The sequence below is a fragment of the Pan paniscus genome, chromosome 6, assembly GCF_029289425.2.
Source record: "Pan paniscus chromosome 6, NHGRI_mPanPan1-v2.0_pri, whole genome shotgun sequence".
Lineage (NCBI taxonomy): Eukaryota > Metazoa > Chordata > Mammalia > Primates > Hominidae > Pan > Pan paniscus.
In genome coordinates, this window is record NC_073255.2 from 80,210,665 (window position 1) to 80,282,753 (window position 72,089).

Genomic DNA, 72,089 nt, shown 5'->3' on the forward strand with positions numbered 1-72,089 from the left:
CCTGTAATACTTTGTTCATAAGCATTTACACAATGGAGTTATTGTTCATCATGGGAGTACTGTGGACAAGCCCAGGGCTGCTGGTGAATCTTGCCATCCTTACACGTCTCTCCTTGTAAGGTGCTTTGTAGTTTCTGTCTAAATATTAGAAACATTCTTTGTTTCTAGATTACTGCAAAACTAAGGAAAAGTTTTATTTCTTTAGCATTTCTTTTAAACTTTCAGCATGGATATTGGTGATTTATTTACATATTTATTGCAAAGCCCTGGATCTTAGAGATTTAATTGAATATTATTTTTTGAAACTAATTGTTTCTCTTAATCTGCTTTGTTAAATTCGGTATTCACCAAGATGCCCCTATTGTCTCTACTTTTATCCTTTTTTTTTTTTTTGAGTTAGAGTCTCACACTGTTGCCCAGACTGCAGTGTATTGGTGCAATCTCAGCTCACTAAAACCTCCACCTCCTGGGTTCAAGTGATTCTCCTGCCTCAGCCTCCCAAATAGTTGGGATTACAGGCAATTCTGCTGCCTCATCCTCCCAAGTAGCTGGGATTACAGGGGTGTGTCACCAGGCCCAGCTAATTTTTATATTTTTGTAGAGACAGGGTTTCACCATGTTGGCCAGGCTGGTCTCGAACTCCTGACCTCAAATGATCCATTCTCCTCGGCCTCCCAAAGTGCTGGTATTACAGGTGTGAGCCACCACACCCGGCCTATGTTTTTATTATATTAATTTAGTACTATTCTGAGTAAAAATAATTTGCTGTTACAGTTTTATAAGTTGACTATGACAATTTTATAAATGTCAGTGCTTTTATTAAAATGAAACATTATGTTGTGGGGCTTTTGTTGTGATGGTGATTTACTATTTAAAGACATTAATATTCAGTTGTTGTGAAACTATAAAAACAATCTTCACATTTTATATATATATATATTTTTTGAGACAGTTTCACTTTTGTTGTTCTGGCTGGAGTGCAATGGCACAATCTCGGCTCACCGCAACCTCCGCCTCCCAGGTTCAAGCGATTCTCTTGCCTCAACCTCCAGAGTAGCTAGGACTACAGGTGTGCACCACCACGCGCAGGTAATTTTTGTACTTTTAGTAGAGACAGGGTTTCACCATGTTGGCCAGGATGGTCTTGATCTCTTGACCTCGTGATCTACCTGCCCCGGTCTCCCAAAGTGCTGAGATTACAGGCACGAGCCACCACACCTGGCCCACATTTTGTAATTTTAAAGCAGTATTAATGGTAATTGCCTTAGAGAAAGATACATTTGTTGTGATATATAAGTATGATATTCAAGTATAGTGTACAGCAAAGGACATTAAACCTAAGTCAGCACTAATGTGTTATAGGATACACTTGAAACTTTAGTACAAATAGTAATGTTTAGCAAATAGACCTTAACACATAATGATAGCAAAAAAATGGAGCTGTTCAGATGAGAGACCATTGGTTATGTCTGATTTTAATACTCCCTATGCTCTTCACTTTTTCTTTTTTTCCTTTGAGACAGAGTCTTGCTTTGTCACCCAGGCTGGAGTGCAGCAGCGTGATCATGGCTCACTGCAACCTCCACCTCTCAGGTTCAAGCGATCCTGCTGCCTCAGCCTCCCTAGTAGCTGGGACTACAGGTGAGAGCCACCATGCCCAGCTAATTTTTGTATTTATAGTAGAGACGGGGTTTCGCCATGTTGGCCAGGCTGGTCTCAAACTCCTGACCTCAGGTGCTCCACCCGCCTTGGCCCCCCAGAGTGTTGGGGTTACAGGCATGAGTCACTGCACCTGGCCATCACTTGACTTTTTATAGTTGTTGTAGTATTTTAGTCATGAGTAAATAAATGCTAGTTGAAATGATGCAGTTCAGGAGAATCTTCTGCTTCTCTTACTAAAAAAAAATATATTTTTAAGTCCAATAAAGTTACACTAATGTTTATGTGTGGAAAATATTACCTTTTCCAGCCAGGTGCGGTAGCTCACACCTGTAATCCCAGCACTTTGGGAAACTGAGGTGGGTGGATCACCTGAGGTCAGGAGTTCAAGACTAGCCTGACCAATATGGTGATACCCAATCTCTACTAAAAATAAAAAAAACTAGTCGGGCATGGTGGTGGGCACCTGTAGTCCCAGCTACTCGGGAGGCTGAAACAGGAGAATTGCTTGAACCCAGGAGGCAGAGGTTGCAGTGAGCCGAGATCGTGCCATTGCACTCCAAGACTCTGTATCAAAAAAAAAAAAAAACGAAAATATTACCTATTCCATTTAGTACTATATGTTTTAAATGATATTAGCTGGTTTTTTTTTTTTTTGGCTTTATAATGTGGTTCAGATTTCTGTAGAAATTCTGGCTGTATCTACATTGCCTTAAAGTAATGGGATATTTCTTTTTTTCTTTTTCTTTTTTTCTTCAGCTGGAGTTCCGCTGTTGTCGCCCATGCTGGAGTGCAATGGTGTGATCTCGGCTCACTGTAACCCCTGCTTCCCAAGTTCAAGTGATTCTCCTAGCTCAGCCTCCTGAGTAGCTGGGATTACAAGCACCTGCCACAATGCCTGGGTAATTTTTGAATTTTTAGTAGAGATGGGTTTTACCATGTTGGCCAGGCTGCTCTCGAACTCCTGACCTCATGATCTGCCTGCCTCAGCCTTTCAAAGTGTTGGGATTACAGTCATGAGCCACCGTTCCCAGCCTGTCTTTTCTTTCCAAAGCCACCCTTGGTGATTAAATGTTAAATATGTACTAGTGGATATTACTTTGCTGAATATTGCCTAGTGAATATTAAGTATTTATTCTCACTTGCAGACATGAACTTGTGAATTCAACAAGTGAAGATTTACAACTTGATAAACCAGCTTCAGGCGGTAGGTCTTCAGTCTTAAGTCAGATTAGAAGATTATGTGAAATAATTATTTAATGCTTAACATTGATTTTTTAATGGTATCTTCCACATGAAATAATATTCCTCTAACATTTAATTACATGCCAGGACAGGAGAATTCATGTTGTCAAAATTCTAATACTCTCTAGAACAGTAAACTCATTTTATTTGTATTAACCCATTATAAATACATGTAAATGTTGCATTTATGGGTAGACAGAACTAAAAGAACAATATTTTTCCTACTTTTGAGATGCAAAATTTGTCTGGCATAATGCATTGAACAGGTTATTATTGAAGCTTGCACCAGACAACTGAACAAACATTCCTCAAATGTCCATGATACCCAGGACATAAGAGGCTTCCTTTTAGAGTATGGAGCCATGCATATCATCTCTTAATTGTTAGATGTGTTTTGAAAGAAATAGAAATATAACGGATTTTCTTATTTGTTTTGGCTCTGGAGTAGAGTGGGGACAAAACAGAATGGAATCACACTGTTTAGATTTACTAAAATGGAAGGATTGCTGCAAGATTATATCCCTAGTCTCCCCATAGCAAATGGCACCTGCTAGCTGTTTTTTGTTTGTTTGTTTGAGATGGAGTTTTGCTTTGTCACCCATGCTGGAGTGCAGTGGTGTGATCTCAACTCATTGCACCCTCCACCTCCCAGGTTCAAGCAATTCTCCCTGCCTCAGGCTCCCAAGTAGCTGGGATTACAGGCACCTGCCACCACGCCTGCCTAATTTTTGTATTTGTAGTAGAGCTGGGGTGTCACCATGTTGGCCAGGCTGTTCTTGAACTCCCAACCTCAGGTGATCTGTCCGCCTCAGCCTCCCAAAGTGCTGGGATTACAGGTGTGAGCCACTGCACCCGGCCTGCTAGTGGTTCTTGAGCACACTGAGTTCTGCTTTTTCCCAGCTTTCATGAATGTCTGGTTCTTCCTTTTTTGTGCAGTGTGTGTCAGCATTGTTTCAGTAATAAATACATTCTGGATATTAGAAATAATTTTAGTCACAGGAAAAGAAAAAATAATACTGTCTATTTTATAATAATAATATTTAATAACCCAAGCTATTAAGCTCATTAAATTGAGAAAACTTGTATTCCTGTGATTTCGACAGTAAAGGAAGAATGGTATGCCAGAATCACTAAATGAAGAAAGATGGTGGATCAGCTTTTCTGCAAAAAAATTTGGTAAGTCTCTTTTTTTCCCCTTTCAACTAAAGTATATTACTGAGTAATGTTTTTTATAATGTTGTTTTATTTTAGGAAAGTAAATATAATGAGCAGGACTCAGCTCCAGTTTTTTCTTACTGTTTTGTTTTTGAGACGGAGTTTCGCTCATGTTACCCAGGCTGGAGTGCAGTGGCGCAGTCTCAGGTCACTGCAACTTCCGCCTCCCAGATTCAAGCAATTCTCCTGCCTCAGTCTCCCAAGTAGCCGGGATTACTGGCACCTGCCACCATGCCCAGCTAATTTTTGTATTTTTAGTAGAGATGTAGTTTCACCTTGTGGGCCAAGCTGGTCTCGAATTCCTGACCTCAGGTGATCCACCCACCTCAGCCTCCCAACATGCTGGAATTACAGTTGTGAGCCACCACGCCCAGCCTCTCTTACTATTTTTTTTTTTTTTTTTTTTTGAGATGGAGTCCAGGCCGGAGTGCAGTGGTGTGATCTTGGCTCACTGCAACCTCCGCTTCCTGGGTTCAAGCAATTCTCCTGCCTCAGCCTCCCTAGTAGCTGGGATCGCAGGTGCATACCACAACACCCAACTAATTTGCTTTTTGTATTTTTAGTAGAGACGGGGTTTTACCACGTTGCCAGTCTGGTCTCAAACTCCTGACCTCAGGTGATCCACCTACCTTGGCATCCCAGAATGCTGAGATTACAGGTGTGAGCCACCGCACCTGGCCAGGAGTGGATTATTTTTATGGTTCCCCTTTTTAGACCATATAGGGTAACTTCCTGATGTTGCCATGGCATTTGTAAACTGTCATGGTGTTGGTGGGAGTGTAGCATTGAGGACAACCAGCGGTCACTCTTGTCACCATCTTGGTTTCGGTGGGTTTGGGCTGAATTCTTTACTGCAACCCATTTTATCAACAAGGTCTTTATGACCTGTGTCTTGTGCTGATCTCCTCTCTCACCCTGTGACTTAGAATGCCTTAACCATCTAGGAATGCAGCTCAGTAGGTCTCAGCCTCATTTTACCCAGCTTCTATTTAAGATCGAGTTGTTCTTGTTCAAACACCTCTGACAGTATTGCTGCTTTCTTTAAGTTTCCTGAAAGGGAGAGAGGAAATCTTAGGTTTCTCATTGCTGGGAACCACTGCAAGTATTCAGGAAATATTCACTACTTCCAACCTCATAATCCTGAAGTCATTTGGCACCTCTGAGTCAGGTGCGGGGGGAACTGGGCAGTGCAGAAGACAGTGGCCTGCCCCGTGCATTCTGGAGCATTCAATCTGGTGGGGAAACGTATAGTAAGTGGAGATATTTACTCTGTAAGAAGGTATAAGGTCTGGGAAAGAATTAAGTGGAATAAGGGAAATGGGGAGGCAGGGGGTGTGATTGGGGCAGCCTTGATGATATGTGATGAGCACGTTCTGTAGTTGGCCTCGCCTCTTTCTAAATTTCCACTTTTCACTTTCAACTCCAATTGGTTCTTTTTTATTTTATAAAAACTTTGTTAGAATTAGGTTTATATATTTCCTTGTTGAATTAACAGAATAATTTTATTTAACATCACTCTCTAGTGTGACTGAAAGCCTCTAATCCTTTACTATGATTTGTTTATGGGCATATTTCTTTTTACAGCTATGATAATTATTTCATTTTGTGTGGTTTCTCAAAAATACATGTGTTTCTAATCTCAGAGAGTTCCTGTACTAGAGCCCTTCAGATTTGGTGCTAATATCATGAAGTAAGAATTTAAGACAAATCTCGAGATATTAGAGGAAAGCCAATCTAAGAACAAAGACATTAATTATTAATAAATAATTAAATTATTTATTAATTAATTTCAAGTTGACATTTAAGTTGAGGCGTGGAGGTGAAGGAGACAGTTGGATAAGTCTGGAAGTAAGGAGAAAGATCTGGCAATAGACATAATTTTGGATTTTGTTTTTTTGTTTTTGTTTTTTTGTTTTTTTGTTTTGTTTTTTTTGAGACGGAGTCTCGCTCTGTCGCCCAGGCTGGAGTGCAGTGGTGCGATCTCGGCTCACTGCAAGTTCCGCCTCCTGGGTTCACACCATTCTCCTGCCTCAGCCTCCCAAGTAGCTGGGACTACAGGTGCCCACCACATGCCCGGCTAATTTTTTTTTTGTATTTTTAGTAGAGACAGGGTTTCACTGTGTTAGCCAAGATGATCTCGATCTCCGGACCTCGTGATCCGCCTGCCTCAGCCTCCCAAAGTGCTGGGATTACAGGTGTGAGCCACAATGCCCGGCCTATAATTTTGGATTTTATAGTTGTGTTTTGATAGCAATTGTTGATATCACCAAAATAATTCATCAGTGAGCTCCCTGACAGCTCCCCGACTTTTCTTTTTAAAGAAACAGGGTCCACTGGGTGCGGTGGCTCACACCTGTAATCCCAGCATTTTGGGAGGCCGAGGCGGGTGGATCACCTGAAGTGGGGGGTTCGAGACCAGCCTGACCAACATGGAGAAACCCCATCTCTACTAAAAATACTCAATTAACTGGGCATGGTGGCGTGCGCCTGTAATCCCAACTAGTTGGGAGGCTGAGGCAGGAGAATCACTTGAACCCAGGAGGCAGAGGTTGCAGTGAGCCGAGATTGCACCATTACACTCCAGCCTGGACAACAAGAGTGAAACTCCATCTCAAAAAAAAAAAAAAAAACAAAGAAAAAAATAAAAAGAAAAGAAAAGAAACAAAGAAACAGGGTCTTATGTTGTCTGGGATGGACTAGAACTCCTGGGCTCAAGTTATCCTCCTGCCTCAGTCTCCTAAGTAGCTGGGGCTACAGGCACATGACACCATGCCCAGCTTTGAGCCACTCCCAACCATCAGGTTACAAAATATTTAAATGTTACATACAGAGGTGCAAGGGAGATCTATATATAAATAGCACGATATAAATTGCTTGAATCTTTCTTTTTAGAGTTTTGTTTGGATGTGGCTTCAGAGCAGGGATTAGTCAATTCATTTTTACTTTTCTTTTTTTTTGGTGGATTCTCACTCTGTCACCCAGGCTGGAGTGCAGTGTCACGATCTTGGCTCACTGCAGCCTCTGCCTCCCAGGTTCAAGCAATTCTCTTGCCTCAGCCTTCTGAGTAGCTGGGACTACAGGTGCCTGCCACAACACCCGGCTGATTTTTTTTTTTTTTGGTAGAGACAGGCTTTCACCATGTTGGCCAGGCTGGTCTTGAACTCCTGACCCAAGTGATCCACCTGCCTCAGCCTCCCAAAGTGTTGGGATTACAGGCATGAGCCATCGCTCCTGGCACTTTTTTTACATTTTTAAATTACAGTTTTTATACCTATTCAAAAGTAGAGAAAATAGTACAGTGAACACTAAAATACCCATTCCTCAATTTCTGTGATCATTAAGATTGTCCTACGTTTTGTTCTTCTATTCCTTTACCTCCCTTTGCAGGAATATTGTAAAGCAAATCAGTCATCACATCATTTTATCTGTTCAGTGTGCATCCCCGAACAGCATTAACATTTTCTTATACAGCTACTATCTCATCATATCTGACAAAATTACAATGATTTTTTGGTGTCAGCTCATCTGTAACCCTTAGTTGAGTTTCCTCACTCTTTTTTTTTTTTTTTTCAGACAAAGTCTTGCTGTGTCACCCTAGGCTGGAGTGCAATCTCAGCTCACAGCAGCCTCTGCCCCCCGGGCTCCAGCAATTCTCCTGCCTCAGCCTCCTGGGTAGCTGGGATTTCAGGCGCACGCCACCATGCCCAGCTAATTTTTGTATTTTTAGTAGAGACAGGGTTTCACCATGTTGGCCAGGCTGGTCTCGAACTCCTGACCTCAGGTAATCTGCCCACCTCGTCCTCCCCAAGTGCTGGGATTACAGGTGTGAGCCACTGCGCCTGGCCAAGTTTCCTTACTCTTACCTGAACAGTATCTCATTTCCTCATTATCTGAAAAATTTTGCTTTAAATCTGGGTCCAAACAATCTTCATGTGCTAACTTTGGTTGTTATGCCTCTTTTAATCTAAACTGGCCTCTGCTTACTATTTTTATTTCCCATTTCATGAATTCTTTGTGGAAAGTTATTTCTTTTAAAATAGCATGCTCATGAGGTTGAAGGGGTAAAGAACATTGATCTCGTGGTTGCAGTGTGGATGAAAATTCAGCCTGAAATGTGCCTGTTTGCAGCAGCCAGTGGAGGAGGGTTGTTAATTTCACAAGCAGATAGTGGCAAAAGGCTGCTTCCAAATAGTATTTGCAGGCCAGCTGCGGTGGCTCACACCTGTAATCCCAGCACTTTGGGAGGTCAAGGTGAGCAGATCGCTTGAGGTCAGGAGTTTGAGACCAGCCTGGCCAACATGGTAAAACCCCATCTCTACTGAAAAGTACAAAAATTAGCCAGGCGTGGTGGCGGGCACCTGTAATCTTAGCTACTCAGGAGGCTGAGGCAGGAGAATCACTTGAACCCAGGAGGTGGAGCTTGCAGTGAACCGAGATCATGCCACTGAACTCCAGCCTGGGTGACAGAACGAGACTCCATCTCAGAAACAAAACAAAACAAAACAAAACAAAATAAACAAAAAAAAAACAAATAGTATTCAGGTTGTGTTCTTTATTGTCTATAATTTTTTTCTCTTCTTCCTAAGAATATTGAAAAACAAAGTTTAATGTTTTAAGATCTTAGAGGTATTAAGATTGTCTTAGGATCAGGACACTTAAATCTGCCAAAATCTGATAGGTAATGATGGGTCATTTATTTTTATTATTTTTTTTAATTTTTAAAATTTTTATTTCTCAGCCTTGGGATTCTGATATGTAAAAATGCAAGTATCTTCAAAGATAGAAAACATATACAGATATCATTAAGATGGCAGAACTCAGTATATACAATCATGGAGCAGTGCCTCCTACCAGCCCTCCAGCTAACTGCAGCTGCAAGCATGATTCTCATGCTGTCTTGTACTTAGTGTTCAACTAGTGACCCAGCTTCCTCAATCATAGGGAAGGGCCATCAGCAAATGGCACTCAGGCATGGGGGCTTGAGAAAAGATCCCACACACTCGAGGCCATGTTAGACATTTCATGAAAGGATTAGGTGTGTTACCCCCGGCTTTCTCCCCCAGAGTTTATCGAGACTGATAATAAAGTAAACGCATTATAAGCCACACATACAAGTTGTGGAGTCAAGGAAACAGAGTGACTTTTCTGTGTGTCCTATTTTATAGGCTTTAATTAAATTATTTGTGGCCTTGGATTGGGGGCAGGATTTGGTTATTATTATTTTTTATTATACTTTAAGTTCTGGGGTACATGTGCAGAACGTGCAGGTTTGTTACACGTGCCATGGTGGTTTGCTGCACCCATCAGCCCATCATCTACATTAGGTATTTCTCCTAATGCTGTCCCTCCCCTAACCCCGCACTCCCCGACAGGCCCTGGTGTGTGATGTTCCCCTCCGTGTCCATGTGTTCTCATTGTTCAACTCCCACTTATGAGTGAGAACATGCAGTTTTTGGTTTTCTGTTCTTGTGTTAGTTTGCTGAGAATGATGGTTTCCAGCTTCATCCATGTTCCTGCAAAGGACATGAACTCATCCTTTTTTATGTCTGCATAGTATTTCATAGTGTATATGTGCCACATTTTCTTTATCCAGTCTATCATTGATGGGCATTTAGGTTGGTTCCAAGTTTTTGCTATTGTGAATAGTGCCGCAATAAACATACATGTGCATGTGTCTTTATGGTAGAATGATTTATAATCCTTTGGGTATATACCCAGTAATGGGATTGCTGGGTCAAATGTTATTTCTGGTTCTAGATCTTTGAGGAATCATTACACTGTCTTCCACAATGATTGAACTAATTTACACTCCCACCAAAAGTATAAAAGCATTCCTATTTCTCCACATCCTCTCCAGCATCTGTTGTTTCCTGACTTTTTATTGTTTGCCATTTTAACTGACATGAGATGGTATCTCATTGTTTTTGATTTGCATTTCTCTAATGACCAGTGATGAGCATTTTTTCATGTTTGTTAGCTGCATAAATATTATATTTTAGATTATTCCTGCTTTCTCTTGTGGGCATTTAGTGCATTAGTCATTTAGTGCTATAAATTTCCCTCTAAACACTGCTTTAAATGTGTCCCAGAGATTCTGATATGTTGTGTCTTTGTTCTTACTGGTTTCAAAGGACATCTTTATTTCTGCCTTAATTTCGTTATTTACCCAGTTCTCATTCAGCAGCAGGTTGTTCAGTTTCCATGTAGTTGTGCGGTTTTGAGTGAGTTTCTTAATTTTGAGTTCTAATTTAATTGCACTATGCAGCGAGAGCCTGTTTGTTATTATTTCCATTCTTTTGCATTTGCTGAGGAGTGTTTTACTTCTAATTATGTGGTCAGTTTTAGAATAAGTGTGATGTGCTGCTGAGAAGAACATATATTCTGTGGATTTGGGGGTGGAGAATTCTGTAGATGTCTATTAAGTCCGCTTGGTCCAGAACTGACTTCAAGTCCTTAATATCCTTGTTAATTTTCTGTCTCATTGATCTGTCTAATAATGGGTCATTTATACTTGCCTTTGCTTTAAGCCTGCTTCAATAGTTAGTAAATATGTTTCTAGAGTTTTTCCAATTTAAAAAAATTGACCTGCACCTTGCTTTGGATTGTACTAAAATCTGATTTCAACACAAGCATAGTCTCCTGAATTGCTTTGGTTTTGTTCAGCTGAAGCCTTGGGGAGCACTGAAGCCAAGGCTCTACTGTACCAAAAATTTGAAGGCCATGCGAATGATCTGTATGTGGAAGGACTACCAGAAAACATTCCTTTCAGAAGTCCCTCGTGGTATGGAATCGCAAGGCTGGAAAACATCATTCAAGTGGGCAATCGAATTAAATTTCTTATTAAAAGGTAAGATGATAATCTGCAGAAACAAATTCAGTGTCTTCCCTAAGGAGAGATTAATTCGATGAGGAAGGGCCTTTTGTTCCCCTCTCATTATGACTTCCTTATATTTACAATTAACATTTAGATTCACTTATTGAACAAACATGTATTTAGTATAGGTATCAGATGTGCAAAATTGGGTCTAGCAAGAACACTGTCCTTGGGAGGCTTAATATTATGAAAAATGCAATGAAGAGTTATTGAGCATTTTTAGGGGAGAAGGCAAGGATGGCATACCCAGATCAGTCATTTGTGCATCCAGAAGGGAGGGAACATGTTCCAAATATGAGTAAAGGCAGGGAGATGTCAAATATGCCCACATATTCACATACCTCACCCATTCTGTGTGGAGTGAGGAGTGCCATGTGGGCATGGTGGGATTGCATAGATAGACTTGGGTGGCCAAATGGAGGAAGGCCTTAGATCCTACAAAAGCAGTGGCAGTCATTAAATGGTCTCATAGCAGTTCCCTCTTAAAATAATTTGGATCTGCCCTTTAGAAAGGTTATTCTGGCTTAATTTTGAAGGGTAATACATGGGTAGTTTGAGTGTTGGGGGTAGGAACAGAAGGCCTCTCTCTACTCATGAAAGGAATGTTGAAGTGGGTTGAGTCTTGCTTACTGATTGAGGTTGTGCATCTGTGTATATTCATTGGGAATGAGTTGTATATGGAGAGGAAAGGTTTAAGATGATACAGCAAGCTGCTTCTGGCTCTGCTGTGAGACAGTTCATCTAAGATTCAGAAACAGAATTGAGCTGGTTTGGGGGAAAAGTGACTCTTGCGTATTTATCTTAAAAAAAGATGACTTTGGAGACATCCAGCTGGTCTCACCTGAATATCTGAAAATTGCTATTTTCAAAATTCAAGTCACCAAAATGATTATTTTCACTATAAAATGAAGGCAGAATGGATTATGTTTAAAAATTGGCCAGGCACAGTGGCTTACGCTTGTAATCCCAGCACTTTGGGAGGCTGAGTTGGGTGGATCACCTGAGGTGAGGAGTTCGAGACCAGCCTTGCCAACATTGCAAAACCCCGTGTCTACTAAAAATACAAAAATTAGCCAGGTGTGGTGGCGTGCACTTGTGGTTCCAGCTACTCGGGAGGCTGAGGCAGGATAATTGCTTGAACCTGGGAGGCGGAAGTTGCAGTGAGTCGAGATCGCACCACTGTACTCCAGCCTGGACAACAGGATGAGACTCTGTCTCAAATAATAATAATAATAATTAGCAGTGCACAGCTGTGTGAGAAAGGCCTGTAAATTTCTTCTAAATGCTTTATTATAATATTAATATCAACTATGTATTTATGGTCCAGAACTTCTTACTCACAATACAACTGTAGTTACTCAGCCAAGAACAAATACAACAGGTAAAATAGTTGTGAAATCCTTTTTAAAAGTGCAGATTAATCTTGAAGCTTTAAAAATTAATCTTTTAAAATGATGGAACTGCTCCTTCCTTCACCTCCCCAAAAAATCTTTTGCAGAAGCTCAATACAGGCACTTCTTGATTTATCAATATGCACATATGCAGTGTAGGGATAACTGAAGCTTTTTTTCTTTCTTCCTTTTTTTGATACAGAGTCTCACTCTGTCACCCAGGCTGGAGTGCAGTGGTGTGATCTCGGCTCACTGCAACCAGGCTCAAGCAATTCTCCTTCCTCAGCCTCCTGAGTAGCTGGGATTACAGGTGTGCACCACCATGCCTGGCTAAGTTTTGTATTTTGTGTAGAGACAAGGTTTCACCATTTGGGCCAGGCTGGTCTCAAACTCCTAGGCTCAGGTGATCCTTCCGCCTGAGCCTCCCAAAGTGCTGGGATTATAGATGTGAGTCACCACACCCGGCATTAAGCTTTGAACTTTGGCCAGTGGTATCCAAGAGAAATACAATGTGTGCTGCAAATGCAAGCCACATACATAATTTTACATTTTCGAGTTCAACCTGAAATCATTATAAATAAATACACAATGAAGTATTTCACATTCTTTACTTCATTTGCATATGTTCTTTTTGTTGAGAATTGATGTGTCTTTCATACTCACAGCATATTTCAGTTTCAAGTAGCCACACAACTGTTCAGGGATAGCAGTTACTGTCCGCATTTGGACCTTAATGTTTATTCATATAAGCCCTGTTCCTAAAATGGCAAATACTGTAACTCTGGCCTGCACACGAATATCACAGCCTAATAGGAAAGATCTAAGAAGTCCCCATTGAACAAATAATGTTCTTTTCTTTCTTTTCTTTTTTTTGAGACGAAGTTTTGCTCTTGTTTCCCAGGCTGGAGTACAATGGTGCGATCTTGGCTCACCACAACCTCCGCCTCCTGCGTTCAAGCAATTCTCCTGCCTCAGCCTCCCAAGTACCTGGGATTACAGGCCTGTGCCACCATAATTTTTGTATTTTTGGTAGAGGCAGGGTTTCGCCATGTTGGACAGGCTGGTCTCGGACCCCTGACCTCAGGTGATCTGCCCACCTTGGCCTCCCAAAGTGTAAGATTACAGGTGTGAACCACCGTGCCCAGCCTATTTTCTTTGTTAGAGCTCTTTATTAGAGCTTTCTTTCTTTCCCATCTTTTTGTTTGCCATTGTGCACTGTCAGAGTAAGTGACCACAATTTGTAGATTATCTACCACCTTAGGAACTTAAGTTGCCAAGAACCAATAACTAGCCATTTAGTATGAAGTTTTGTATTGTCAGGAAATAAGTATTGGGAATCAAGTATGAATTATGTGTGCATATTAGGTGTTTACACATTTGTGCAGTTAATCATTCTCATTAATACTACAGTGAATAAATGTTCTCAAGTTGGGTTAATGGGTGTGTCCTGAAATATTGCTCCTTCAGCTGTCACAGTACCTTGGGGCAATTAGTGAAGGTCAGTCAGTGTGCCAAATAGATTTTGTGTGGATTATGGCATGGAAAGTGGTTGAGAAATTCTGTAGTAGGGTAAGAAAATAATCCTTGTCCAGGAGTCCTGCAGTGGAGAAGACAAAACTCAGTGCCTAACTCATAGGTTAAGCATGTTTTTTCTTTCTTTTTTTTTGTTTGAGACAGAGTGTTGCTTTGTTGCCCAGGCTGGAGTGCAGTGGCATGATTTTGGCTCACTGTAACCTTCACTTCCTGGGTTCAAGCAGTTCTCTTGCCTCAGCCTCCCAGTACCTGGGATTACAGGTGCACACCACCATGCTGGCTAATTTTTGTATTTTTAGAAGAGATGGGGTTTCACCATGTTGGCCTGGCTGGTCTTGAGCTCCTGACCTTGTGATCAGCCTGCCTTAGTCTCCCGAAGTGCTGAGATTACAGGTGTGAACCACTGTGCCTGGCCCTCAGCATGCGTTTGATTTAGCCAAAGAATCAAAGCATTGGTGAAGAATTGAAGATTGGAAGTTACACATTTTTTGCTAAGGGAATTAATAGAGAAAGAAAAATATTCCTGGAGGTAAATCTTCAGTTTGGATTAATGTGAACATGAAGAAACCTGTAGAAACCTTCATTTCTCAAGACAAAGCTCAAATTCAAGGTTGTGAGGAATGCAGTCACTGCTTTTGTTAGGGGCAGTTGTGACAGTGATTGCAGAAACTGAGATTGCAAAGCCCGTATTATATAAAGAATGTGCAAGTGCCATAGAAGACACTGCAAGGATTGGGTGCTGGAGCAGTGCTGGACCTGCCATCATCACCAGAGTGCAGCAGAGAGAATCTCCTCTCTTGCCATCACTAACCCAGCACTTGACTTTGTCCCACTCCTGAAAGATCTTGGAAGGAATTAAAGGTGCTTGGTGGTTTCTCATTCCAGCATAACCTTACTTGGCCTGACCATGAACCATGCGTTAGTCTTTGGACAGGGCAATTCAAATCACAGACCACATAACAAAAGAATTTTGTGGCCATCAGAACTGTCTCCTTAAACACACCATGGGTGCACTGTGTCCTCAGCTTGGTGAAAGGTAGATGTCACACGCGAGAAGGTGGTGGAGCCAGGCACGTGATGGAGCCTCGAAGAGTGGGAGGTGGCAGCTGGCTCTGTGAGGAGGGTGTGAAGTCCTCCCTGGGAGGAGCAGATGCCAGAAAAGGAGGTGAGGGTGGGCAGAAGAGGAGGCTGAGCAGCAAGTGAATAGACGTGCTCGACCTCAGAGGAGGAGAGTCCCATGTCTTTATTGGTAATATTTAAATGTGGTTGATACCGGAGTTATTTTCTGTGGCTGAATGGTTCAACTACTCTGAAATCCATGGGGAAAAACAAAACAAAACAAAACAAAACAAAAACTCATACTAAAAACCCTTGAGATGCTAAGTTTTAAAGTAAAGGAAATGTTACAAGATTTTCTGAAACCACCAACCTTTAGCAGTATTTTCAGACCTTCTCCAACATTTTCCACTGCCTTTGTCAGCAATCAGAGATGACCTTCACACTGAGGCAATCTTACACTTCCCTTACCCTTTTCCTTTTCTCTCTCTTTCTCTCCTTTCCTCATCCAGTAACTCCAGTCAGACTCCATTGTCTCCAAGTCGACTTTCGTCATCATCCACAACTCCTCCACACAAGCCCTGAACACGTGTCCATGTAAGTGACATCCTTTATGTCTTTATTTTTGTATTTGATTTGATTTGATTTGATTTTGAGTGCAGTGGCACAATCTTGGCTTACTGCAACCTCCACCTCCCGGGTTCCAGCATTTCTCTGCCTCAGCCTCCTGAGTAGCTGGGATTACAGGCACCCACCACCACACCTGGCTAATTTTTGTATTTTTAGTAGAGACGGGGTTTCACCATGTTGGCCAGGCTGGTCTTGAACTCTTGACCTCGTGATCCACCCACCTCAGCCTCCCAAAGTGCTGGGATTACAGGCGTGAGCCACCGTGCCCGGCCCATGATTTACTATTTATAAGAACATGGGCTTACTACTTGTGTAATACTTATCCCTGTATTTTAGGTGGGAGTTGCTGAGGTTTGGTGACTACATCTGGCCTCTCAGGGAAATGGCCAAGTTGTTCACATCTCACCTGTATAATGTGAAGTTGTTTGTCAGCTTCATTGGTTACTACTGTGAAATGAGTTATAAAGGGAAATTTTTATTTTTATTTTTTTATTTTTAGTAGAGACGGGTTTTCACCGTGTTAGCCAGGATGGTCTCAATCTCCTGACCTCATGATATGCCCGCTTCGGCCTCCCAAAGTGCTGGGATTACAGGCATGAGCTACCGTGTCTGGCCATAGTAAGGGAAATTTTTTATAAAAAGAAATAGATTTAGGCTGAGTGCAGTGGCTCACACCTGTAATCCTAGCACTTTGGGAGGCCAAGGTGGGTGGATTGCCTGAGCTCAGGAGTTTGAGACCACCCTCGGCAACATGGTGAAACCCCATCTCTACTAAAATACAAAAATCAAAACAAAACAAAAAAATTAGCTGGGCATGGTGGTGAGTGCCTGTAGTCCCAGCTACTGGGGAGGCTGAGGCATGAGAATTGCTTGAGCCTGGGAGGCGGAGGTTGCAGTGAGCTGACATCATGCCATTGCCAGCCTGGGCGACAGGGCAAGACTCTGTTAGTAAAATATGTGTAGTACCAGATGCTTTTTGGTCTCCTAATGACCTATCAAACTGCAGGTTTTTTTGGCTTTGTAATATATTCAGTTCCACATTTATTCAAGAATTGAGGACTTTTTATATCTTCATTACGTGCCAAGTACTGGGTGGGACACTAGGTGACAGAGATGAACAAATCCCTGATCCCAGGATTTCACAGTGGATGTTGGAATTTAGTGCCATTTAGCTTCATTCAATTCTGCAGTAGTCCCAAGATTTTCCAAGCTCATCCTGTCCTCCAGTGTCCTGTTGATTCAACTTCAGAATATATCCCAGAGTCTGTCCCTCTTCATTCCTCACTGCTGCCACCCTGGACCCATCTGCCATCATCTCTCACCTGGTTTATCTCAGTAGTCTCCTAACTGGTTTTCTTGTTTCCATGCTTGCCTCCTTCAGTCTATTCTGTCTTTTTTTTTTTTTTCTTTTTTGAGACAGAGTCTTGCTGTCTCACCAAGGCTGGAGTACAATGCTGTGATCTCTGCTCACTGTAACCTCCGCCTCCCAGGTTCAAGCGATTCTCCTGCCTCAGCCTCCCTAGTAGCTGTGATTACAGGCACAAACCACCATGCCCGGCTAATTCTTTTGTATTTTTAGTAGAGACAGGGTTTCGACATGTTGGCCAGACTGGTCTTGAACTCCTGGCCTCGAGTGATCCGCCTGCCTCAGCCTCCCAAAGCGTTGGGATTACAGGTGTGAGCCACCGCACCCAGCCTGTCTACTCTCAACACAACAGCTAGAACAGTCCTTTTTCAGTGGAATTTAGATCATGTTTACCCCTCTGTTCAAACTCTCCAGTGGCTTTCTGTTTTCTAAATGATCTTGCCCCCTACTACCTGTCTCACTGTGCTTCCTGCTATTCTCCTGCTCTTACTCCTCTGTATAAACATTTAACATGCGAGGCATGCTTGTCTCTGTCCTGTCTCTGGGCCTTGCTGTTCCCTCTGCCTGGAACATTCTTCCCCTAGTGTCTGCATGGCTCACTGTCTCACTGCTTTGGATTGAGGCTCAAAAATCACCTTATCAAAAGTGCCTCCAGGGTGCTCTGCATAAAATGTATCCTCAACTCATTTCCTATTTGATGTCTGACACCCCCACTCTTCTTCACTAAAACGTAAGCTCCATAAGGAAAGGGATTTTGTCTGTTTTGTTCTGTTGTATCCCTAAATACCTAGAAGGTTTTCAGTAAATATTTGTTGGTTGAATGACTAAATCAGCCTATTATTGAATCAGTCAATGTCCTCTGTAGGAGGGACTTCTCATACCAGTGGTGCATATCTGTATATTAGCTGGTGTAGGGAGGGACATGGTCAGAATGGCTCTGTCTGTGTGGAATAGTTTTGTGTAGCATAATCCCAGCAGGCTCCTATTGGGGTTAAGCCACAGTTTTAGCCTTATTAGTATCACTCTTTAATCATAAAGTCAGAGGATGTTAAAATTGAAAGGGATTTGGGAGACTATTCAGTTCGCTTTCTCATTATTGATGTGAGAATAACAGAGCCTAGCAAAAGTAAGTTAATTACTCACAATCGTAAAGCTGTACAGGTCAATCTGAAATTACGCTTCTGACATCACTCTGTAGTCTTTCCTACGTGTGTTCTCCCCTGGCTGAGACAGTTCATGGGCTTTCAGGTTTGACAATTTTCTCTCCAGTCTCTAAACAGGAGCTTTTATCTGGACATTCTAGGTTAGCCTAGATGGATGATGACCCTGTGAGGTGTGGAAAATCCCAAAGGTTGACCACTGTGAATAGGAACTACCCTAAATGTGTCAGGAGCACCGCAGGCACGCTCACTCCTCCATTTGCTGGAGCCGTGTAGGGTGGAAGGAAACCCATATCAAGACCATTTGCTGTTTCAGTTCTTTTATTGCGTGTGACAGTCCAATGTGTCTCCATTTAAATTCAGATTTTTTGATGAATGGTCAGACCAGCTGCAGGCCCTTTGGGCCAGAAGTCTTGATCTCGCCAACTGTTCATATTCTTTTCTTTTTTCTTTTCTTTTTCCTTTCCTTTTCCTTTTTCCTTTTGCTTTTCCTTTCCTTTCCTTTCTTTTCCTTTCCTTTCTTCTTTCCTTGGTCTTGAACTCCTGATATCAGGTGACCCACCAAGCCTCAGCTCAAGTGACTTGACACACAGGCTCAAGAAATTGGCAAAAAAACCCACAAATATCTACCTTGGGGATGAAAGTGTGATTCTAAATTTGGTAATTCAATAATATTAATAATCGTATTGATTAGCCCAAATAAAAAATAAATAGGGTATTCTCAGTACATGCAAAAATATATTTGTCAAAAGGTAATATTCATGTCTTTAAAGATTTTAAATGCTATAAAGAGTCTGATATTCTATATGCAAACGTGTATGTCCATTAGAAGAAGAGAGGCCTGATTTTCATATGTTACTACATAGAGATAGAGAAGTGGATAGATTAATTTGCATATTCATAGAGAAAGCATAAAATAGAAATTTACTATCATACTTAAAGGAATTTAAATTCAACGATAAAATAATTCAAAGGTACAATTTTAAACATTTTTAACAGTTCCATTATTAATATTAGATAATATTTATAATAATTGTGAAAATATTCAATGCTAAAATAAGATAGAATGTCTAAATCTCAGTATTAAAACTAGTATAAATATTTGCTTGTTTATACAAGGAAAATTCAAGCTCAACCTAAAATTATATAGGAAATAAAAGAAAAATTTTAAGGGAGCTCTTTAATAACACAAATATATATACACACACATATAACATGTATACATGTTATATGGGATAGATATAGATTTAACATGTTATATCTATATTTGTATCTATCTATACAGCTGTATGTATCTACATTTCTATATATTTACTCAGTGATATAAATATAGACTGGAATAAATATAAAGGCACATATGATTCTTGGATAAAAAGGATTTAGTATCATAAAGACAAATTCTTTCCAAATTCACCTATGAATTCACAACAATATAGTTTCATTAGTATAATTTAAAATTTTTAAATAAATTCCAAGATTCATTTAAAGGAATATACATGTATACCAGCAGTAAAGAAAGAAGCAAGAGTGCACTAAACTAACTTGCTATTAAAATACATTTTTAAACTTAGTAACTAAAACTGAGCAGTACTGATTTGGAGTACTGGAATTTAGGTATATGGGATCTCAAAAGCATAGAGCTCAAAGGAGACCCCTGTATGCACGAGAGCTTAGGATGTGCTTTAGAAGGCATTACCAAACCACAGGCAAAGTTACTTTAGTGTCTTAGTCTTACTAGGTTTGAAAAGCCAGAGAAAAGACTCAAGGCCACCATATAAGAGCAAAACAAAAGGACAGGGAGCGAATGTGAAGATACTGAAACATTTTACATAAAGTTGTATAAAACATACTTTAAAGAAAATGTAAAGTTTAGGATATACATCAAAATCAGCAGAACCACTAAATAAATAGGCATTGTAAAATAGCAAGAGAAAATTTAAATGGATTTCTAAAAAATATTGACACCTATGATTTTAAAAATACGTTTAAGAAATCCCATATTTCACAGGGCAGCCTTTCACAACATAGAAATATTAGGACATAAAGGTCCTACTGTTTTTAATTTACTAGCGTTTATAGGGTTAAAAATGTCTTCTACCCTTGTCTTTTGTCTGATGGTGCAAAAAATTTTCATAAGCATGTAATTCTGAATGCCTGATGGATTGACATATATAATATGCTGCCAGTATTAAAATATGTGACAGAAAACGCATCTAATCTTCTCACTGTTTACATAAATTCTAGGTTTCTCCTATTTACCTCAAGCACGTATGGAGCGAATTCTTACCTTTTAATATTGCCATGGCATTCACATTGAATGTAAGTTGAACTCTCTCATATGGTAGCTGGGTTCAGATTCCCTTGACAATTTCCAGTTCTAACCCTCACAGTTCCTCAGTGTGGCTGGCCCAGATACCCTACACAGTTGCCTCCCCCTGGTGACTACCCGCTATGGAACCGTTGGATACAATCTGCAGCATGACTCACCCCACAGACCTCACAGCCCACTTGGACAGCCCCCACACGCCAGAGTGACCTGCTCAGTTGCAGCGGAAGCCAAGAAATGTGCCTGCTGGCACTCACCCCACCGACTAGAGCCCCGTGGAAAACTTATTTGGGTACTGTTCTGGGCCCAATAAAGGCTGGAGTCCCACAGACCCCTTTTCTCTCTCTTGCTCCCCACTCATCTTCTCCGTTTTGTTCAGCCCTATGAGGTGTGCTACTGTATTTGTCCATTTTCACACCGCTGGTAAAGACATGCCCGACTGGGTAATTTCCAGAAGAAAGAGGTTTAATAGATGCACAGTTCCACATGGCTGGGTAGGCCTCACAATCATGGTGGAAGGTGAAAGGCAGTCTCACATGGCAGCAGACAAGATGAGAGAGCTTGTGCAGGGAAACTCCCCTTTATAAAACCATCAGATCTTGTGAGACTTATTCACTATCAGAAGAACAGCATGGGAAAGACCTGCCCCCATGATTCAATTACCTCCCACCTGTTCCCTCCCACAACATGTGGGAATTCAAGATGAGATTTGGCTGGGGACACAGCTAAACCCTCTTCTCAGCTACCCTCTTCTCTCTGGATCTGTGAGTAATTAAACCACTTCTGTGATTTCCCATGTTTGGTCCTGTGGCCTCCATGTGTCTGATCTGACCTATACTGGAACCTAACTCTCCTCCTGGCCAGGGTCTCTGAGAGTGGCTCTTGTCAGAAATACACAGGACACAGGTCAGGCAACAGTCACCAGGCATCTCCTAGTCTCAACAGATGTTCTGTGAGAGGGAGGCCTGGTCGTGGGATGCACACCTGGCCACTGCTGGGGTAAGGAAGTGTCCTGTGAAAGGCACATGTTAAGCATCCACAACCCCCTGCCCAGAACCCCAGAAAGGCAGGGCTCCAATTGACAGTCACTCTCCAGAGACAAACCTCAAGCCCTAACTGGAGGAAAATAAAACAATGTAAAAATTTGAATTTATCTTACTATTTCAATGATCCAGTAAAGACATTCTATGCCTGTACACCACATATTTTCGTCGATTGTGGATATATTTTAGATAAAATTTTGTGTCTGGCTTTCACTTAAGCCTGGTCCCTATCTCAAGCATAAGGTAAAGATTTTCCATGGGTTCTTTTCTGGTACTACTACCTGCCAGTGTGGGGTCATGTCCTAGTCTATCTTCAGGGAACCCCCCTATTCATTATTGTCAGAGTGAGACTGTTAAGTCTTGATTTCCCTGGACAACTTCATTGCATGACTTTTAATATGATTTTTAAATATAACCTTTACTGGACAATAAATTATATAGTTATCTGAGTAAGAGATATGGTCAGGAAGAGGCATTGCCTCATTCAGCTTTTCTGTTTGGTGAACTCGCATATGTTCTCCTCACCCACCAGTCACCTCTAAACCGAATTCTTCCAAGACAACAAACAGAACTCGAGTGTGTATCTTTCACCACTGGATTTGTCTTTGCTCCATAAAGCTTAATGCTTAATAGGGTTTCTGTTAGCATTTTCTCTATTTATTTTCCCATAAAATATCACAGGCCTTCTTAATGTGGAATTATGGGTGATTTCCTTCAATCTGCATCATATCAAGTTGAGGTTCATGTTGATGGAAAGTAAAACATACATTTAAAATATCAGTAATGATGTTTTCCCCTCCTTTTTAGCACGTGCTTGTGATACAAGCACATTGTAATACAATTCTAGTCTCATGCTTTGATCATTCCTAAGATGAAAATAACATTTTTAGATAAAATATCTGAGTTTTATGAGGCCTTTAGTATATGATGTGATAGAATATCAGAAGACCATACTTCTTTTCTAGTTTTCCGTGCAATTCTATCATTGTTTCATCTTTTCTCCTACCAGAGTAATTTTCCAAAATAGATATCTTGTCATTCTTCATGTTGTTATCAGTAAATAAGTGAAACGAAAAGCTAGATTATATAATTTATCTAGAACAAGAAAGTAGAATTGAATCTATATTCATTAATGAGACTAACCAGTCAATTACACAGATAGGCATTTTACATTTTAAGATCATATGGGCCCGTTGTCAGATATATTATTATTTATGTCTATACGGACATCACCTGTGCATATTTATGCAGAAATCAATGAGAGCTTATTTTTATTTTTATTATATATATTTTTTGAGATAGGGTCTTGCTTTGTTGCCCAGGCTGGAGTGCAGTGGTGCAATCACTGCTCACTGCAGCCTCAACCTCCCAAGCTCAAGCAATCCTTCCACCTTGGCCTCACAAATAGCTAGGACAACAGGTGCACATCACCATGCCCACCTTTTTTTTTTAACTTTTGATAGAGACTGGGTCTTGCTACGTTGCCCAGGTTGCTCTTGAACTCCTGGGCGCAAAGAATCCTCTCATTTCAGCCTCTTCAACTGCTGGTATTACAAGCATGAGCCACCATATGGGCTGGAAGCTGATTTTTAAAATACTGAGATCATATAGATGACAGCACCTGAAAAGTAGACAACACCAAGCTTTATGTTAAAAGGTGTGAGGGTATAAATATTGTTGTGGCTATTGGGGAGGAAAACATTAGTAAAACCAGTGAGTTAAAGCTGTTGCTTTAAACTTTGGTTTTAATTTAACAAATGTTCTCTGGGGCGACAGTATATATATAACCATGCTGTGGCCATTTACAGATGCAGTAGAGGGAAGAATTTCTCAAAGACAACTGTTCTAAGATTGAAATTAAACCATACTGGGTTTGAAAAGAGAAAGTCCAGGAATTACCAAGTATTTTAGATATCAGATAAAAGAGAATGCCAGGTATGCGATGATAATCAGCAATGGTTGTTCACACAATACATCAAATCAGAATTTGCATTAGCTTTTGAATTACAAGGACAAATGGATCAATTCTTGACTCTTTAGTAGATAAATCTTATTAGGCTGAGATGTGTTTTCCCCTGTTTTTCCACAAGGAGATTACAAATTTGCAAACCTCAGCTGCTCTCATTTTATGCTCTCACCAAGCCAAAAGCTGAAGTTCATCAATCAGTGTGTCTAAGTGTTCACCAGTTATATACCATTTTGTAGTTTAAGCTAACTTTCCAACTTCCTAAATCATCACCTTCATTTGATCTTGTTTTTTTCCACTATCACTTCTTTATTGACCATATAAAGAATATAAGTAAGTTCTTATTTTGTTATTGTTCATTTTAGTCTAATTTCATCAAAATATCATAATCTTTTAATTTCATTTTAATTTCAAGATTAAATGAAACCTACATAGAAATGAGTGTAAGATTTGCATTTGCGTTATTTTGGCATCAATTTGCTATCCTCCCTCATTCAGATAGAGATCATTTCCATGTACGTGATTTCAAACATCCAAATGCAGTATTAAAAGCAGTTGTAAATTATGGTTCTCATTTTCATGATACAATTACTATATAAACTTCCTCTTGCTGCTGTAACAAAGTACCACAAACTTGATATCTTACAATAAATTGACTGTTAAGCCTGCAGTTCTGGAGGTCAGAGCCTTAACTGAGACTCACAGGGCTAACATCAAGTTTTGGGCAGGGCTGCAGTCTTTCTGAGGGCTATGTGGCAGAATCTATGTACTTGATATTTTTCAGCATCCAGAGGCCACCTTTATTACTTGGAACATGACTTCATTCTTATATCTTTTTTTTTTTTTGAGATGGAGTCTCCTTCTGTCACCCAGGCTGGAGTGCAGTGGCACGATCTCAGCTCACTGCAACCTCTGCCTCCCAGGCTCAAGTGATTCTCCTGCCTCAGCTTCCTGAGTAGCTTGGACTACAGGCACGTGCCACCATGTTCAGTTAATTTTTTGTATTTTTAGTAGGGATGGGGTTTCACCATGTTATCCAGGATGGTCTCAATCTCCTGACCTCGTGATCCACCCACCCCGGCCTCCCAAAGTGCTGGGATTAGGCATGAGCCACTGCGCTGGGTCCTCATTCTTGTATCTTAAAAGTCAGTGATGTTGAGTAATTTCTCATGCTACGACCTCCATGGTTGCCTTTCTTCTGCCTTCTTCTCTCACTTATAAGGAAGCTTGTGATTTCGTTGATCCCACCCATTTAAGATAATCTCTCCATCATTTTATTGCAACCTTAATTTCACTTGAAATCTAATTTCCCACTGCCATGCAACCTAACATATTTGTATGTTAGACTCTGGGAATTAGGACATGAACATTTTTGGGAGGCCATTCTTTTGTCTACAGCAGACATAATCTATTTACCTGCAGATTAAAGTGTTCTTTATTTTTCTGCCTCCCCCTCTTAATTTTTTTTTAAATAATATGAATTGTAGTAAAGAGAAAGAAAGAAAAGAAAAGAAAGGAAGGAAGGAAAGAAAGAAAGAAGAAAGAAAAGAAGGAGGAAATGAGAGAAGGAAGGGAGGGAAGGAGGAAGGGAGAAAGGCAGGAAGGAACTAAAAAGAAAGCAAGAACACAAGAAAAGAAAGAAAGAAGAGAAAGAAAGTGAGAAAGAAAGGAGGAAGGGAGGAAGGAAAGGAGGAAGAGAGAATGGGAAAAGGGAGGAAGGCAAAGAAACAAAGAAAATAAAGAGGAGAAGGAAGGAAGGAAAAAGGAGGAAAGGAAGGGAGCGAGGAAGGAATAAAAGGAGGGAGGGAGGAAAGAAAAGGAAAGAAAACAAGGAAGTGAGAAAGAAAGAATAAGAGAAAAGAAGGAAGAAAAGAAGGGAGGGAGAAAGGAAGGGAGGGAGGAGGGAAGGAAGAATAAGAGAAAAAGAAGGAAGGAGAAAAAAGAAAAGAAAAAGGAAAAGAAAAGAAAGAGGAAAAGAAGAAAGGAAGGAAGAAGGGAAGGGAAGAGAAGAGAAAGGAAGATGGAAAGAAGGAAGGAAGACCGCAAATATTAGAAATTCTGGGTTTGTTAGAGAATATGCCATACTGTTTTTTTTTTTCACTTGAAAGGAAAGAGTATCTGCCATTGAAGATTGGATGTCTTGTTGGTGATATTGTTGTTCTTATCTTCCATATGATTACTGAGTTTGTGCCTAGTCTGTCCATTACTAAGACAGAAGTGTTGAAGTCTGCAAATATAATTTTGGATTTTTCTAGTTCACCTTTGATTTCTTTCATCTTTTACCTCATGTATTTGGAGGTTCTGTTGTTAGCTGCATACCCTAATTAGTAGGATGTTTACATCTTCTTGAGAATTGATTATTGTATTATCTATTATCTCTCATCTCTGATACTATTTCTTGTTCTGAACTCTGTTGTGTCTAATATCAATGTAGTCTTTCCACAGCTTTATTTTAGTGTTTCCATGATATGGCTTTCTCCATATCTTGATGAAAACCTATTTATATCTCTATATATTTGGAGCAAGATATAAAATTTAGACTTGATTTTTTAAAGATTTTTCAAAATGTAATTCTTATTTATTTTTGTTCTATTTGACATTCTCTGAGTTTCCTATATCTGAAGTTTGATTTTCTGTCACTTCTTTTAGAATATTTTTGGCAGTTATTTTGAAAAATATTTCCTTTGCTCCGTTATTTTTTCCTCTTTTCTTTTTGGGATTTCAATTATAACTAGGGTAGGTAATTTCATCTCAGTCTTATGCAGGTACTTTTTCTCAGGGTCCCAGGAATGTAGCCTTCTCACACTTCTGTTCTTTTCCTGGCTGTGTTGGTGAGCTCAGTAGTATTCCTCCTTCACCTTCAAGAGCAGTTTTGTTTTTCCTGTTTTCATACTCCCAGCATCAGGAGTATTCTAAGTGTGGCAGTTTTTGTTGCCTTCCCCTATATATTAAGTGGAATATCTTGGTCTATTTGGACTCTTATAACAAAATAACATGAACTGGGTGACTAAAAAACAACAGATATTTCTTTTTTCACACTTCTTGAGGCTGTAAGATCTCAGGTCAAGATGCTCACAAATTCAGTGTTGATGAGAGCCCATTTCGTGGTTCATAGATGGGGCCTTCTTTCTATGTCCTCACATAGTGGAAGGCACACAAGAACTCCATTGAGCTTCTTTTATAAAGGCACTAATCCCATTCATAAGGGCTCGGCCCCCAAGACCTGGTCACCTCCCAAGTGTTCTGCTCTCCCTGATCTGTATCATATACAGACTCTCTTGGATTCCTTACCAATTGCTTGAGAGATCACAGTGGGTTTGGGGGGAAAAGTTTTCAAGATGATGGATCTTTCCCAACTTCTACAGCTGTCAGCAGTCTCCCAATCTGACCGGCCCCACTTTGTCTTCAGGAATGTATTGATTATTCCAGCTTTACTTGTCATAGTGGTGTCTATTTGCATCTGTCCTATGTAAGTGCATCTGTCCTCTTTCTCCTTGCAGGTGCTTGTTTTCCCTCACATTTTGACTCAGTTCTTGGCAACCTGGTTGCTATAAAAATAAAGTCATGACTTTGAAGTTAGTTGGGTTCTTTCATTGTTGTAAGGTTAGGAGCCCTATTCCATCCCAGCTCTCCAAAACCCAGAATTTTTTGGGGGTTGAAATTTTAGGCTTTCTCTTTGAATTGTAGTTTTATCTCATTTCAGTTACAATTTGCATTTTCATAATGATTAATGAGACTAAGCTTTTTTTGTATAGTTGACTGTACCTTTGGATTTTTTTCCCAAATCCCTTTTCATTTCTTATTTTCTTTATGGTTTTAGAAAATGTAGTTTACATAATTGCAGCTTGATTTTTTCCTCAGGTAATGGCATGCTTATTGGAGAGAAAAAAGATTAACTATATTTTCCTTTTTAATTACTGTGCTTTTTTCTTTTTTAAGGTAATATTTCATTACATTAAATTTTAGTGTTATTCTACTGAGCTATTCCTTAAATATTATAGTATTTTGGATTTCACATATAAATTTGTAACACATCTTGAGTTTATTATGTATAGAGTGAGGCTATTTTTTTTTTTTTAAGGTAAAAATCACATAATATAAAATTAATAACAACCATTTTAAAGCACACAATGCAGTTGCTTTTAGTATATTCACAATGTTCCAGGACAATTTCATCCTGTCCCTTCTAAAAACCCATTATGCATAAAGTTGTTACACCCTATTCTGCTTCCCTGAGCCCTAATGACCACTCATCTGATTTATATCCCAATTGATTTGCCAATTCCTGATGTTTCATGTGAATAAAATCAGTTAATATTTGTCTTTTTGTGCACTTAATGCTTTCAAATTTTACCCACATTATACCACGTATAAGTACTTCTTTCTTTGTTATAGCTAAAAATTGGGTGTCCATTTATGAGTCAACAAGCATATGGATTGTTTCCACTTTTTGACTGTATGATTATTACTGCTGTAAATATTCATGCACATGTTTGTTATTTGAGCACCTATGTTTTGTAAGATTAACAGCTGACTTAACAGAAACAATGGAAGGCAAGAGGCAGTAGAATAATATATTCAAAAGATGCAAAGGAAAAAAAACTGTCAGCCACCAATTCCTTATCCAGCAATTATTTTTCAAAAATGAAGATAACACAAAGACTTTGCCAGATAAACAGAAATATTAACTGAAGTTGTTGCTGCCAGACCTACCATACCAAAACAAAAACAAAAACAAAAACACTAAAATAAATTCCTAAGGCTAAAAGCAAGTTACACAAGACAGTCATTTGAATCCACATTTTTAAAAAAGCACTGGTATAGGTAATATTAACATTATAAAAGACAGTAGAAATGCATGTTTTCTCTTTATCATAAATTGTTTATAAAATAATATGTGTATAATGGCCGGGTACGATGGCTCACGCCTGTAATCTCAGCACTTTGGGAGGCTGAGGCGGGTGTATTACGAGGCCAGGAGATCGAGACCATCCTGGCTAACACAGTGAAACCCCGTCTCTACTAAAAATACAAAAAATTAGCCGGGCGTGATGGCGGGCGCCTGTAGTCCCAGCTACTCAGGAGGCTGAAGCAGAAGAATGGCATGAAGCCGGGGGATGCAGCTTGCAGTGAGCGGAGCTCACTGGACTGGCACTGGAGTGCCACTGCACTCCAGCCTGGGTGACAGAGGGAGACTCCGTCTCAATGATAATAATAATAATATGTGCATAATGTATTGCTGAGTATTTGACATGTAGAAATGTAATATGTCTATAACATATTTCCCAGTAACATCAAAAAGGAGGTAGTTGGAAGAAAAATGTATCGTGATAAGATAATCACTCTAGATGGTAAAGTCATAATTACTAAAATGTATTGTTGGCTTTGTAACTTTAATAGATGTAATGTGTAAAGTGATAATACTTTCAAATGGAGGAAATAAAAGAGATTTGAATAAGAATGATGTTTCTATGTATTACTAAAAGTTTACTAGTATAAATTGGAAGATGATTTGAGTAATTAATTTTCCATATACCTACATGGTAAACTTACAACAACAACAAAAATTCTCAAAAACATATAGTAAAATATTTCGTTAGTAATCTAAAGTTCCCTATTTTAGAAAATATTCATTCATTGCAAAATAAAGCAATAAAGAAAAATATTTGAGAAATATACAAAACAAATAGTAAAATGGCAGACAAATAGAATTATACCAATTATAATATTAAATGTGAGCAGATTAAAATCCAATCAACAGGCAGAGATTGTCAGACTGGATTAAAACAAGTGATCCCAATATATGCTGAGATGCAAGGATACTAATGGATTGAAAGTAAAAAGATGACAAAAAATATCATGCAAAGAGCAATCGTAAAAACACTGAACTCATTATACTCACAACACAATATAGACTATTAAAAATGTGAATAGGATTTTAAAATTTTTTATTGTAGGAATAAGGGGGTCAACGCTTTAGGAAGACATAGCTATTACAATCATGTATGCACAGATTTGAGCTAAATTGTTTCCTCTATACAGATGCTGAAATCCTAACCACTGAATATGACCTCATTAGGAAATAGGTTCCTTGCAGGTGATCAAGTTAAGATAATATCAGATGGGCCTGAATTCAATATGACTGATGTCCTTATAAAAAGAAGAAATTTGAGTAGAGGGAGACATACACACAGGGAGAGTTCCATGTGATTATGAGGGCAGAAGTTAGCCAAGGAATGCCAAAGACTGCCACAAAACCACCAGAAGCTAGAAACAAGGCATAGAACAGACTTTCTCTCATAGCCCTTGAAGGGACCATCCCTGCCGACACCTCAATCTCACACTTTTAGCTTCCAGGACTATAAGGCAATAAATTTATGTTGTTCAAGGCACCCAGTTTGTGTTACTTGGTTATGGCAGCCCTAGAAAACTAATACATGAACTAATAACAAAGCATAAGAATATGAAGCAAAAAATCACAAAAGAGGAGCATCAGCAAAATGGCAGTGGAGACAGCTGCAATCTTTCATTTCCCCACAGAAACATCACACAACTAAGAGAAACTGTCCGAATAAACTTTGCCAAAACTCTGGAAAATGGTCAAAAGATTACAACAACCAAGTGAAAGCAGACTCAAGAAAAAGACAACTTGAAAACTTTATGACATTTTTAACTCGCCTTTGCCCCAGCAAATTGGCAGTTCTGAAGTGTCAGAAGCCCACGTTCCCAGTGAGGAAACCTGGTCCATCGCCCAAAGGAACAAGAGAAGATCTTACCCGCAAATTATGATGTGTCTGTTCTGACTGGTCTGGGGGATACCTGAAGGACTAGTGAAAGGCTTTTTTTTTTTTTTTTTTCTGTGTTGCTAGAATACAGAACAGATAAGGAATGGACATTATTAAGAAACTCAGCAAGGAGACCTAACAAACCACAGACGCTTAGGGCAAAAATTAGAGTTTACACATATAGTAGATCACCTTCAGCACAGGAAGAAAAGTTGGAGAAGAGCATTTGGAAAACTAAGACATTCGAAATCATTCACGTACATGGGAGAGTCTAGAAAGTCACATGTATGCATAGGTTAAGCCACGTGATGACAAATGTCATAAGAAGAGCCTACACTTTTACCTTGGCCGATCCCTCCCCTCAGTGCAAGCTCTGTGCAAGAGTGAACTTGAACTTCACTCAGTGCAAGAGTGAACACACACTTTGTGCCGGCTTTGAGGAACCCAGCACAAAGCCAGTCTGCATGGCCTAGAGACATATTTTGCTGGCTAATGATTACTTGTTTTTCTTTTTGTTTTTGTTGTATTTGCCTGTTTGCTTAGTTCCTGACATACAAGAAAATCACTGTCAAAACATTAGCTTAACATTTGTTAAGGAAACAAAAAGACTTTGGTGACCGCACCTTATAAAGCAAACAGTTTTGTAAATCACTTTGGAAAATTTCACTAAAAATAAAAACTTTAACAATATAAGTAAATAAAATTTAGAACCACAAAACATTAGTGTGTTTGTAGGGGGGGGTCTGGTTTACAGAGTAACCACATAGTAATTATAATTATTATAATGTCCGGTTTTCAAAAAAAGTTACAAGGCATACAAAGAATGGGAAAGTATGGCTCATTCAAAGGAACAAAATAAATTGACAGAAAATATCTCTAAGGAAACCCAGACATCAAACTTACTACACAAAGACTTTTAAACAACTCTCTTAATTCTACTCAAATGTCAAAAAGAAAACATAAACAGAAAAATAAAGGAATTAGAAAAAATATTAAAAAGTAGGAATATCAACAAAGAGATAACAGAAATTCCTGAGTGGAAAACTACAATGATAAAAATTAAAAAATCAACAGAGGGATTTAAGAGTATATTTGCACACACAGAAGAAGTCATGAACTTGAAGATAAGAAAATGGAAAATACTGACTCTGAGAAACAGAAAGAATAAAAAATAAAAAATGAGCAGAGACTAAGGAATCTGTGGGACACCATCAAATAGAGCAACATTCATATTCTAGGAGAAATTATGTTGTTAGAAACTTTACCATTCTTTCTTTTCACCTTTCTTTCTTCCTCCCTCCCCCTCCTCCTCTTTACTTTTCTTCCTCTTCCTTTCTCTTCTTCTCTCCCTCATTATCCCTTTCGCTGTTTCTTTCTCCCTCTTTTTTCTTTTCTTTCAACTTTCCCAATTACTAAGAGATGTTTAAATACCCTTATCATGTTAGTAGATATGGTTATTTCTCCCTTTAGTTCTCTTTTGAGATTTATAGTCATTCTAAGTAAAGAGATAACGCAAACATAAGCCTCACAAACAGGCTTCCATACCATTCTTAACTTGGTCCTGTAATTCTTCATTGCTGTATTAACTTTCTGATGCTTTAAGGATGTTTTATAACAAATTGTTTAGTTTTTTCCAATGGAATGTTTATTCTGAACTATCTAATTCATATTGTACGTATATAGGGAGTTTAATATAAAATTATTCAACTAACATTTGTGAAAGAATGTATTTGTGCATTTAACAAATATGTTAATCCTCAAACTGTTATTGGGCAGCTGAGCATACAGCAATAAAAATAACATAATTTTTATGTGTACAATATTTATGGAATATCTTACTGGAACAAATAAATAATTTAGTTAATGACATGACAAAGAGCAGAAATTGTATACACTATAGAGCATAGTAATGGAATAATGAGTGATTACAGTTATTATTATTAGGTAGAAAATGAAGGGTATCTTTGAGAGCAGAACTCAAGGAAGCAAGCAATTCACCTTGTGAGGAAAGAGTTACCTGTAGGAGAAACTGAAAAATTTACAAGTCAAGACTTTTTGAGCAAAAACAAAAATATGAGTATTAGTCACCAATTCAGTACAGTGAAAAAAAAGTTGAAGAGATATCTTGGAAGTAAACCATGTTGTGGAAGAGCATGTAGGGTTTTGATAATCATGGGATGATTCTGAATTAATTTTAAATGCGATAGGAATATATGAGATAATTTCACCAGAGAATAACATGATTGTGTTTGCATTTCAAAGGGGTGTATCTGGTGCACTGTGTAGAATAAATAGGTTATGTGAGCAAATAAATTGGGAGGCTATTGTAATCCAGAGAAAAAAGGTAGTGACTTAGGTGAGAATGCTGTGAGTATGAGTGGTATTAGTGGTGAGAAGTCGTTAGGCCAGGATGTATTTCATAGGACTGGCCAAGAGAACTGCAGCTAAATTGGAGTGAAGGGAGTGAAATGGAGAACTCAAAGATGACTCTCAGCACTGGAAGGTGACATCTGTCACTGAAGCATGCTGATGCCTCTTATTAAGAGAGTTACTTGGGAATGGCAAGATCAAAACTTCTCACTTTCAATTTTATGAAAAATATTGTTTTCAGAATGAATGACTTTGGGATCAGAAAGCCATCATTCTAATTGATGGTTCCACGACTACACAGGCTCACACTCCCAAGAGCAAAAGTAAATCATCACAAAGGTGCTTCCTGATAATTCTAGAGAATGGAGAATTACTGTAACATCTTTCTGATTTTAGGAGAGGTAGCAGTTCCCTTTTTAGCCTAAACACTATTTTTTTTAAAGCTCAGCCAAGAGACTCCATTGTAATTTTTAAATGTGTGTAACTTAAATTCTCATATTAAATACCACTATGCTTAAATTAGTCAAAACATTTTCCCCATCTACAACTCTATCTTTTCACTGCAATCATTTTCACAAAAGTGACTGCAGCTAACAGACCCTAAAAGGGGAAAATCTAGGGTAGGTTATCTGATCTAGTTAGTTTTGAAGACAGGATCTAGAGATTATTTCACATGAAATAGGTCACCTGAAATGAAGTGTTTACTGAGAACAGCTTGGATCAGCCCAGTTTTCTACCACTGAACCATGCATTTGGTTTAAAAAACACAACAACTCTAGGGAATATTTGCTGCTTCCAACTGTGTTGAAGGTGTAAAAGAAAAGAGCATAAAATTATAAATGATCATCTGAAGGCTTTATAGTCTTTGCTCAAGAGACTAGAGTCTTCCATTCTTAACGAAACACCCAAATATCTTAATAATCGGGCAAAATCTAAATATCAGAGAGATAATTTTATCTTGAAGATTGTTAAATTGTAATGGTGATTCACTACCTTGCCATGTCTCTGAGTCAAAAATAAGGTCTTTGTTTAGGAATCAATGGTACTCTGCAACTTGGAAATAGGAAGATTTTAGAAGACTCAAACATTGACTTTCTTGTGTGCAAAAAAAAAGACGTATTGAGATAAGACAAGTCTTTCCTTGCAAGGATACCTCTAATGCTCATACACCACCTCCCCTGACGTTAATATAGCTTCCAGATCACTAACCAGTGTCAGAGAGCAGCCTATGCAACTACAAATTCAAAAGATGTCGAACACAGGGTCAAGCCTAGAATAAGAAGTCTTAGCTAATTAAGTATGCTTTTTTCCCCAGATCCATATTAACAAAAACTTGGATATGTCAGAGAATGCATTCTAAGTTCACTCAACCTAGGAGGGAGAAACATAATGTTAAATTAAGAGCTGAAGCATTCTTGTCCTAACAAAAAGCAAGGAAAACGAAATATCACACCACAAGAGGGATTTCACAAGTTAGTGTCAACATCCAAACCTTAAAATAGGCAAGGAAAATGCAGATTCACAATTAACTCTTGGACTTGTTTTGTTCAGAGAAGAGATGGTTCTGAGAGAATGACAGTGAATTAACCCCAGCTGGTTTAGTTGGTACTTTCAATTGCTGCTTCTGATAAACTCCTTTAGCTAATCTATGAGGATTTTGGCATGTGGTATTAGAGATGGTTATTAATTTTTTCCTCTTATTTGCATTGTTCAATGTAGTAAATACTAGCTGTATATGTACTTAAATTCAAATTAATTACAATGAAATATACTTAAATATTGAATTTTTTAGTCACTGTCGGTTCATTACTGAATATCTTCAGCTAAGATTTCCCAACTAAATACACTAAGAGGTGGCTTAGTTAACTGGTCCTCCACAAATATTGAGGCTGTTGTTAACTCCTAATACATTCTTTGCAAATAGAATATTCATGAACAACCTCCTGAAACCAGCAGCCTAGAGATAATTTTATAAATTGGATACAAGTGGGAAATCTATACTCTTTAAGTTTTTGAAATATCAGCTTCCCAGGGAAGACAATCAAATTCATAAGATATGTTAGGACAATTTAACTCAAGATGTTCAAAACTGAAATGACATATTCTACAATTTGTGATAAAACCACCCCCTAACAACTTAAAGCAAAACAGGGATTGACCTTAAAGACCTGCCTTTTCCTCATCCCCTAGCCAATCAGTTTTCAAATCTTGCATTTTATTTTGAAAGGTCTTTATTCCCCTACTCTCGTTTCTAGACTTGGCACATGTTTAAGTTTGTTACCTCTATCTACTGACTTTCCTCTCTTCAAACAGTATCTATGCCTGCCAAATGTGAACATACAAAAAACAAATCAGAATGTGCCATTCGGATTTAAACTGCTTATTAGTTAATACCCTCAAGATAACATCTGGGTTCTTAGCTGCACTGAGTCAAGCCTACTTACATCTTTTTTTGTCTTCGGCTGCACTTCCTATCACATCACACTCCAGCAATGCCAAGCCGTGCCGGCCTTCTACCCCATTTCCACTATTTTGCCCCCGCCGCCATGGCTTTTTGCCCCCGCAGCCACGGCTTTCTCCCGCTGCGGCTTTTTGCCCCCACACCGCGGCTTTTGCAGCTTTTTGCCTCCGCCGCCTCTACGTTTGGCTCCCCGCCGCGGCGGCTTTTTGCTGCCGCGACTTTTTGCGCCCCTCGCCCTGGCTTTTTGCTCCCCACCGCCGCGGCTGTCTGTCGCCGCCGCCGCGGCTTTTTGTGGTTTTTTGGCCCCAGCTCCCACTGCTTTTTGTCCCCCCCCCCGCCGCCTAAGGTTTTTGCCTGCGCCGCCGCGGCTTTTTGTCCCCGCCGCCGCTTTTTGCTGCCGCAGCTTTTTGCCCCCGCCGCCGCGGCTTTTTGCCCCCCGCCGCCGCGGCTTTTTGCGGCTTTTTGCCGCGGCGGCTTTTTGCGGCTTTTTGCCGCCGCGGCTTTTTGCGGCTTTTTGCGGCTTTTTGCCGCCGCGGCTTTTTGCGGCTTTTTGCCGCCGCGGCTTTTTGCCGCCGCGGCTTTTTGCCGCCGCGGCTTTTTGCCGCCGCGGCTTTTTGCCGCCGCGGCTTTTTGCGGCTTTTTGCCGCCGTGGCTTTCTGCTCCCGCCGCCGCGGCTCTGAGGGCGGGAGCGGCAGACTCCGCTGCCAGCTCTACTGGCGTCCTGGCAAGGGCAGCGCCGAGGGGCGCTCCCGGTCCAGCTCTCCCGGCTCGGGGGTTCCTTGCCTAGGTGCCTGAGCCCCGGGCTCCCTTCCTCGGCCGCTGTGGCCTGCATAGAGCGGCACTGCGCGCGGAGGCGATGGGAGAGAAGGAGGGCGGTGGCGGGAGTGATGCAGCGGCCGCTGAGGGTGGCGCAGGGGCCGTGACCAGCCCGGGGCTGCAGCAGTGCGGACAGCTCCAGAAGGTCATCGGCATCTCCATTGGCAGCCTGCGCGGGCTGCGCACCAAGTGCGCTGTGTCCAACGACCTCACCGAGCAGGAGATACGGACCCTGGAGGTAAGGTGTTTGGGGACCCGGGCTGGGCTCGAGGAGCGGCCCGGACACCTCCCTTGAGGCCCCAGTTCACTCCTGGCCGAGTTGCATCCTTGAGCCCGCGTCGCGCCCTTGGAGGCTTCCCGTCCCTCCTGCACTCGCTGATGCGGCAGCCGAGGGACCCAGGACCAGCCCTCACCTTGGGCAGGATTTGTGGGGCGGGTGCTTGGTGGGAACTGGGATGGAGGCTCTAGGGTCCCGTGGGGCGGGGAGGGGGGTGTGGGGGTGGGCTGCGCGCGGACATCCCCTTACCCCCCGAATTTCCATCTGGTCCAGCCCTCTCATCTTGTAGGTGAGGAAACCAAAGGCCTGAGGGAGAACTGACTTGCCAGGAACCCCTGTTAAGGAGAATTAACAAAGTGTGGTTATTAAAGGAGAACTGAGTTGGGAGTCAGACCTGGAGTCCCACACACCCTTGGTTAAGACATTATACCACCTTGAATCTGGCCTGTTGACTGAGGGTGAGCCACTCCATCCTCGTCTGATTGTGGGGTCTTGACCTCAAGGGGTTTCGTGCAGGAAGAAGCAAATGGGTTTGCTTTCCTAGCTCTGTCCAGTACCTTAGGGACCCTGAGGACTGAAGAGATTCTTGGAGAGCCATCTGGTGTATGTCATGCGTGGGCCTTTCTTGAAGGTCTGTCTGCCCAGTGGGCTGGCTCAGCCCGAATGAACTGTCTTGAATCTTTGGAGTTGTCTGTGTACTTTTAAGGGCTTCTCATCCTTGCACCAAAAGATCCCCTGGAAATGAGGTGGGAAAACCTTACCTTTTGTGGGGCCTTGTGTTTGTCTTAAAAGTTCATGCACATGGCCAGGTGTGGTGGCTCACACCTGTTATCCTGTCCTGGATCCCTTGAGTCAAGGAGTTTGAGACCAACCTGGACAATACAGTGAGACCCCGTCTCTACAAAAGATAAAATATTAGCCAGGGGTGGCTGTGCGCATCTGTAGTCCCAGCTACTACTGCGGCTGAGGCGGGAGGAGCACTTGAGCCTGCACTGAGCTGTGATCTCACCAGTGTACTCCAGCCTGGGCCACAGAGCAAGACCTTGACTCAAAAACAACAACAACAACAACAAAAATTCTTGAAGATTTTGCATTCTGTCCCACTATCCATTGGTTTTCATGTCAAGATAATGTGAGAAATTCTTTACAATTGCTTCCAGAAGGAATAGCCTTTTGATTTAGTGCACAGGTGTCTAGTCTTTTGGCTTCTCAGGCCCACATTGGAAGAAGAATGCTCCTGGGCCACACATAAAATACACTAATGTTAACAACAGCTGATGAGCTTAAAAAAAAAAAAAAGGTTTGTGCAGAATTTTGATGATACCCACCACCAAAGATAGGCGGAAAAGTCCTTGTAGTCACAGGGTTGGACACGGCTGATCTAGTGTCTTGTCGTCCGTTTTGGCTTTCTCCCTGTTTCCAGAATGCAGGTAGAGATGTAGAGACGTGCTCTCAGGACAGCTGCTGAGATAAAAAAATTCGTTGTCATTTATTCCCAAGGACAGCTGTTTGTCATTTGCATTGAAAAAGTCTCCATTCAAACTGCTGTCACATATAAAATCTATTTATATAAGTCTGTATTTTTCTGTTGTCTTGGCCTTTGTGGGCAGTAGTGTGTTTTAACCGAGCAAACTGTCCTTCCAATAATGAAGCCGAAGTCAGCCTGCCTGCTTGCCATTTTTCTTCCCCTTCCATTTTTCTAACCTCAGGATAGTTGTAAGAATGAATTAAGATTTGTGTTTAAGGCCGGGCACAGTGTCTCAGGCCTGTAATCCCAGCACTTTGGGAGGCGGAGATGGATGTATCACTTGAGCTCAGGAGTCCAAGACCAGCCTGGGCAACATACTGAGACTCCGTCTTGTATAATTAAATTAAAATTTAAAAAAAGAAGAGAAAAAGACCTGTGCTTAAAATTTAAAAAAGGGGGGGAAAGTGTAATGCGAAATGTGGACTATGCCAGCCATGATTGGGAAAAATAATTTTTCATACAGCATTATCTGTAGACTTGTATTAGCAGCATACTGGTCATAAGCGTTTTGCTTTCCTCAAATATGATGAGGTAAGCTACTTTAAAGTGTGGTGGGGCTTTCTTCCACGTGGCTCCTGGAGGTGTTGAGTCCCAATTTAGCCAATTAATTTGGGTTTAGTTTTGATATGGATAAGGGAGACCAGCTTCATTCATGGTGCACACACAGTTTTGCCAATAAGGAAAAAAAAAAAAGCCACCTGAATGTTCCTACTCATTAGATGCTATCTGGAGAGCTCCTACCCCACCTGCACCAAGGCCCGGGCCCTTAAAAAGACTCAATGCAGCCTTTCTGTATCTCATACTGTATTCTTCAAGATCCTCCTGTGAAAGAAAGTTGTGCTGCACCAGCCATCTCCCTCCTGAAGATCCCTGCGGATGAGGATTTGTGTTTTAAAGGTTCCGAGAAGTCCTGCAACAACAGTTCTCAAACTTATTTGTCCAGGGGATCTTTTCTTCCACTGAACGTAGTTGGGGAGACACGGCCTTAAGCCTTGAGCAGAGAAAGAGACAAGAAACTGTTGGCTCACTTACAACCAAGTGTTGTGTTTATGTTTCAGGTTTTTATGAAACTGAGGTGCTGTTTGAGGTTCTAAATCAAACTGGGTGGTTGAAGAGAGGCTGGTATCCCTGTAGACTTAGCCAGCCATGAGAGGTTGCCTTTTGTTGAAGGAGGTGTTTTACAAAGGGAAATAGGGTGTCTCCTGGGCATCACATTAGCACTTAAATACATGTATCACTGAAATGAAATGAAATGATCAAATGATCAAATGATCAAATGAAGAAACGAAATGATGAAATGATGAAATGAAGAAATGAAATGATGAAATGAAATGAAATGATGAAATTGAATGATGAAATGAAATAATGAAATGATGAAACAAAATGGTGAAATGAAATGAGGAAATGAAATGATGAAATGAACTGATGAAGTGAAATAATGAAATGAAAAGAAAAGATGAAATGATGAAATGAAATGATGAAGTGAAACAATGAAATGAAATGATGAAAAGAGGAAATGAAGAAATGATATGAAATGAGATGAAATGTAATGAAGTGATGAAGTGAAATGATGAAATGAAATGATGAATTGATGACATGAAATGATGAAATGACGAGATTAAAAGGTGAAATGAAACGAAATGATTAAATGAAATGATGAGATGAAAAGATGAAATGAAATCATGAGATGAAATGATGATGAGATGAAGTGAAATGATGAAATGATAAGATGAAATGAGAAATGGAATGATGAAATGGTGAAATGAAGTGAAATGATGAAATGAAGAAATGATATGAAATGATGAAATGAAGTGAAATAATGATGAAATGAAATGAAATGAATTGACAAAATGAAATGAAATGAATGATGAAATGAAAAGATGAAATGAAATGAAATAATGAAATGAGATGAAAAGATGCTATGAAATGATGAGATGAAATGAAATCATGAGATGAAATGACATGAAATCATGAGATGAAATGATGAGATGAAATGAGATGAAATGTAATGAAGTGATGAAGTGAAATGATGAAATGAAATGAAATGATGAAATGATGAATTGATGACATGAAATGATGAAATGACGAGATTAAAAGGTGAAATGAAATGATTAAATGAAATGATGAGATGAAAAGATGAAATGAAATCATGAGATGAAATGATGAGATGAAGTGAAATGATGAAATGATAAGATGAAATGAGAAATGGAATGATGAAATGGTGAAATGAAGTGAAATGATGAAATGATGAAATGAAGAAATGATATGAAATGATGAAATGAAGTGAAATAATGATGAAATGAAATGAATTGACAAAATGAAATGAAATGATGAAATGAAAAGATGAAATGAAATGAAATAATGAAATGAGATGAAAAGATGCTATGAAATGATGAGATGAAATGAAATCATGAGATGAAATGACATGAAATCATGAGATGAAATGATGAAATGAAATAATGAAATGAAAGGATGAAATGAGATGAAATGATGAAATGGAATGATGAAATGAAATGATGAAATGGTGAAATGAAATGAAATGAAGAAATGAAATGATGAAGTGAAATGATGAAATGATGAAAAGATCAAATGAAGAAATGATATGAAATGATGAAATGAAGTGAAATGATTAATGAAATAATGAAATGATGAAATGATGAATTGATGAGATGAAAAGATGAAATGAGATGAAATGATGAGATGAAATGAAATCATGAGATGAAATTATGAAATGAGATGAAGTGAAATGAGGAAATGCAATGATGAGATGAAATGATGAAAGAATGAAATGAAAGGATGAAATGATGAGATGAAATGATGAAAGGATGAAATGAAATGATGAAATGAGGAAATAAGTCAAATGACGAAATGATGAAATGGAAAGATGAAATGATGAAATGATATGAAATGAAATGAAATGATGAAATGATATTAAATAATGAAATGATGAAATGAAGTCAAATGATGAAATGATGAAATAAATGAAATGAGTTGATGAAATAAAATAATGAAATGATGAGATGAAATGATGAAATGGAATGATGAAATGGTGAAATGAAATGTAGAAATGAAATGAAGTGAAATGAAATGAAATGATGAAATGAAATGAAAAGATCAAATGATGAAATGAAGAAATGATATGAAATGATGAAATGAAGTGAAATGATTAATGAAATGATGAAATGATGAATTGATGAAATGAAATGATGAGATGAAAAGATGAAATGATGAAATGAGATGAAAAGATGAAATGAGATGAAATGAAATGATGAGATGAAATCATGAGATGAAATTATGAAATGAGATGAAGTGAAATGATGAAATGAGGAAATGCAATGATGAGATGAAATGATGAAATGAAAGAATGAAATGAAAGGATGAAATGATGAGATGAAATGATGAAAGGATGAAATGAAATGATGACATGAGGAAATAAGTCAAATGACGAAATGATGAAATGGAAAGATGAAGTGATGAAATGATATGAAATGAAATGAAATGATATTAAATAATGAAATGATGAAATGAAGTCAAATGATGAAATGATGAAATAAATGAAATGAAATGAGTTGATGAAATAATGAAATGATGAGATGAAATGATGAAATGAAATGATGAAATGGTGAAATGAAATGAGGAAATGAAATGAAGAAGTGAAATGAAATGATGAAATGAAAAGATCAAATGATGAAATGATATGAAATGAAATGAAGTGAAATGATTAATGAAATAATGAAATGATGAAATGATGAATTGATGAAATGAGATGAAAAGATGAAATGATGAAATGAGATGAAAAGATGAAATGAGATGAAATGAAATGATGAGATGAAATGAAATGATGAGATGAAATTATGAAATGAGATGAAGTGAAATGATGAAATGAGGAAATGCAATGATATGAAATGATGAAATGAAATAATGAAAGGATGAAATGATATGAAATGAAAAGATGAAATGAAATGATGAAATGAGGAAATGATAAGTCAAATGATGAAATGACGAAATGGAAAGATGAAATGATGAAATGATATGAAATGAAATGATATTAAATGATGAAATGAAATGATGAAATGAAAGGATGAAATGATGAAAGGATGAAATGAAATGATGAAATGAGGAAATGAAATGATAAGTCAAATGATGAAATGGAAAGATGAAATGATGAAATGATATGAAATGAAATGATGAAATGATTTTAAATGATGAAATGATGAAATGAAGTTAAATGATGAAATAAGTGAAATGAAATGAATTGATGAAATAAATGAATTGAGATGAAAAGATGCAATGATGAAATGAAATGACGAGATGAAAAGATGAAATAAAATGATGAGATGAAATGATGAGATGAAATGAAATGATGAGATGAAGTGAAATGATGAAATGAAATGTTGAGATGAAATGATGAGAGGAAATGAAAGGATGAAATGAAATGAAATGAGGAAATGAAATGATGAAATGAAATGATGAAATAGATGAACCAAAAATACTTATTCATTTTTTTTCTTGGCATCCTTCTAAGAGTATTTTAGTGAGGTTAATTTCTAAAACTAAATTGCTATTCAATGACTTTACAGTTGGCCTTTGCACCACAGGGGTTTGAACTGTGCAGGTCCACTTAGCAAAACCAACAATTCTACATCCTTCTCCACACCCTGCCCATGAAAAGGATGAGGATGAAGACCTGTTTGATCATCTACTTCCATTTAATGACTAGTAAATATATTTTCCTTACGATTTTCTTTTTCTTTTCTCTGGCATGTTTGTTAAGAATACGGTATATAAGAAATATATTAAATATGTGTTAATTGACTGCTTGTGTTACTTGTAAGGCTTAGAGTAGGCTATTAGTAAAGTTTTGGGGGAGTCAAAGTTATAGTGGGTTTTCTACTGTGCAGGGGGGCCAGCACCCCAACCTCCGTGTTGCTTAAGGGTCAACTGTACATGTTATTTCCTTTCCTGTAAGAGAAAAATGATGAGAAGGTCTTTTCTCCAATAAGTGTGTTCAAAATGTAGCAGACTTGAAATGTGTTGGCGCCACCATTTTGCGTATCACTTTGAAAACTTATTATTAAAAATCGTACTAAAGCCTGCCTTACTTTTCCAATCTTAGAAAAAATGTTCCAAAGAAAAGGGGTGAAACCATGCTAGTTTGCCCTGAAATTTGAAATTATCTTTTAAAAATATATTTTTACACTAATTGCTTCCAAAATAGAGATCAGTTGCATACAAATGGCAGGTCACCCTAATCCACCCTATGACTGCACTTAGATTCATGAGGAATCGTGCCATCTAGAAAGGGCAGAGAAGAGGAGCCACATGCTTTGATTCTGTTGTCACTGTGTACTTACTGCTAGGAAGAGGGCATGTTTGTGTATTTTTATGCTAATTATTATCCAAGTAGTTAATGATTTAGGCTTTGAGAGCCATATAAAGATTTTTTCCTTTCAGATATAAACTATCTTGCATTGTTCTTCTGATCATATGAGGGATAAATTTGCGTAAATATTCTTCAGACCATAATGTTATGTCCATATAAATGCCAGTAGCAAGAGTAGAATCAACCACAACTGCCTTTGTAATTATTAAAAGCATGTGTGCCCATAAGTAATTGGCATTTTATATAATCAAGAATCTTTGATATAATAATCTCTCAACTATTTGAAACATGCTCACTTATATTAATTTTTTATGCAAATATATATATAATATTGTATATGGAACAATTTTGGACTGTAGAACAGCTTCTTAGAATCTTGACTTAAATGTCCACAGTAATATTTGACTGAAAAAAATTTAGCCCACTGTCACTATGATGAAAAAGTTACTATAAAATTATTTTAAAATTTTTCCACCCTAACGTTTAGAACATTCTCACATTTGTGGTTAAAACCTATTGTGATTGTTCCTAGAATTTAGATAAAAAATGTTCCAGAAAGTTTGAAGAGAAGCACTTCAGTCAATTTGTATTTGTTCAAGCATGAAGAAATGGCATTTCATTGACATTTTAAAAACTATTCAGATTCCCTCTTTGAATTCAAGTGTTTCAAAGATATCTTATTTTTAAATACCAAAATAGGAATAGAATATGAAGGGCTGGTTATGAGTAATATGATACACTTTTATGAGAGGATGAGATTACAATAACAATAGCTCCTCTCATAGAATAGCCAGCTAGTCTCCACTAAATAACAGTGCCTTGATTTTATAGATGTTTAATCTTGGATATTGAGTTCATGTGAACCATTTGTAGACACAGGAGTTTATTAAAGAATTATATAATATCTTTCAAGTATTTAGAATAGTGTTGAAATTAAGCCTGCATCCCCACGATTTTCAGAGGTGCTGATGCCTAATAAACTCAGCCCCTTGCATGCCAAAATTGGCTTAAAGCCCACCCGTTACCCAAGCTACACTTCAAGCATCAAGGCTCAAAAATGTAATTTTAAATATGCAAGAGTTTGAGGAATTCACTACTCACACTTTCTTGAACAGTCTATCCAAGTGCATCAAGCAAAATGTGAGTAAAGAAATTTTGACCAAAGGATTGATAGTAATGTTGAATACGTTTAATAGTAGATCTAAGATTAAAAGGTGAGAGTGAGGGTGAGAAGAGTGTATGAATGCTTTGTGTTCTGACAAAGAGAATGTAGCACCCATGTCCTACCTGCTCGGTTGCGTTGCCATTGCCCACGGTAGGCTATTTTATCCCGGTTTTTATGTTTTGTTTTGTTTTTTGTTTTGTTTTTTTCTTTTCAGGAGAGTTAGTCCAAGACAAATAACTCCATAACTGGTAGAATTGGAAGACTTTAATAGTGCTTAACATTTTGTACATAGCTTTATAACAGTTTTTTTTCTTTTTTTCTGAGAGATTCTTTTCAATATACCCCATCATGGTTGAACTCAAAGTCATTGCTTATTTAAAATCTACAACTGCTGACGTTTTGGAACCTTTGCATTCCAGGTAATTGGTTTTTTGTGCATTTTCTGTATTTTTCTCCATCAGTCTACCTAGATATTTGTTAGATTTAATATTTTAATATTTTTCTGAAAAAGTGAGCTTTTGCATTTTTCAATATATACTCCGTGGCTTTAATTCTGCTTTTTCATGTACCGGTTCCTCCTCTTTTTTTTTTTTTTTTTTTTTTTTTTTTGAGATGGAGTCTTGCTCTGTCGCCCAAGCTGGAGTGCAGTGGCATGATCTCTACTCACTACAACCTCCACCCCCGACGTTCAAGCAATTCTCCCACCTCAGCCTCCCGAGTAGCTGGGATTACAGCTGCATGCCACCATGCCAGGCTAATTTTTGTGTATTTAGTAGAGAATGGGTTTCACCATGTTGGACCAGGCTGGTCTCGAACTCCTGACCTCAGGTGATCCACCTGCCTCGGCCTCCCGAAGTGCTGGGATTACAGGCGTGACCCATGGCGCCTGGATATTTCCTTCATTCTTTATGTTTATTTTACTGTTTTTCTCTCTCTCTGTCTCTCTCACTGTTTCTCTCCTTCTCACATTCACTTTGCAGTTGTCAAATAGCCCAGGTGATGTTACAGATTTACTCCTTATAAAAGGAGGCATTACACATTATATTTGCATCTTAGTGGCCTTACAGAAGTGTTTGGTTCATTGTATTGACTATTGACCTTTAAAATATTTCAATATTCATTAAAATAGCTTCCAACCAATATTATTAGACTTATGTTTCTAGCTTTCTTTTTTGTATTGATATCTACCTTCATTGCTGTTTGTTTAGGAAATATATTCTGTGTCACGTTATTTCCGTGAAAATTGTTTGAATTTGTGTAATGGTCTAGAAAATGTTAATTTTTGTAAGTATTCTGTATGAACATGAAAATAACATGAATTATAATATTCATGTTCCTTATAAAACATTTGCCCTTTTTAAAATCCACTAGCTTCTTTTAAAACTTACTCTTTTAATTTTTTCTTTTATCTATTACTGAAAGATGTGTGTTTGAAATGTCTATAACGATTTGGGGGCTTATCCATTTCTACTTACTTTCTGATATTTTTGCTTTATATAATTTGACTCTCTAAACACGTGTGTGTGTGTGTGTGTGAGAGAGTGTGTGGTGTGTGTGTATTTATGTATATATGTATCAGGCTAATGCACATTTAAGTCATCACATCTTAATAACTTAAAACTTTTATCACACTGGTTAGACTAACTTCTTTTAATAAATGTTTCTAACTTACATTCTATTTTGTCTGCATAGCAACTTTTTAAAAAATTATATTCATGTAGTATGTATGTATATCATATATACACAGTATCTGTATTGTTTGAATTTCAAAGTTTCTGTAAATTTATATATTAGTTGCCTCTCTTGTAACTATGATAGAGATGGATTTTTTTAATTTTGCCAATCTTTGTATTTTAACAGAAACATCGTGTACTTAGGTTTAAGTTAATCTTTGATCATTTATACTTAATTTGTTTTATTAATTTGTTGTGTATATATATATATAATGTCTCATTTTCTCCTATTAGTTTCTGTCTTCTTGTTTTTAAATTATGACTTATTTTTATTGTTTTCATAGATACAACAGAGAAATGCATAATGTCCAGCGAATTTATTAAAGTTCCAAAGTCGGTCGCGCGCCGTGGCTCACGCCTGTAATCTCAACACTTCGGGAGGCCGAGGCGTGTGGATCACGAGGTCAGGAGCTGGAGACTAGCCTGACCAACATGGTGAAACCCCATCACTACTAAAAATACAGAAATCAGCCAGGCATGGTGGCACGCGGCTGTAATCCCCGCTACTCAGGAGGCTGAGGCAGGAGAATTGCTTGAACCTGGGAGGCAGAGGTTGCAGTGAGCCGAGATGGCGCCACTGCACTCCAGCCTGGGCGAAAGAGTGAGTGAGACTCCTTCTCAAAAAAAAAAAAAAAAGGAGTTGCAAAGTCATACTCACCTTTCTGCTCTTGTCGGACAATTAAGGGGTCTTTGAATACTTCAGCCCTAATAATTTGCTTCCTAACATACATATTGCAGTGCTTATCTAATTTTGAATATCTTTTTGTTTCAACACCTAATTTTTTATTTAGATCTATCTGTATGTTTACAATATATTTTGCTCTGTGTTCATTCTTTGATTTCAGAACTTCAGCCTTTCTGAAGCATGTTTTCAGAGTTTCTCTTTAGTTTCTTTAGTGGAATTCTGCTGGTGGCGTTTTGTTTTTTGTCTCTAAATATGTTATTTAGCCATAGGTTGATGAATATTTTTCTTGCTTGAGAATTTCAGAATGGCATTATTATTTTTAACAAATACTATTATTTTACCTTTCATTCTTTCAGATTTCAATATGATTAAAGGTAATTTGATTTTTCTAGTGCTAATTGAAATATTTTTCCCTTCCTGATTGTTTACTATTACTCTAGGAGATACGTAGGTATAGGTTTATCTCCATTGTAGCTTGCTTAGCATGCATGGAATTTTTGAACATGCGGATTATTGTCTTACAAAAGTCTAGAGAACTTTCAGCCAAAATACCATCACATATTCTCCCTTCCCAGTTCTATTCTTGTATGAGAACACTCACTACACACATGCTACACTTTCTCACTGTATCATTCATGTCTCTTAATGATTCTGTCCACATTTTGCATTTTAAAAAATTTTCTGTAATGCATTCTGAAATATTTATGAACTCTCACCATGGCCATGTCTAATCTGATGAGTTCGTTTTTGAGTTTTTAATTTAAAATACTATATTTTTATACAAACTACTTTTCAAATTTGCTACATCAATTTTTTAGTCTCCTAAAAATGTATTCATTTTATTTTAAATTTTTTAAAAGCAAATTTGCTTTATAATCTAACAGTGATATTTCTACTAATGAACCTTTGTGGATCTGTTTGTACTCGTTCTGCTTTCCTTTCAGATGGTGGAATATCATTTCCTTGCGTACTTAGATGCCTTTGAATGACAAATATTTATTTTTCTCTGAAAATTATTTTTGTGCACTTTTGAGGATTAGTAAGAAGAAAATTAGCCAAAGAGAATTTGAATTTTTTTGTGAGTCTACTAAAGGCACCACCATTCTGGGACCACATTATGTTAATTCTTGGCCTAAAGGTGTTTGGATGTATGTTTGGACTGCACATTTAAACAATTTTTAAATTAATTGCTGTAAATCATTAATGATTGAGTTTCTTTAAATCTGTCCAATCTCAAGTCATTTTTATTTGCCATTTCCAGGGAATGTGAAATGGGACTAATTTACCTCTGATTCTTGTTTATACTGAGGACAGAAATTTTGGTCCTAGCTTTAGGGAGGAGCTCCTGTGTGATGCCCTATCTTGGGAAAAACTGTGTATTTCTTTACTGTCCTATGAGATGTATGACAGTAGGAATCTGCACTCATTCATTTTGGTACATGTCCGTAGGGCAAAATCAGTTTCGGTGTTTAGGTATATTTTGTCTGCTCCCTGCGTTCCCATGGTTTTGACCTTATATTTTACTTTCTTTTGTGAACATACCAATGCTTCAATTTTTTTCCAGTAATATAATCAACTATATTATGAGAAAGAGAAATATTTTGATAAAACACAAATTTCATGTTTTCCTACTCTAATTGGCTTTTACATAAAAATACAGGTAAAATTTATTTGTGCTTTTTTGCTATTTCTGTTTGGCTATTCTCTGTCTATGTCTTCTCCACATAGACACAATTAGGGAATTTTATACATTCTTGTGCCAACTGCTTGGATAGTAACAAAATGTATTTCTTGAACTCCTAGGTATAAAACTCAAGTATCCACAATTTAAATTATTTTTCCCTCTCTTCTATTATGTTTCCAGTCTTAATAGAAATCGATGCCAATCCAGAAATACAAGCATTATTCTAATACTTCTAACACATTACAGATATAGATTAAATTTTCTAGATCTCCTTAAATACTATCATTTTTCACTACTTGTATCTTAACTGTTAAGTTCAACACTTTCTATAATATTAATATGCTGTGAAAGTTTCTTTACTTTCTTATTTGTCCCAGGTTCAATGTTTTGCAGTCTCTACCTCACCCTGTGAAGCATAAACATTGTACATGCTGTACAAATAATACATAGTTCATGTGCTTAGAGATTGCACAATTTTTATTTGGTTGACAATAGCTAATGTTTTCTTCTTCATTTTCTACTTCCTGATTTTTCTTTATTTAGTATATACTACATTATCATAAAAATAAGAACGTTTTACAAACTAAAGCAAAAGCAACCCTAGGAATAAAATGCACAAATAAAATATATAAACATACAGTTAGATGTACCACGTACCCTTCTAATTTATTTAGACATTTAATTTTAATACAATTTTAATTAAAGTCTGTGTATTATCTGTCATCGTCTTAGTATTTTTTATATAACAAATTTTGTAAATCAAAAAGTCTCAATGTCATTATAAACTATCATGGCAGAGGTTGATCTCCAAGGAATAATTTCTCTCCCAAATTATGCCAATCAGAATTTCACTCTACCATAATTCTTTTAATCAGTTTCAGAGGAATAATAAATTTCAAAATTGTTCAAGGTAATTGTTGTAGTTCAAGTACATTTTGACAGGTGTAAAACTGTAGACAGACTGATGCAAACGTATTCTAATTGACTCAAAAGTATATGAGACCTATTTTAAAATCTAGATTTTAAAATGTCGTGTCAACATACACATGTTCTCCTTGTGAAATAATTGCTTTTTATTCTCTGGATAGAATAATCTTTAAACCTTCAATTCACTGTTAAAAACAAAATATTACATAAGGATATGCTTATAAAAATAATTCACAACTAGCTTTTCAATTCAGAAATGTATGTGAAAAATCATCAAGCATCTAATGGATTTCAAGGAGAAATGGGTTAGTAATTTATTCCATATGTCTCAATTTTTCCTAGACTCAAGGCTTACTTTAAAATAATTGTAGGCATTTAAGAAACCATGTAAACTAAAAAGAAGAAATTGTGACACTGCCGCTTAGGTTTTTTAAATCTTTGGACATGAGTCAATATATTTTTTAATTTTATCTTAATTAGACATTGTGAGTTCACCATCTTCCTGTCAGTATAGCATCCAAGCTGATTATCATAGATTACAAGTTCAACTATCAACTGTGTTCTGAGAGTCTAAAAAAATAAATGAATGTATTTGTTTGGGTATTCTTAAAGCAGGAGTGAGGACACAGCGAAAGTGAGACAAGGAAGAGAGAACAAAATAAAACAGGAAAGATGGAAAAGCCAATACCACACGTGTTAAGAGGCAAGTTCCTGTGTTAGATATCTGGGCTTAATTCTATGGGAAGCTATGTGGAGCATGCCTCAGAATTACATCACTGAATCCAGGGAGATTCTTCTTAGTTACCCTCACCTTTTCTTCCCACTTCATGCCCAGTATCAAGCTCCCATGCTGCTAGAGAGAGTCCTCGGCTAGAAACAGGTGCAAATTCTGGAGATGAGACCTTGTAGAGTGTTAAGAATGGTTTTCTTCACAGCAGCTACAGGTAAGGAATAGGGGCTGGGCTATTAATACATCTGCTACAAATCAATAAAGGCCTTATGCTCCTTTTGCTGATCGACAATGTATTTAAAAATATTAGATGATCAAGAAGGGCTGCAGAAAGGAGGAAACAAACAAACAGCACACCTCTTGGTTTATTTTTATTCATTTCATCAGTTTCAAGGAAAATGCGTTGGGAGTTCCTGGCATAAAGAATGTCACAAAGACATGTTTTCAATAGTGGTGCTATCCCTAGGGCAGAGAAGACCCAGAGAAAGCCCAAGTGGCTGCTGGAACAAAGTCAGACACCGTGCCACCTGTCCACACTCCTTGGCTCTGCCATCGTGCTGAAGATCGGTTTAAAGGACTGGCTTCCCTCCCCCCGAAATTAAAAGAGCACAAACTGAGAAACTGAATGTAGGAGACAGCAGTGGATTATGCTGTTCCCAGGGGTCACCTCAGGTTTGGAAGCGTTCTTTCAAATTAACCCATCTCAGGCCATCTGCAGAGAAGAAAGGTGGTACCTAACTTTTTTTCTTGTCAGCATTTAGTAGCTGTGTTTTATTGAACAAGTACGTTCCCACAACCTAGTTTTTTGTAACTAAATGTAGTAGATTTTTAAATTTTATCATCAAAATCTATGGACAATTTTTGATTAAAATAGACTCCATGTCTATGTCCTGCTTTTCCTCTTATTATTAATTACATTGTTGTATAAAAGAACAAGACATCAGAATCAAGAATATCTTGTCTCTTGGCTTTGAATTTATACAAGGTGCTCTTTCTTTAATGCTGTCTCAAAGGACATATTTTTACTCATTAAAGGGAAGATCAGAATCTAGTTGTATGCACTGCTCCAACATATTAATAATTAAAATTAGGAGGTAAATGTGGTCAAAGCTATAGAAAGACTTGAGATGTCATTTATATTGATTACTGTATAGCACTCGACAAACAGAAATGGTTAAATAATAGTTTATATAAATATTTTGTAGCATTTCAAGTATTTGAATGCCTGAAGTTTCTCCTCTTATGTAGTTCAGATTATCAATTTGAAGACTTATTCCGCTAGTTAAAATGTTTTTAGTCTCGTTTGAGTATTACATAAAAGCAATTTTCAGTTAAATGTGTTCCGCTTACATAAAACATTACAAATTGTGAGTATTTAATTACATTTTCATGTTCCTGTAATGTCTTTAGAAGATTTTCATATTATTACCTATCAATATATGTATGCTTTGTCAAAGAAAAGTCAAACATATATATCATTGAAATTGAAACTTTTTAAAAGTACTTAATAATTCTATTGAAAAACCACATCTGTAGGAACAATTACAATATAATATTGTGAACATGTAAATATATATCCTATGTCTATTTTATATATAAGCATATATGATTAAAATATAGTTAAGAATTTTTAAACCTAGTATTATAAAGTAAAAATTAGTTAAACTTCTGATGATTATTTGTTAATTAAGATAACATTATTTTGATTTGGGTGATTTTAAATAAAAAAATTACATGACAAAAATTCTTTATAAAATGTTTATGATTTTTACTTTGGTTTTATCACTTTATTCCACTCTTTTATTTTAAGATGACCTGCCTTGTTTAAAACACTGTATCCATCTTAATTAAATTAAATTCCATTTGTCAAAAAATTAACAAATGATTTGCTCTATTATACAGTGCAGTTATAAACTGAGTCAGTATCTCAAGATTTGATCCCCATTATCGTCATCTGTGGCCCTATTTGTTTTATAAATGTAGTGCCTTTTTCCATGCCTGTCACATCTCTATTGTTCATTTTTCTCTTTGTTCCTTATAGGGAGCATTGCCTATCTCTAGATTAAGCAAAAGTTGCATCTTAAAAAAGCACAATAACCTGCTCAATCTTTCTCACACAGACAAATGTTTGTTAAGTAATTAAAGTGTAGATGATGATACAAAGAGCTTGATTAAATTAGATGCCAAAGTACCCTTGTGATTCATAATATGAATGGTATTTAATTTCTTCGAAATCAGTAATTGCTGAGTGACATTAATTAATGCCAATATTTCAGAAGTTTTTCTGGTTAGTGAAATGTGTACAACATGTAAAAGTTTCCAAACTCTGAAGGGCAACATTATTCTATAATTAAGAATTAAGAATTCACATTAATTATTAGGGAGAAATAATTATTAAAATTAATGACAAAATGTTTTTATTTTTTATTTAGAAAATTATTTTGTGCATGAGCATTACTGCAAGTTTTGCAAGAAACAAATTTATAGAAACAATTATGTGCACAAGATGAATTTAATAACATCTTGATATTTTCCACGATTAGAGTTTTATTTGGTAAATCTTTAAATGCATATCAACTAAAGATAATAAATGAATCTTGGAAATCTTGTAGGTAAGGGTAAATATTAGGATGCATCCAATTACATTTACACACACATACAGTTACATTTACACACACATACATGCACACACACACTGATACACATGTGTGTGTATATATATACATGAATTTACCAATTGATTTTAACTAATATTTATAAGAGCCAGTAGGATTGATATATATTGTTGAACCTGAAAAATATTTATTATATACATGTTTAAAATACACAAAGAAATAAATAGTAATTGCACTAGGCATTTGAAACTGTACTAAAATATAAGCTGTGAATATTTTGTGATCATTACAAATTCTTACACTGAATAAATATTTTTATTTTTATAATATGTTTGATACATGTGTACATTTTTTACAATGTATTATTTTATTTTTGTCATAGAGTCATGTGATGCATAATAACATTTCAGTCAATGATGGATTACATATACAAAAGTGATCCCATGAGATTATAATACATATTTTTACATACTTTTCTATGTTTAAGTATGTTTAGATACATAAACTCTTACCACTGTGTTCTTATTGCCGGCAGTATTCAGTATAGTAATATAGTACACAGGTTTGTAGCCTAGGGGAGAGAGGCTATACCATATAACCTAGACGTGGTAGGCTGTACAATTTAGGTGTTTGTAATATTCACTGTGATGTTTACAAAATGATGAAAATGCCTATGGATGCATCTGTTAGAACGTATCCTATCATTCAGTGATGTGTGACTGTACTAAAATGCTCAATGTAAGTTTCGATGCTCTCCATAAAATTGCTGTCCTGTGAAATACAAATCTCTCACCCATGGCCTGAATATGTTTGCAAACTAAGCAGATCATGGGAAGGAGAATGTGTTGGCATCACTGGGATGATTTTCTCACACTACATGAATAATATCTCCAGACTTCGCGAATATGAGCCACCTGCGTTGAGTTAAAGTAGGCATCTCTTTGCTGGGAAATTCATCAAATGGGAGTATGAAGTGTTTTTAAAAGATACGTGTTTGTTTGTAGCCAGTAGGCCTACAGTGGCTCATGGCAATGGTTGAGGTTGCTAAAATTTGGTGGAAGGAGGCAAAAAAATGGCCACTTACATGGTTTATGGATCTCTTGTTTCTGTTGAGTTACAGATTCAGCTGGTTATTTCTCCAAATGTTAGTTATTTGGAGAAAAAAACATGATGGTAATTTTGGGGTAAGAAATACAATATTTGATGAAAGCAAATTTATTGAGGGTTAGACAAACTACAAGATACTTTAGGCTGCAAAGTCAACACGAGACTTCTGGCCCAAATTGTGCAGACTTTGGGTCCAGCTGCAAAGTTCAAAGGAGGAGGCCATATAAGACGATTCTCACTTTTAGACACCAACTGCCGGTTCAGGGGTTTCCCCAGAATACCCTCAGTTTCAAGAATTTACTAGAGAGACTCACAGAACTCATTGAATGCCATTGTACTCATGGTTTATAATAGAGAAAGGGTACAAATTAGGACCCATCAAAGGAAGAGACATATCACATAAGGTGGAATCTAGGAGGATTTTGAATGTTAAGTTTCCATTGTCTTCAGGACATATTACCTGTCGTTGTTGTACAGCAATAAACATGGAGTACTGCCAACCTGGGGACCTCACCTGATGCTAAAAAGACACTATTTTAAAAATGAAAAGACAAAGGAAAGGATGAGATAAGATGACCTTCCACATTAAGGCACTGGAAAAAATACCAAAATAAACCTAAAGCAAGCAGAAGGAAGAAAATAAAAATCAGACAAATTAATAATTAATAATTTTAATCATATGTTAGTATTCACTAATTGATATTAATTCTTGACTAACTTTTTTAAAAAGAGAAATATTCACTTCCCAATTTATTCTGTGGGGCCAGTGTTACCTTGATACAAAAGTTAGTCCAAATAGCATAGAAAAATAAAACTACTATAATCATAAATGCAAAACTCCTTTAAAAAAACTAACAAATCTAGCAACATATAAAATAATTATACACTATGACAAAGTGAAATTTATACTAGTAATCCCAGGTTGGTTTAACAGCCCAAAATCCATTAAGGTAATACATCTTATCCATAGAATAAGAAACGAGAATTGCATTATCATCTCGATAGATTCAGAAAAGACATTTAACAAAATCCAAATGCTTTAATGATTACAAATAAAAATAAAAACTCAATGAACCAGGAATAGAGAACTTTCTACACCAGATATATGGCACCTGTGAAAAGCCAACAGCAAACATTCAACTTAGTGGTGAAAGAAAGGATAATTTCCCACTATGGTCAGAGATAAGAATAAGATATATACTTTGACCTCCTCTGTGGAATGGAATGGAATGGAATGGAATGGAATGGAATGGGATGGGATGGAATGCAATGCAATGGAATGCAATGGAATAAAATGAAATGGAATGGAATAATGAAATGTGAGCTGAGATTGTGCCACTGCGCTCCAGTCTGGGTGACAGAGTGAAATACTCTCGAAAGAAAGGAATGGAATGGAATGCAATGGAATGGAATGGAGTGAACTGGAGTGGAGTGGAGTGAAATGGAGAGGAATGGAATGGGATGGAATGGAATGAAGTGGAGTGGAGTGGGGTGGAGTAGAGTGCAGTGGAATGGAGCGGAATAGAAAGTGATGGAATGGAAAGGAGTCAAGTGGAGTGCAGTGGAGTGGAGAGGAGTGGAAGGGAGTGGAATGGAATCGGATGTAATGGAATGTAGTGGAGTGGAGAGGAGTGGAAGGGAGTGGAATGGAATCGGATGTAATGGAATGTAGTGGAGTGGAGTGGAATGCAGTGGAATGGAATGGAATTGAATGGAATGGAGTGGAACGGAATGGAATGGAGTGGAATGGAATGGAATGCAATGGAATAGAATGCAATGCAATGGAAAGCGGACATGTAATATGAGCTGAGATTGTGCCACTGCACTCCAGCCTGGGTGACACAGTGATATCCTTTCGAAAGAAAGGAATGGAATGGAATGGAGTGAAATGGAATGGAATGGAGTGGAGTGGAGTGGAATGGAATGGAATGGAATCGAACCGAATAGAATGGAATGGAATGGAATGGAATCAAATCAAATGGAATGGAATGGGAGCTGAGACTGTGCCACTGCGCTCCAGGCTGGGTGACAGACTGAGATACACTCGAAAGAAAGGAATGGAATGGAATGCAGTGGAATGGAATGCAGTAGAATGGAATGGACTGCAGTGGAGTGGAGTGGGGTGGAGTGGAGAGGAGTGGAGTGGAGTGGAGTAAAATCGAATGGAATGGAATGGAATGGAGGGGAATGGAATGGAATGGAATGGAATGTAGTGGAGTGGAGTAAAATCGAATGGAATGGAATGGAATGGAGGGGAATGGAATGGAATGGAATGGAATGTAGTGGAGTGGAGTGGAGTGGAATGGGGTGGAGTGGAGTGGAGTCTAGTGGAATGGAGTGGAGTGCAGTGGAATGGAATGGAATGGAATTGAATGGAATGGACTGGAGTGGAGTGGAGTGGACTGGAATGGAATGGACTCAAATGGAAAGGAATGAACTTGAATGGAATGGAATGGACTCGAATGGAATCATCAACGAATGGACTCGAATGGAATCATCATCGAAGGGACTCGAATGGAATCACATTCGAATGGAATCGAAGGGAATCATCATCGAATGGAATCGAATAGACTCATCATTGAATGGAATCGAATGGAATCATCATAGAATGGAATTGAATGGAATCATCGAATGGAATTATCATCGAATGGAATCATCATAGAATGGAATTGAATGGAATCATCAAATGGAATTATCATCAAATGGAATCAAATGAAATCATCAAATGGAATCGAATGGAATCATCATCGAATGGACTCGAATGGAATCATCATCAAATGGACTTGAAAGAAATCATCGAATGGAATCAAATGGAATCATCATCGAATGGACTCGAATGGAATCATCATCGAATGGAATAGAAAGGAATCAACGAACGGACCCGAATGGAATCATCATCGAATGGACTCGAATGGAATCATCATCGAATGGATTTGAATGGAATCATCACCAAATTGAATCGAATGGAATCATCATCAAATGGAATCGAATGGAATCATCAACGAATGGAATCGACTGGAATCAAAATTGAATGGAATCGAATGGAATCATCGAATGGAATTGAATGGAATCTTCGAATTGAATCAAATGGAATCATCATCGAATGCAATAGAGTGGAATCATCGAATGGCATTCAAAGGAATCATTTCTGAATGGAATCGATAAAAATCATCGAACGGAATCGAATGGAATCATAGAATTGAAATGAATGGAATCATCATCACATGGAATCGAATGGAATCATCAAATGAATCGAATGGAATCATCGAATGAAATCAAACAGAATCATCATCGAATGGACTCCAACAGAATCATCAACGAATTGACTCAAATGGAATCTTCTTCGAGTGGACTCTAATGGAATCACAATCGAATGGACTCGAATGGAATCATCAACAAATGGAATCAAATGGAATCATCATCGAATAGAATCGAATGGAATCATCGAATGGAATTGAATGGAATCGAATGGAATCATCATCGAATGGAATCGAATGGAATCACCATCAAATGGAATCGAATGGAATCGTTATCGAATGGAATCGAATGGAATCATCAACGAATGGAATCGAATGGAATCATCATCGAATGGAATCGAAGGGAATAATCAAATGGAATTGAATGGAATCGAATGGAATCATTGAATGGAATCGAATGGAATCATCATCGAATGCAATTGAATGGAATCATCGAATGGAAACGAAAGGAATCATCATCGAATGGAATTGATAGGAATCATCGAATGGAAACGAAAGGAATCATCATCGAATGGAATTGATAGGAATCATCGAATGGAATCGAATGGAAACATCATTGAATGGAATTGAATGGAATCATCGAATGGCAACCAATGGAATCATCATCAAATGGAATCGAATGGAATCATCAAATGGAATTGAATGGAATCATCATCGAATGGAATCGAATGGAATCATCATTGAATGGAATCGAACGGAATCTTGATCGAATGGACTCGAATGGAATCTCCTTCAAATGGATTCGAATGGAATCATCATCGAATGGACTTGAATGGAATCATCATCGACTGGAATCAAATGGAATCATCATCGAATGGAATCGAATGGAATCACATTGAATGAAATCATTGAACAGAATCGAATGGAATCATCATCAAATGGAATCGAATGGAATCACCAAATGGAATCAAATGGAATCATCATCGAATGGAATCGAATGGAATCATCGAATGGAATTGAATGGAATAATCATCGAATGGAATCCAATGGAATAATCATAGAATGGAATTGAATGGAATCATCATCGAATGGAATCGAATGGCATCCTTAACGAATGGAAAAATCATCGAATGGACAGGAACGGAATCATCATCGAATGGACTCGAATAGAATCTTCTTTGAACGGACTCGAATGGAATCATCATTGAATGGACTCAATTGGAATCATCATCGAATGGAATCAAATGAAATCATCATTGAATGGAATCGAACAGAATCATCGAATGGAATCGAATGGAAACATCATCGAATGGAGTCAAATGGAAACTTTGAATGGAATCGAATGGAATCATCATCGAATGGAATCATTGAATGGAATCTAATGGAATCATCATCGAATGGAATCATCGAATGGAATCTAATGGAATCATCCTCGAATAGAATCAAATGGAATCATCGAGTGGAATCGAAAGGAATCATAATATAATGGAATCGAACAAAATCATCAAATGGAATCGAATAGAATCATCGAATGGAATCGAATCAAATCATCATCAAATGCATTCGAATGGAATCATCGTCAAATGGTATCAAAAGGAATCATCATCGAATGGAATCAAATGGAATAATCATCAAAAGGAATCATCGTTGAATGGAAGCGAATGGAATCATCGAATGGAATCGAATGGAATCATTGAATGGAATCAAATGGAATCGAATGGAATCAAATGGAATCGAATGGAATTATCATCAAAAGAAATCTAATGGAATGATTGAATGGAATCGAATGGAATCATCAAATGGAATCGAATGGAATCATCATCAAAAGAAATCGAATGAATCATCGAATGGAATCGAGTGGCATCATCATTGAATGGAATCGAATGGAATCATCGAATGGAATCGAATGGAATCATCATCAAATGGAATTGAATGGAATCATCTAATGGAATCGAATGGAATCATCATCGAATGGAATCGAATGGAATCATCGAATGGAATAGAATGGAATCTTCATCAAATGGAATCGAACAGAATCATCAAATGGAATCGAACAGAATCATCGAATGGAATCAAGTGGAATCATCATCGAATGGAATCGAATGGAATCATCGAATGGAATCGAATGGAATCATCATCAAATGGAATCGAATGGAATCATCGAATGGAATAGAATGGAATCTTCCTCGAATGGAATCGAATGGAATCATCAAATGGAATCGAATGGAAACATCATCGAATGGAATCAAATGGAAACTTCGAATGGAATCGAATGAAATCATCATCGAATGGAAACATCAAAAGGAATTGAATGGAATCATCATTGAATGGAATTGAATGGAATCATCATTGAATGGAAACGAAAGGAATCATCATCAAATGGAATCCAATGGAATCATCGAATGGATTCCAAAGGAATCATCATCAAATGGAATCGAATGGAATCATGAAATGGAAACCAATGGACTCTTCATCGAATGGAATCGAATGGAATCATCATTGAATGGAATCGAATGGAATCATCATCGAATGGTATCAAATGGAATCATCATCGAATGGTATCCAATGGAATCATCATCAAATGGAAACAAATGAAATCATCATTGCATGGAATCGATTAGAATCATCATCGAATGGAATCAAACGGAATCATCATCAAAGGGAATCGAAAGTAATCATCATCGAACGGAATAGAATTTAATCATCATCAAACGTAATTGAAAGGAATCATCATTGAATGGAATGGAATGGAATCATCGTCGAATGGAATCAAATGGAATCATGATCGAAGGGAATCGAATGGAATCATCATCGAAATGAATCGAATTTAAACATCTTTGAACAGAATCAAATGGAATTATCATCGAATGGAATCAAATGGAATCATCATCGAATGGAATCAAATGGAATCATCATCGAACGGAATCGAATCATCATCGAATGCATCAAATGGAAACATCATCAAATGGAATCAAATGGAATCATCATCAAATGGAATCAAATGGAATCATCATCGAATGGTGTCATCTTCTAATGGAATTGAATGGAATCATTGAATGGAATCGAATGGAATCATCATCAAATGGAATCGAATGGAATCATCGAATGGAATAGAATGGAATCACTGAATGGAATCGAATGGAATTATCATCAAATGGAATCGAATGGAATCATTGAATGGAATCAAATGGAATCATCATCAAATGGAATCGAATGGAATCATTGAATGAAATCGAATGGAATCACTGAATGGAATTGAATGGAATTATCATCAAATGGAATCGAATGGAACCATCGAATGGGATTGAATGGAATCTTCGAATGGAATCAAATTGATTCGAATGGAATCGAGTGGAATCGAATTGAATCGAATCGAATGGAATCAAATGGAATCATCAAATGGAATCGAATGAAATAATCATCGAATGGAATCAAATGGATTCATCGAATATAATAGAATGGAATCATTCCATGAAATCAAATGGAATTATCATCGAATGGAATCGAATGTATTCATCAAATGTAATAGAATGGAATCATTCTATGAAATCGAATGGAATTATCATCGAATGGAATCGAATGGAAACCTCAAATGGAATCGAAAGGAATCATCATCAAATGGAATCGAATGGAACCATCGAATGGAATCGAATGGAATTATCATCGAATGGAATCGAATGGAATCATCATCGAATGGAATCGAGTGGAATCATTGAATGGAATGCAAAGTAATCATCATCGCATGGAATCGAATGGAATCATCAAATGGAAACCAATGGACTCTTCATCAAATGGAATCAAATAGAATCATCGAATGGTATCGAATAGAATCATCATCAAATGGAATCGAATGGAATCATCAAATGGAATCAAATGGAATCATCATCGAATGGAATCGAATGGAATCATCAAATGGAATGGAATCATCATCGAATGGAATCGAATGGAATCATGATCGAAGGGAATCGAATGGAATCATCATCGAAATGAATCGAATTTAAACATCTTTGAACAGAATCAAATGGAATTATCATCAAATGGAATCAAATGGAATCATCGTCGAATGGAATCAAATGGAATCATCATCGAACAGAATCGAATGGAATCATCATCGAATGCATCAATGGAAACATCATCAAATGGAATCAAATGGAATGATCATCAAATGGAATCGAACGGAATCATCATCGAATGGTGTCATCTTCTAATGGAATCGAATGGAATCATCAAATGGAATCGAATGGAATCATCATCAAATGGAATCGAATGGAATCATCAAACGGAATCAAATGGAATCACTGAATGGAATCGAATGGAATTGTCATCGAATGGAATCGAATGGAATCATTGAATGGAATTGAATGGAATGTTTGAATGGAATCGAATTGATTCGAATGGAATCGAGTGGAATCAAATTGAATCAAATTGAATGGAATCAAATGGAATCATCAAATGGAATCAAATGAAATCATCATCAAATGCAATCGAATGGAATCATTCTATGAAATCGAATTGAATCATCATCGAATGGAATCGAATGGAAACCTCAAATGGAATTGAATGGAATCATCATCACATGGAATCGAATGGAACCATCGAATGGAATCAAATGGAATCATCATCGAATGGAATCGAAGGGAATCATTGAATGGAATCCAATGGAATTCATCATCGAATGCAATCGAGTGGAATCATCGAATGGAATCCAAAGGAATCATCATTGCATGGAATCAAATGGAATCATCAAATGGAAACCAATGGACTCTTCATCAAATGGAATCAAATGGAGTCATCGAATGGTATCGAATGGAATCATCATCAAATGGAATCGAATGGAATCATCGAATGGAATCATCATTGAATGGAATTGAATGGAATCATCATCGAATGGAATCAAATGGAATCATCATCGAATGGAAACAAAAGGAATCATCATCAAATGGAATCCAATGGAATCATCAAATGGATTCCAAAGGAATCATCATCAAATGGAATCGAATGGAATCATCAAATGGAAACAAATGGACTCTTCATCGAATGGAATCCAATGGAATCATTGAATGGAATCAAATGGAATCGTCATTGAATGGAATCGAATGGAATCATCATCGAATGGTATTGAATGGAATCATCATCGAATGGTATCAAATGGAATCATCATCAAATGGAAACGAATGGAATCATCATCGCATGGAATTGATTAGAATCATCATCGAATGGAATCAAATGGAATCATTGAATAGAATCAAATGGAATCATCAAATGGAACCAAATGGAATCATCATTGAATGGAATCAAATGGAATCATCATCAAAGGGAATCGAAAGTAATCATCATCAAACGGAATAGAATTTAATCATCATCAAACATAATTGAAAGGAATCATCATTGAGTGGAATGGGATGGAATCATCGTCAAATGGAATCGAATGGAATCATGATGGAAGGGAATCGAATGGAATCATCATCGAACTGAATCGAATTTAAACATCTTTAAACAGAACAAATGGAATTATCATCGAATGGAATCAAATGGAATCATCATCAAATGGAATCAAATGGAATCATCATCAAATGGAATCGAATGGAATCATCATCGAATGGTGTCATCTTCTAATGGAATCAAATGGAATCATCGAATGGAATCAAATGGAATCATCATCAAATGGAATCGAATGGAATCATCGAATGGAATCACTGAATGGAATCGAATGGAATTATCATCAAATGGAATCAAATGGAATCATCGAATGGAATCAAATGGAATCATCATCAAATGGAATCGAATGGAATCATTGAATGGAATTGAATGGAATCACTGAATGGAATTGAATGGAATTATCATCAAATGGAATCAAATGGAATCATTGAATGCGATCGAATGGAATCTTTGAATGGAATTGAATTGATTCAAATGGAATCGAGTGGAATCAAATTGAATCGAATCGAATGGAATCAAATGGAATCATCAAATGGAATCGAATGACATAATCATCGAATGGAATCAAATGGATTCATCGAATGTAATAGAATGGAATCATTCTATGAAATCGAATGGAATTATCATCGAATGGAATCGAATGGAAACCTCGAATGGAATCGAATGGAATCATCATCGAATGGAATCGAATGGAACCATCGAATGGAATCGAATGGGATCATCATTGAATGGAATCGAATGGAATCATCGAATGGAATCCAATGGAATAATCATCGAATGGAATCAAGTGGAATCATCTAATGGAATCCAAAGGAATCATCATTGCATGGAATCGAATGGAATCATCAAATGGAAACCAATGGACTCTTCATCAAATGGAATCAAATGGAATCATCGAATGGTATCAAATGGAATCATCATCAAATGGAATCGAATGGAATCATTGAATGGAATCGAATGGAATCATCATCGAATGGAATCGAATGGAATCATCGAATGGAATGCAATGGAATCATCATCAAATGGAATCGAATGGAATCATCAAATGGAATTGAATGGAACCATCATTGAATGGAATTGAGTGGAATCATTGAATGAAATTGAATGGAATCATCATCGAATGGAATCAAATGAAATCATTGAATGGAATCGAATGGAATCATCATCGAATGGAATCAAATAGAGTCTTCGAATGGAACCATCGAATGGAATCAAACGGAATCATCGAATAGAACTGAATAGAATCATCATTGAATGGAATAGAATGGAATTATCGAATGGAATCGAATGGAATCATCATCGAATGGAATCAAATGGAATCATCATCGAATGGAATCAAATGGAATCATCAAATGGAATAGAATGGAATCATCATTGAATGGAATCATCAAATGAAATCAAATGGAATCATCATTGAATGGAATCCTCATCGAATGGAATTCAATGGAATCATCATCAAATGGAATCGAATGGAATCATCATCAAATGGAATCATCATCGAATGGAATCGAATGGAATCATCTCTGAATGGAATCGAATGGAATCATAAAATCTAGAAAGAAGCTATCTGTGAAACTGCTTTGTGATGTATCAATTCATCTCACAGATTTATACAATTCTTTTGATTCCACAGGTTGGAAACATTCTTTTTGCAGAATCTGCAAAGGGATATTTGGGAGCCTCTTGAGGCCTGTGGGAAAAAACTGAACATGTCCAGATAAAAACTAGAAAGATGCTATCTGTGAAACTGCTTTGTGTTGTATAAATTTATCTCACAGAGTTCAATCTTTTTTTTATTTAGTAGGTGGGAAACATTCTTTTTGTTGAATCTGCTAAGGGACATTTGGCAGTCCATTAATGGCCTATAGAGGAAAACAGAATATCCCAAGATAAAAACTAGAAAGATGTTATCTGTGAAACTGCTTTGTGATGTGTGGATTCCTCTCACAGAGTTTAAACTTTCTTTGATTCAGCAGGTTGAAAACACTCTTTTTGTAGAATATGCAAAGGGACATTTGAGAGCCCATTAAAGGCATAGGAGGAAAAACTGATTATTTTCAGATAAAAACTAGAAAAAAGCTAGCTGTCCAACTGCTTTGTCATGTGTGGATTCAACTCACAAAATTAAAACTTTATTTTGATTCAGCAGTTTGGAAATGATCATTTTGTAGAATCTGTGAAGGGATATTTGGGAGCCAACTGAGGCCTCAGGAAAAACTGAATATCCCCAGATAAAAACTGCAAAAAATCTATTTGTGAAACTACTTTGTGGTATGTGGATTCATCTCACAGAGCTAAACCTTTCTTTTGATTGAGTAGGTTGGAAACACACTTTTTGCAGAATCTGTGAAGGGATATTTGCTAGCCCATTCAGGACTATGGGAAAAAAACTAATATCCCTAGATACCGACTAGAAAGAAGCTATCTGTGAAATTGCTTTTGGATGTGTGATTTAATCTCACAGAGTAAAACCATTCATTTATTCAACAGGTTGGAAACACTCTTTTTGTAGAGTCTACAAATGAACAATTGGGAGCTCATTGAGGTCTATTGGGAGAAACAAAATATCCCCAGATAAAAACTAAAAAAAACCAATCCATGAAACAGCTTGGTAATGTGTGGATTCATCTCACAGAGTAAAACCTATGCTATGAATCAACAGGATGGAAACACTCCTTTTGTAGAATCTGCAAAGGCACATTTGGGAGCCAGTTGAAGCCTAAGGGAAAAAAACTGAATATCCCCAGATAAATACTAGAAAGAAGCTATCTGTGTAACTTGTGGATTCATCTAACAGAGTTACAGTTTTTTTTTTTCTGCAGATTTGAAACACTCTATTTTTAGAATGTACAACAGGAGGTTGGGGAGCACATTGAGGCCTATGGAAAAAAAACTGAACACACCGAGATTAAAAACTAGAAAAAAGTTATCTCTGAAATGGCTTCATGATTTTTGCATTTATCTCATAGAGTTAAACCTTTCTTTTGATTCAGCATGTTGGAAACACTTCTTCTGTAAAATCTGCGAAGGGAAAATTGGGAGTCCATTCAAGTTTATATAAAAAAAACTGAATATCCTCAGATAAAAGGAGAAAGAAGCTTTCTGTGAAATTGCTTTGTGATGTGTGGGTTCATCTCACAGAATTAAACTATTCTTTCAATTCAGCAGGTTGAGGACACTCTTTTTGTACAATCTGTAAAGAGACATTTGGGAGCACATTGAGGCCTATGAGGTAAAATCGAATATCCCAAGATAAAACGTAAAAAGAAGATATATGTGAAAATGCTTTGTCATGTGTCAATTAATCTCACAGAGTTAAACGTTTCTTTTGATTCAGCAGGTTGGAAAAATCTTTTTGGGGAATCTGCCAAGGGGCATTTGGGAGCCCATTGTGGCCTATGGGGAAAAACTGAAATATCCCCAGATAAAAACTAGAAAGAAGCTATCTGTGAAACTGCTTGTTGATGTGTGGATTCACCTCACAGATTTAAAACTTCCTTTTGCTTCAGCATTTTTGAAACACAATTTTTGAAGAATACGTGAAAGGATATTTGGAAGCCTATTACAATGAGAGCCTATTATGGCAAAAAACTGAATATCACCACATAAAAATTAGATAGAAACTATCAAGTGAAACTGCTTGGTGATGTGTGGATTCACCTTGGAGAGTTAAACCTTTCTGTTGATTCCGCCAGTTGGAAACACTCTTTTTGTAGAATCTGTAAAAGAATATTTCAGCCCATTGAAACCTCAGGAGAAAAACCGAATATAGTCAGATAAAAACTAGAAAGAAATTACCTGGGAATCTTCTTCTTAAGTGTGGATTCATCTAACACAGTTAAACCTTCCTTTTACTTTATTTTTTTAACTTTTTTTATTACTATTACTATACTTTAAGTTTTAGTGTACATGTGCGCAATGTGCAAGTTTGTTACACATGTATACATGTGCCACGTTGGTGTGCTGCATTCATTAACTCGTCATTTAGCATTAGGTATATCTCCTAATGCTCTCCCTCCTGCCTGCCCCCACCCCACAACAGTCCCCAGTGTGTGATGTTCCTCTTCCTGTGTCCATGTGTTCTCATTGTTCAGTTACCACCTATGAGTGAAAACATGCGGTGTTTGGTTTTTTGTCCTTGTGATAGTTTGCTGAGAATGATGGTTTCCAGTTTCATCCATGTCCCTACAAAGGACATGAACTCATCATTTTTTATGGCTGCATAGCATTCCATGCTGTATATGTGCCACATTTTCTTAATCCAGTCTATCATTGTTGGACATTTGCATTGGTTCCAAGTCTTTGTTATTGTGAATAGTGCCACAATAAGCACACGTGTGCATGTGTCTTTATAGCAGCATGATTCATAATCCTTTGGGTACATACCAGTAATGGGATGGCTGGGTCAAATGGTATTTCTAGTTCTAGGTCCCTGAGGAATCACCACACTGACTTCCACAATGGTTGAACTAGTTTAGAGTCCCACCAAAAGTGTAAAAGTTTTCCTATTTCTCCAGATCCTCTCCGGCACCTGTTGTTTCCTGACTTTTTAATGATCGCCATTCTAACTGGTGTGAGATGGTATCTCATTGTGGTTTTGATTTGCATTTCTCTGATGGCCAGTGATGATGAGCATTTTTTCATGTGTTTTTTGGCTGCATAAATGTCTCCTTTTGAGAAGTGTCTGTTCATATCCTTTGCCCACTTGTTGATGAGTTTGTTTGTTTTTTTCTTGTAAATTTGTTTGAGTTCATTGTAGATTCTGGATATGAGCCCTTTGCCAGATGAATACATTGCAAAAATTTTCTCCCTTTCTGTAGGTTGCCTGTTCACTCTGATGGTAGTTTCTTTTGCTGTGCAGAAGCTCTTTAGTTTAATTAGATCCCATTTGTCAATTTTGGCTTTTCTTACCATTGCTTTTGGTGTTTTAGATATGAAGTCCTTGCCCATGCCTATGTCCTGAATGGTATTGCCTAGGTTTTCTTCTATGGTTTTTACGGTTTTAGGTCTAACATGTAAGTCTTTAATCCATCTTGAATTAATTTTTGTATAAGGTGTAAGGAAGGGATCCAGTTTCAGCTTTCTACTTATGGCTAGCCAGTTCTCCCAGCACCATTTATTAAATAGGGAATCCTTTCCCCATTGCTTGTTTTTATCAGGTTTGTCAAAGATCAGATAGTTAGAGGTATGCAGCATTATTTCTGAGGGCTCTGTTCTGTTCCATTGGTCTATATCTCTGTTTTGGTACCAGTACCATGCTGTTTTAGTTACTGTATCCTGGTAGTATAGTTTGAAGTCAGGTAGCAGGATGCCTCCCACTTTGTTCTTTTGGCTTAGGATTGACTTGGCAATGCGGGCTCTTTTTTGGGTCCATATGAACTTTAGTTTTTTCCAATTCTGTGAAGAAAGTCATTGGTAGCTTGATGGGGATGGCATTAAATCTATAAATTACCTTGGGCAGTATGGCCATTTTCACGATATTGATTCTTCCTACCCATGAGCATGGAATGTTCTTCCATTTGTTTGTATCCTCTTTTATTTCATTGAGCAGTGGTTTGTAGTTCTCCTTGAAGAGGTCCTTCACATCCCTTGTAAGTTGGATTCCTGGGTATTTTATTCTCTTTGAAGCAATTGTGAATGGGAATTCACTCATGATTTGGCTCTCTGTTTGTCTGTTATTGGTGTATAAGAATGCTTGTGATTTTTGCACATGGATTTTGTATCCTGAGACTTTGCTGAAGTTGCTTATCAGCTTAAGGAGATTTTGGGCTGAGACAATGGGGTTTTCTAGATATACAATCATGTCATCTGCAAACAGGGACAATTTGACTTCCTCTTTTCCTAATTGAATGTCCTTTATTTCCTTCTTCTGCCTAATTGCCCTGGCCAGAACTTCCAACACTGTGTTGAATAGCAGTGGTGAGAGAGGGCATCCCTGTCTTGTGCCAGTTTTCAAAGAGAATGCTTCCAGTTTTTGTCCATTCAGTATGATATTGGCTGTGGGTTTGTCATAGATAGCTCTTATTATTTTGAGATATGTCCCATCAATACTTGATTTATTGAGAGTTTTTAGCATGAAGTGTTGTTGAATTTTGTCAAAGGCCTTTTCTGCATCTATTGAGACAATCATGTGGTTTTTGTCTTTGGTTCTGTTTACATGCTGGATTACGTTTATTGATTTTCGTATGTTGAGCCAGCCTTGCATCCCAGGGATGAAGCCTACTTGATCATGGTGGATAAGCTTTTTGATGTATTGCTGGATTTGGTTTGCCAGTATTTTATTGAGGATTTTTGCATCAATGTTCATCAGGGATATTGGTCTAAAATTCCCTTTTTTTGTTGTGTCTCTGCCAGACTTTGGTATCAGGATGATGCTGGCCTCATAAAATGAGTTAGGGAGGATTCTCTTTTTCTATTGATTGGAATAGTTTCAGAAGGAATGGTACCAGCTCCTCCTTGTATCTCTGGTAGAATTCAGCTGTGAATCCATCTGGTCCTGGACTTTTTTTGGTTGGTAAGCTGTGAATCATTGCCTCAATTTCAGAGCCTGTTATTGGTCTATTCAGAGATTCAACTTCTTCCTGGTTTAGTCTTGGGAGGGCGTATGTGTCAAGGAATTTATCCATTTATTCTAGATTTTCTCGTTTTTTGCGTAGAGGTGTTTATAGTATTTTCTGATGGTAGTGTGTATTTCTGTCGGATTGGTGGTGATATCCCCTTTGTCGTTTTTTATTACGTCTATTTGATTCTTCTCTCTTTTCTTCTTTATTAGTCTTGTTAGAGATCTATCAGTTTTGTTTATCTTTTCAAAAATCCACCTCATGGTTTCACTGATGTTTTGAAGGGTTTTTTGTGTCTCTATTTCCTTCAGTTCTGCTCTGATCTTAGTTATTTCTTGCCTTCTGCTAGCTTTTGAATGTGCTTGCTCTTGCTTCACTAGCACTTTTAATTGTGATGTTAGGGTGTCAATTTTAGATCTTTCCTGCTTTCTCTTGTGGGGGCATTTAGGGCTATAAATTTCCCTCTACACACTACTTTGAATGTGTCCCAGAGATTCTGGTATGTTGTGTCTTTGTTCATGTTGGTTTCCAAGAATATCTTTATTTGTGCCTTCATTTCGTTATGTACCCAGTAGTCATTCAGGAGCATGTTATTCAGTTTCCATGTAGTTGAGCAGTTTTGAGTGTGTTTCTTAATCCTGAGTTCTAGTTTGATTGCACTGTGGTCTGAAAGACAGTTTGCTGTAATTTCTATTCTTTTACATTTGCTGAGGAGTGCTTTGCTTCCAACTATGTGGTCAATTTTGGAATAGGTGTGGTGTGGCACTGAAAAAAATGTACATTCTGCTGATTTGGGGTGGAGAGTTCTGTAGATGTCTATTAGGTCTGCTTGGTGGAGAGCTGAGTTCAATTCCTGTATATTCTTGTTAACTTTCTGTCTCGTTGATCTGTCTAATGTTGACAGTGGGGTGTTAAAGTCTCCCATTATTATTGTGTGGGAGTCTAAGTCTCTTTGTAGGTCACTAAGGACTTGCTTCATGAATCTGGGTGCTCCTGTATTGGGTGCATATACATTTAGGATAGTTAGTTCTTCTTGTTGAATTGATCCCTTTACCATTGTGTAATGGCCTTCTGTGTCTCTTTTGATCTTTGCTGGTTTGAAGTCTGTTTTATCAGAGACTAGGATTGCCACCCATGCCTTTTTTTGTTTTCCATTTGCTTGGTAGATCTTCCTCCATCCCTTTATTTTGAGCCTATGTGCGTCTCTGCATGTGAGATGGGTCTCCTGAATACAGCACACTGAAGGGTCTTGACTCTTTATCCAATTTGGCAGCCTGTGCCTGTTAATTGGAGCATTTAGCCCATTTACATTTAAGCTTAGTATTGTTATGTGTGAATTTGATCCTGTCATTATGATGTTAGCTGGTTATTTTGCTCATTAGTTGATGCAGTTTCTTCCTAGCCTTGATGGTCTTTACAATTTGGCATGTTTTTGCAGTGACTGGTACTGGTTGTTCCTTTCCATGTTTACTGCTTCCTTCAGGAGCTCTTTTAGGGCAGGCCTGGTGGTGACAAAATCTCTCAGGATTTGCTTGTCTGTAAAGTATTTTATTTCTCCTTCACTTATGAAGCTTAGTTTGGCTGGATATGAAATTCTGGGTTGAAAATTCTTTTCTTTAAGAATGTTGAATATTGTACCCCACTCTCTTCTGGCTTGTAGAGTTTCTGCTGAGAGATCAGCTGTTAGTCTGTTGACTTTCCTTTTGTGGGTAACCCGAGCTTTCTCTCTGGCTGCCCTTAACATTTTTTCCTTCATTTCAACTTTGGTGAATCTGACAATTATGTGTCTTGGAGTTGCTCTTCTCGAGGAGTATCTTTGTGGCATTATCTGTATTTCCTGAATTTGAATGTCTGCCTGCCTTGCTAGATTGGGGAAGTTCTCCTGTATAATATCCTGCAGAGTGTTTTCCAACTTGGTTCCATTTTCCCTGTCACTTTCAGGTACACCAATCAGATGTAGATTTGGTCTTTTCATATAGTCCCATATTTCTTGGAGGCTTTGTTCATTTCTTTTTATTCTTTTTTCTCTAAACTTCTCTTCTCACTTCATTTCATTAATTTGATCTTCAATCACTGATACCCTTTCTTCCAGTTGATCGCATCGGCTACTGAGGCTTGTGCATTCATCACATTGTTCTCATGCCATGGTTTTCAGCTCCATCAGGTCCTTTAAGGACTTCTCTGCATTGGTTATTCTAGTTAGCCATTCATCTATTTTTTTTTCAAGGTTTTCAACTTCTTTGCCATGGGTTTGAACTTCCTCCTTTAGCTCAAAGTAGTTTGATCTTCTGAAGCCTTCTCTCAACTCGTCAAAGTCATTCTCCATCCAGCTTTGTTCCTTTGCTGGTGAGGAGCTGCATTCCTTTGGAGGAGGAGAGGTGCTCTGATTTTTAGAGTGTCCAGTTTTTCTGCTCTGTTTTTTCCCCATCTTTGTGGTTTTATCTACCTTTGGTCTTTGATGATGGTGACCAACAGATGGGTTTTTGGTGTGAATGTCCTTTCTGTTTGTTAGTTTTCCTTCTAACAGTCAGGACCCTCAGCTGCAGGTCTGTTGGATTTTGTTGGATGTCGCTCCAGACCCTGTTTGCCTGGGTGTCAGCAGCGGTGGCTACAGAACAGTGGATATTTGTGAGCAGCAAATGCTGCTGCCTGATCGTTCCTCTGGAAGTTTTGTCTCGGAGGAGTACCCGGCCATGTGAGGTGTCAGCCTGCCCCTACTGGGATGTCCCTCCCAGTTAGGCTGCTCAGGGGTCAGGGACCCACTTGAGGAGGCAGTCTGCCCGTTCTCAGATCTCAAGCTGCGTGCTGGGAGAACCACTGCTCTCTTCAAAGCTGTCAGACAGGGACATTGAAGTCTGCAGAGGTTATTGCTGTCTTTTGTTTGTCTGTGCCCTGCCCCCAGAGGTGGAGCCTACAGAGGCAGGCAGGCCTTCTTGAGCTGTGGTGGGCTCCACCCAGTTCAAGCTTCCCGGCCACTTTGTTTACCTACTCAAACCTTGTCAATGGTGGGCACTCCTCCCCTAGTCTCACTGCCACCTTGTGGTTTGATCTCAGACTGCTGTGCTAGCAATGAGCAAGGCTCCGTGGGCATAGGACCTTCCAAGCCAGGTGCGGGATGTAATCTCCTGGTGTGCCGTTTGTTAAGCCTGTTGGAAAAGCACAC

The 72,089-nt window shown here is 37.9% G+C and overlaps 1 protein-coding gene and 1 long non-coding RNA gene across 2 annotated transcripts; one reads left to right on the forward strand and one right to left on the reverse strand.

The window, feature by feature from the left end:
- Window positions 1-1,862: 1,862 nt before the first annotated feature.
- LOC129398218 (uncharacterized) lies at window positions 1,863-34,787 on the forward strand. Its single transcript, XR_008625943.2, has 6 exons — window positions 1,863-2,561; window positions 2,808-2,866; window positions 4,008-4,080; window positions 10,783-10,966; window positions 15,486-15,570; window positions 20,374-34,787. It is a non-coding gene; the product is annotated as an uncharacterized LOC129398218 (long non-coding RNA).
- An 873-nt stretch (window positions 34,788-35,660) lies between these two features.
- On the reverse strand, window positions 35,661-46,713 carry LOC100980880 (uncharacterized; the record flags this gene model as incomplete). Its single annotated transcript, XM_063606241.1, has 3 exons — window positions 46,641-46,713; window positions 36,310-36,508; window positions 35,661-36,198 (listed from the first exon to the last, which is right to left on the reverse strand). Coding segments are annotated over exons 1-3 (810 nt in total), but the record flags the coding sequence as incomplete, so codon positions are not given.
- Between the last annotated feature and the right edge of the window lie 25,376 nt (window positions 46,714-72,089).